This window comes from Stegostoma tigrinum, chromosome 12 (genome assembly GCF_030684315.1).
Source record: "Stegostoma tigrinum isolate sSteTig4 chromosome 12, sSteTig4.hap1, whole genome shotgun sequence".
Taxonomy (NCBI): domain Eukaryota; kingdom Metazoa; phylum Chordata; class Chondrichthyes; order Orectolobiformes; family Stegostomatidae; genus Stegostoma; species Stegostoma tigrinum.
The window spans coordinates 33,691,288-33,763,376 of NC_081365.1; the positions used below are offsets into that span (position 1 = coordinate 33,691,288).

The 72,089-nt window shown below is 41.1% G+C and overlaps 1 protein-coding gene across 1 annotated transcript; it reads right to left on the reverse strand.

Annotated features, from left to right (window-relative positions):
* Window positions 1-301: 301 nt before the first annotated feature.
* Window positions 302-38,213, reverse strand: LOC125457152 (cell surface A33 antigen-like). The gene is made up of 7 exons (XM_048540978.2): window positions 37,354-38,213; window positions 16,795-16,961; window positions 11,211-11,424; window positions 9,344-9,508; window positions 7,328-7,444; window positions 6,062-6,188; window positions 302-3,020 (listed from the first exon to the last, which is right to left on the reverse strand). Exons 1-7 carry the CDS (start codon window positions 37,385-37,387, stop codon window positions 2,822-2,824), a joined length of 1,023 nt encoding a protein of 340 aa, XP_048396935.1. The 5' UTR covers window positions 37,388-38,213; the 3' UTR covers window positions 302-2,821.
* Window positions 38,214-72,089: the final 33,876 nt, after the last annotated feature.

The following is a 72,089-nucleotide window of genomic DNA, read 5'->3' on the forward strand; positions in this document are numbered from 1 at the left end:
TTTTCAATTATCCATCTTTTTTAACTCAACTGTACATTGAGGAAACCTATTATTGTCATCCGTTTGTTCTTATTCAGTGGTGTAAGATGCCATCTTTAACAGCAATTAAAATAGGTTCAAGTTTCTGCGGCAGAACTCCAACATCCACAATAAACGCAGAGTGTCTCTATCAGAAACGTTTCATGTAGTACCAATCATGAGTGAATACCAAATTATGTTTAATCTCTAGTGGCTAGTGGATTAAAATGACCTGCTTTTCTGAACAAAAAAGCGAAATAAAAACAGGAGCTCAGTTGGAAACTGATTTGTCAACTTAGTGACTGTTACTTTATTCTCATATCTATTATTGTATGAATATAAAGATAAAGAAGCTAAATAGAATCCTCTCCAGACACCAACTATCATAAATGGGAGCTTAATTTTTAATGTTAGACTGAAAATGCAAAATGACTTTTTTTAAAATGTACACAGTTACCCAGCAAAAAATCTTTCATGTAATTGTTGGTTATGAAATAGAATCATGTCGCACAGACACCCATCAGAAGTATGCCTGTTTGAAAATACACTATTTAAAAGATACTGAAACTTTTTTACTTTCAAAAATGGAAGAATGTAGGAATGGGAATTGGGTAACTTGGATTAGCCATTTTACTAATGCATTCAGATCCATTTTCTAGACCATATCCTCTTTAAGCTACAGGCCACATATTTTGCCAATTGTGCACAGTGTAGTCTCTGGAACGTGACAGCATAACAAATGAGAAACATTATCAGCATTGTTTCCTTTCTTTACCTCACAGAAAGGATTATCTCACAAATAGAAAAACAGAGATTTGACATACTTTCAAGAATTGAGCCTGGAATTTCAGAAACTTTTGTTGCATTTAAAGATGAAGAGATGGTTTATGAAAAAATGGTCATGAAGAAATCTCAAATGTTATAGTTTGAAGTCACATGACACTAGGTTATGATTCAACAGCTTTATTTGAAATCATAAGCTTTCACAGCTGTGCTCTTTCATCAGATGAAGTAAAAACACTCCAATGGAATTTATGATCAGAGACATAAAAAGATAATACAAATGGTGCGATTGGAGTGGGGCTGACGAGCTGAATAATAAGTCTGCTAGAGCTAAACAGTGATAACAATGCTAGTAAAGCGTCAACAGTTGAGTAGCAAGTGAAGGGATGATCTACAATCTGATTATTTGAGGCAGAGATAGTTACAAAAAATTGAAAATAGTGGTGCTGGAGCTAAACCAAATGACTGGAATAAGACCCTCTCCATGTGACTCTGCACCAACCATTATTAGCTTTCACTTCATCTGACGAAGGGGCAGCACTCTTTAAAGACTTGTGATTTCATAAACCTTTTAGCCTGTAACTTGGTGTCATGTGACTTCTGACCTTGTCCACCACAGTCCAACACTAGCACCTCATTATTTATTGTATTTGTTTACAGAAAAAAAATTGAAAAATGCTTTAATTCATGTTTTAAGCAAGTTAAACTTGTTACTTTTGAGATACTACTCGGTATTTTAATGTTTGAGGAAGAGTGCATGGATTGTGCCTCAAATTAAAGGTATGCAGCCCATCATTCTTTGAAAGCTCTTTTGTGGGAGCAATTCAATTAGTCAAAATCCATGACTCTTAATTTTAAAAAAAAACCTCTCCTAATTTCTGCTAACCTTTCAGGCATTGCATTCTAGATCACAGTTTGGTACAGTGATTCCTGGCACTACATCTGGTTCTCATTCCAATTACCTCCAATCCAGTCCTGGCAGTTATCAATCCTTCAGTACTGAAATTGGTTTCCCTTTACTTAATATGTTCAAAAGTTTCTTAACCTCTATCAAACCTCTCAAGCTTACTTTGCTCTACTTTTGTCTAATGAACTTTGTTCCTCTGAAGGCTGCAAGTTCCTTTTGTTTTTTAAGTTAATTCACTACCTGAAGGCAAGTCTAGTCTACAGTGCCACAACCTTTTATTACAGGCTAGGCAAAGTGGCAGGCCTTGACTGCACCCCAACCAGAAACAAAAATCACCCCAGACTCTGTATTAGAGAGATTTACATGTTAATAGTCAACCTGTTTGGCCACATTTTATGGATGCAGTTTAATTGGCCATAGGTCCAGCTGGAGTTGGACCTGAGATATTTAGCTCAGAAGCAAGGAGGTTACCCATTCCCATAAAATGTGTGGAAAAGAGAAGCAAACTGCAAGGTTAAAAATGAAGCTAAACTTCATAGATAATATCGATTGAGGCATTCTTGCAAGGTGTCGATTTATATTAAATAGCCCACATTAAAGCATAACTTTAAACAATTATATATCCCTTTTTTTAAAAAAAGGGCCAAAATTAAAAATAACAAACTTTTTTAAAAAAAAATGTAGAGTGACCATCCAGCATCCCAGAAGATCCCCTCATTACCAAGAGACACCTCAGATGAGAGGGTAAGATTGAGAATGTAGGACTTCATGATGACTTCTGCAGTATGGAAATTGAACTTTGCTGTTGCTATCGCTGTCACTCTACATTGTGAACCAGCTGTCCAACCAGCTGAACTAACCAACCCCCAAGAAATCCGACTGCTGATTGAAATGAAAATGATACTTAGGACTTCTTTTCAGGACATAACCAAAATCTAAAGAGTTACTTTTAAAAAAAGTCGATAACTCTAGAAAAGGCAGCTATCTTATTTTAAAACAAAAAAAACCTTACCTACATACACTTACTGCATTAAATTGTTCCAATTATATTTTGCAATTTTAAGACCCAATTTTACCCATTAGACTAAAGCTACTTTTGGGAAACTGCTCTTATTACACATCGTGATTCTCTGGGACATATCTAGGTTTATTCGGTGGTGCCAAGGGAGTTCTGACAATGGGACGGGGAGAGTTCTCCCCTTCATTTTCGTAAGGAACTTCATCATAGTAGGCTCCTCGATTGTCATGCTTTGCGGAATTCCGTTCAGGTAGTTCTTCTTCATCTTCATATTCTCTGTGGTGGTGTTGATCCCTATAAAATATGATAATATTAACCCTTTTAACATCAAAGTAAAAATTTGGACCATGAAGAATGTCTTTGTTCACAGTGATTGCTTCTGTTTATAATGGCATATGTGACACCTTTCACCTGAAGATATGTTAAACGTCGGCTTAGGATGTCAGGTGATTATTGCAAGTTTTAGACTTCTCTCAGGAAGATTCAAAAATTCTTTGTTTTGAATGGATCAGTAGCCACATATGACATTTCCCTGAATACTGTTGCCCCAGCCTACCAAGTTGCTAGAGTTGCTAGAGAGGAGGGGAACGGTTTTTGACACATTATCCTTCCATTTAAGGACTCGAGTTTCCCCAAACCTTTGTAACAGTAAAACAATACGGAATTTGAAGTTCTGAAGCCTACTTTCCCAGTGCTAAAAGAGGAAGCAAAAACAAGGGGGTGGCGCGGGGGAGAAAAAAAAGTTACATGTCAAAACCAAACCTAACAGGAAGTGGGTAAGGAACAGTCGATACATTTACCTACAACTCTCCTTGCAGTTTCAGTCACATAGACCACGATAAGACGAGTAGCTGAAAGGGAGAGCAGGCTCTATTTCTACGAGAGGTGCTTCCCAAACAGCAACCATGCTTTGTTAATGGTCCCCTCACAGCTGACCCTATCCCTAGTGTAGAATTTGCAGATAGGAGGGAGTCCCAAAATGATTAACCCTAACCTTCACAGTTCACTGATAAAAGTTTAGGATCTGGGGGAATAGGCACACCTAGTCCTTTGTAGCAAAATCGCAATGCTGGTTCAAACATACATTGGGCCTGGTATTTTTCAAGTCCATGTTTCAGTACCAATCACTTGCTGCATGATAATTAAATTAATTTTTGTTTCGATTTCTGATTTTTGTTCTTGTAAAATGTTTCACCAACTTGTGTTCTGCGATTTACCTCAGTTGTCTTGATGACTAGAGTGTGGTGCAAAATAGAACAAAATACAATGCAGTTTCAGTCCCTGTACTGGCTGTAGTAGTTAAGAAATCCTGCCCTCCTCGACCTACCTCACTTGTGGAGTTGTTGCCCTTAAGCTGCACAACCAGTTTTCTCCGTCTGAGGGTGATGCCTCTGGCCTGTTATGGGCTTTGGCTTCTTAGATCCCAATTGGCCAACCACGCAAAGTGTAATCCTGGAGTTTGTCACATTTCCATCTATCTTATCCAATCAAATAACCTTGTTACCTTTCCCAATGTTTTTAAATAACCAATAAGTTAATTGTTAAGAGAAAATAAGAAAAAGATATTGCTTTGGAATGCTTAAATTTTCATCTTTTGTTTTCCTTCGGTAGCTCAGGAGATGAAGCCTCAGTTCCTGGAGGTTCAGGGCAGTCCTGTGGAATTGGCCTAATCGGGACCTAAACACATTATTCAGGCTGAAAGAAGTTTACCCATTCCTATTTTACATCAAAATAAATAACTGCGGCTGCTGGAGATCTGAAGCAAAAGCGAAACTGCTGGAGAAACTCAGCAGGTCCAGCAGCGTAGTCATACAGCGTGGAAACAGATGCTTCAGTCCAACTTATCCATGCTGACCAAGTTTCCCATTTCTCTGTGTTTGGCCCATAACCCACTTAACATTATTTTTTAGATTAGATTCCCAACAGTGTGGACAAGTGGCAAGTGACATTTGCGCCACACAAATGCCAGACTATGACCACCATCAATAAGAGACAATCTAACCACTACTCCTTGACATTCAATGGTTTTACCATCACTGAATCCCCCACTATCAACATTCTAGGGGTTACCACTGACTAGAAACTCAAGTGGACTCACCAAATTAACAGAGTGGCTACAAGAACAGGCCAGAAGCTAGGAAAACTATGACAAATAACTCACCTCCTGAGTCCTCAAACCTGTCCACCATCTACAAGGCACATGTCACGAGTGTGATGGAATACTCCCCACTTGTCTGGATGAGTGTGGCCCCCAACAACACAAGAAGCTTGACACCATCCAGGACAAAACAGCCCACTTGATTGGCACTACATCTACAAGCATTCACTCCCTCCACTGGCTATGCTCAGTAGCAGCAGTGTGTACTAACTACAAGATGCACTGCAGAAATTCACCAAAGATCCTCAGACAGCATCTTACAAACCCACGACCACTTCCATGTAGAAGGATTCGGGCAGCAGATATATGGGAACACTGCCACCTCCAAGTTCCCCTCCTCACCGTCCTGACTTGGAAATATATTGCTGTTCCTTCTCTGTCACTGGGTCAAAATTCTGGAATTCCCTCCCTAATAGCAGTGTGGGTCAACCCACAGCAGGAGGACTGCAGTGGTTCAAAACGGCAGCTCACCACCACCTTCTCAAGGGCAACTAGGGATAGACAAGAAATGCTGGCCAGCCAGCGATGCCCATGTCCCACAAATGAGTAAAAAAAGAAGTTAGCATTTAGAGTTTGGTGCCTGATGAAGATCCTGGTGAAACGTTAACTCTGCTTTCTTCCCATAGATGCTGTCAGACCTGCTGAGTTGCTCTAGTAATTCCTGTTTTTGTTTCCTGTTTTACGTCACTTTACTGACTTTCGGGGAAAGGGAATAATGAGAGTCAAAAAGGCAGACTGATAACAACATGGAGGACAATTCCATTTGCAAGAGGAAAACACTTTGGATTAAGGACAGCAAATGACAGGCTAGCAACACATGCAGCCTAGACCATGCCTCAAATGTAATTTGCTAGTTTAGAATTGTGACCTGAAAAATCAAAGGACTAGCCGCAACAATGCTGGCAAGGGGCTTGGCATGATTTAGTGATAGCACAGTCAATCAGAAACAACTTAGCCATTAACTGCCTCACGTTTAAATTCAGACAGGTTGTATTTCTCGTGCTGTTACCATTTCCCCAAAGTGTAACCAAATGTATATGTAATTTGGTTGTCCCATTCTCTATATGAATATGTCAAACTGAGATTTCATCCAAAGGTCTGGGCAAATGTTCAAAGCTCCATGTCACTATTTCAAAAACAAGGTGTGTTTCCATTATCTGTTGCATTTTCTACTCACCCCATTTCATAATCTTTGGGTGCCTTTTCATCACGGCAACAGCAACAGTAAATAATGATGCCAAGGATTACGATGACAGCAATTGCACCTCCGATAATTCCACCATAAAAGCCAAGGTTCATTGAAGCTAACAAATTGGGAAACAAAGCTTCAAACATGGAGTATCATTTTCCATTAAAAGCTTTATACAAGTTACTTCTACGAAAAAATGTAAACACCCCTTCTTGTTACATTTACACTTTGTAAAGTTGAGAGGCTTTAGAATGGTCTTCAGTCTCAATTAAAACAGTGTTCGAGTATTGTGTACAATCAGTCTGGTATGGTTAAAGATAAAAGGGAGACCCTGATTGTGTTACTGTGGCAATAATGTAAGGTATTATGGTGGAAGGCTCTGTGCTCAGTGGACAGAGTCAGAGTCTCCCAAAGGCTCAGAAGGATGGTGAAAATGCCAGGTTTTGTACAGCTGCTCTTTTAAACTGTCCTCCAAGAATGAGAGGGGGCTGGGCTCTTGAGGATTGCTAGATACAAAGTTCCAAAGCTCATATGATTCAATTTCCACAGCAAGGATATAAAGGAAGCCTGGGTGTAGTAATAGAGCTGTGTAATTATTTTAAATTCATTTGTGTGATGTGAGCCTTGCTGGCTGGTCAACATTTATCACCTGTCCGTCGTTGCTTTTGAGAAGGTGGTGGTGAGCCACTTTCTTGAAGCACTGCAGTCCATGTGCCGTGCATAGCGTCCACAATGTTGTTCAGCAGGGAATTCCAAAATTTTGACCCAGAAAAAATGAAGGAATGGCGATATATTTCCAAGTCAAGGTGCTGATGCAGTAAAATGTTTATTTAGTGTGGCAGGTAATTGTTCAACCCAACAGTTTATTTGGAAAGGAGTTATAATTTTGAGGTGAAAGACAGGAGTTTTAAAGTGAATTTGAGGAAAAGCTTTTTCTTGTGTAGGGGATAAGGGATCTGGAATGTCCTGCCTAGGAAGGAAGCTGAGGCTGGAAATGTCAACATTTAAAAAGAGCTTGGATGAACACTCAAAATGTCATAACCTTCAAGGCTTTGGACAAAGTGATGGAAAGTCAGACCAGCGTCCATTTAAAGTAGTTTTTGTCAATGCAAACTCAATATTCTATACTGCATGATTTGAAAACACAAATACAATAAATGTCTTAATTAATTAAACTATGGAAACTTCACAGCATATGCATAACAATCAAAAGTAAATCAAATTAGATTGGCTGATTTTAGCTAAGATACTTACGAGGCATTACCGCTAAGGTTATATTACAAGAGACTGTTTTGATCTTATTTCTTGACGTGCATACGAAGTAGCCAGATGTTTCAGCTGAAAGATTTTTTAGCAATAATCCATCTGGTTCTGAGGGAAAATGTAAGAATTAGTTTTAAGAAATATAATATATTCGGGGAGCCTGTGATGGGTTCTCACTGAAATTGAACCACAAGTTACTAAAAAGTATTGCAGTAATTAGTGAGTCCCAAAAAATAAATTCACTATGTTTGAAGAGTTTTGACAATTTTCAGTTAGATCAACAAATGAAACACTGCAAGGATTTACAAATTAAGGTCTCTTTCCCAACCACTGCCACCTCCAAACAAAATCCATGACTCCTTTCTAAAATAAAGAACATTTCACACATTACGTTCCATATAAAAATTTTGTACAGCAATTCCTCACACTGCCTCTGGTTCTCCTGCCAGATACCTCAAATCTAACTGCAGAGGTTATCAAACTTTCAGAAACTGGAAATGGCTTTTCTTTATTTACTTCATCAAAAGCCTTATGGGGTAGCAGCAAATAATAATTACAACATACATGGAGTGAGAGTAGAGTTAACATTTTGAATTTAATAACTGTTCTTCAGTTGGAAATGTTAACTCTGACTTCTTCGTACAGATGCTGACAGACCTGCTGACTTTCTCCATCAGTTACAAGTTTTGTTTCAATTTCCAGCATCCACAAGTTGTAAAAGCCAGTCATCCACAAAACTAGCCATTCTAGGAAATGAATTGCCATCGAGAGTTTCTGGTAATTGTGATTATTTGCTGACCTCCAAGACTCTTAAAATGAAACTCGTGCAACAACACTTTTTTATACCTTTTGTGTACATTTTCTCCTAACTGACTAAGAAACAGGCTAATATACATCAACTTGTTCCAACTGGTCTGTAGAATCATTTTTCAGAAGTCTTTTATTTAAAATCAAGTTACCCAGATGATGGACTGAGATTAAAAATGCTTATCTTGTGAAAAATCCATTTATAACTATTAGATCAGACTGTATCAAATTACCAGATACAAATACATGCAGCCTTTAAAAAGAATAAACATACTTTAGAAAAGTACATTCTAAAGTGCTGTCCAATTGTACTGGTTCAGGAAAGATTGTCTGTTTGGCTCGATGCACATAGGTTTGAGCAGAAACATAAAGGCACATTTCAAAACAAGAACAATTTTGAATACTGTTGTTTTGTGCACAGTTTGTATGTAGGTTATTGACTGCAGTAAACATGGTACCTGTGCTCCATTATGTTTAACATGTTTGGCTTATAGTTATAGAGGCTACAATTTAGTACTGACTGTCACTATAAAGAACGGTTTAATGAAAAGTTAATGATGTAAATCCCCATGAAAAAAACCAAAAGACTAAAAATGTTCATGACAGATGAAGATGGGTGAACACAAGATACTGTTGTCACAAAACTGATCTAATGTACAATGCCAGCAGGCAGATTATAACTAGCAAAGATAACTCCTACAATTAAAACATGGTAATAAATAAAATTCAAACAAGTTAACATCTGTGAATAGGAGTAGTCATTTTGACATACTGATAATACACACAAACATGAGAAACAGTGATACAATGGTAATGTTACTTGAACCATAATCCAAAAGCTCAGACTAATTCTCTAGGAACATAGATTTGAATCCTACCACAACAACTGGTTGAACTTAAACATCTGGAATTAAAGCCAATTTCGTGGTAGTTTCATGACTATCATTGCCATCATAACCGAGCTGGTTCATCAATGTTCTTGAGAGAAGAAAATCTACCGTCCTTAATAGTTTTACCGACATGTGATTCCACACCCAAAACCAATGTGGTTGAGTCTTCACTGCTCTCTGCCTGCCTACAATTCAGTTTATAAAGGCAGTTGTGAATATGAACAAATGCTGAATTTGTCCATGATAGACATATCCCATGACATTTTTTTCTTTAACATTCAAGATTAAACATTTTACAGTAAATGCTAACCTTGAGAAGACATTTGGGGTAACTGTCTTGGCTGATTCATTCCATTGAAACTCTGCCAAGAATAGGTTGGTTTTGGAGATCCTTCTGCAGAGTGACAAGTCAGTTTAACAGTTTGTCCATATTCAGCTTTTCCTTTAATTGTACAAACTGGTGGTGATGGAGGGACTGCAAATCAAAGTCAGGACAGATTATTCAGGGTTTTTTCTTCATTTTATCTCTTAAAGCAGCTGCCATGAAAAAGATAATTTAATAAATCATAATATCGTAGATGTGAAATAGTTTTAAATTTCAGGGGTATATTGCATTACAATTTTTTTTTAATAACATCTGTAATATGCAAAATATCACAAAACAAATCACAGAAACATTAGTCAAACTGAACTTCACACAGAAGTACTAAGTGAGGTGAATTAAAAGCTTGAGTTAAGGGAGCATTCTTATGGAGAAGAGAGAGAGAGACTGAGCAAGTCTGCATAAATGAGTCCAACAGAAAGATATTTAGCAAGAACATTCAAGTGCTTGTGGGACAGATATCTGATGGCACAAATACCAATTATTCAGCAAACAAACCAGGGAAGCACAAAATGCCAGAGCTGGATGAGCACAGGAATTTTAGGATCACTGGAGGAGGTTACTAAGATGGGAAGCATTGTGCCCGTGAGGGATTTGAACACTCGTTTTACGTTATGTATGGACCAAAAAAGTTAATTTTGATCACATAGAGGCAATGTGATTTTGTTATTTTTGATACTCTTGCATTAATTAGGATTTGTACATAATATGCAGGGAAGTTCAACAACAAAACTGCATTTAGTTATTATTTAATAACCAGATTATTAAACTTTAATTTTAAAACATGCAACATCAGGTATTGGATGGCAATTGTATAAGTTTGTGGGAGATGAGTGAACAGTAATGTTGCTCACTAGTACCAGTCTGAATAAAAATAGAACATAAGATGCAAGAGCAGGAGTAGACAATATGGGCCCCTAGATCCTGCCCTGCAACTCAGTGACTGATCATTAACCTTAACTCCCGTTTCCTGTCTTCTTCAAACATTCCTTGATTCCCTGTGGAGACCAAAAAACCTCTCTCTGTTTCTTTCAGCCTTAAATATACTGAAAACCAGAACATCTGCCCACTCAGGGTAGAAATCCTTTGAGTGAAGAAATTTCTATTGGTCATCAAAAGTGATTCAGCACCCATGTTCCTCCCTCCCACCCCCACCATCCAGAGGCTTTACTCATGTTCTAGATTCTCAAACCAGGTGAAACAACCACTTAGTAATACATGTATTACTATCAATGCAGAAAATATTAATTTTCATTATTGTCATTAAGACGGTATTGAATATTTTAAATGTTCTATCAATTAAAATCTTATACACAACTTGTAAAGAATAAAATATTGAAGTTAGATGTGTTTTGCAGAATCAAGAACCTGGCAATTAGTTACAAAACAAGATATTCATCTGTTATTTATCTAAACTCCCAGTGAGCACAAATGCAACTTGTACAACCTCTCCTGACAAGACAACCCTTTACAACCCACTGAATGGGATCCTAGTGAATATTCTTGTAACGGCTTCCAATGCAAGAACAGTACATCTTTCATTATACAAGACAACCAAAACTATAGAAGGTATTTCAGTGTTGTCTGACCAATCCCTGTATGGTTAAGAAATGTATGTATGGAACCTTGCAACTCCCCCAGATCTAAGTGGAGGAACTGGGCTGAGATTCATAGCTATAGACAACATCATTAATTAATCTTTCTTTTATTCAGTGACTAGAACTGTGTACACTTAAATCCTAAAAACATTACTACTAACAACAAACTGTTTCTGCTTATTTGTCAGCATCCTTACCCAATACAGTCACTTCTACTGTGCCTTTCCGTTTGCCTTCTAGGTCCAAAGGAGTTTTAACTTCAACCTCATAGGTTCCACTGTCTGTCATAAGTGAATTCGCGATCTTAATTGAGCAGTCATCCACGTCAACATTTCCTGTGAAATTTGCTCTGCCCTCATACATCTTTCCAGCTTTATAGTATCCACCATGAAAGAATTGGACCACATCAGTCTATATAAAAAAAAAATTAAAATCAGCAAACTCCAATGCCAGTTATATGTCTCCTGCTCGTTAAAGCTTCCGGTTTTCGGAGGATTGTTTTCTCAAAACTTTTTCAGAAATTTTTTTTTAAATAAACAATCCTAGAATGATAATCAAGCATAGAGTATTGCTGTATATTTCCCAGTGTACTGAATTAGGTCTCCTGTTGCACTCTTACTCCCTTCTAACTATTGTTTCTCAAACACCAATTGTATATTCTGACTGAAACCAAAACAGTTATGGAAAAGGACAGACCTGATCTAAAAGTTAAAGTTCTAAATTAGAGTAAGGCCAATTTTAACAGTATTAGGCAGGAACTTTCAAGTTGACTGGGAGAGGCTGTTCACAGGTAACAAGACAGTTGGAAAGTGGAAGGCCTTGAAAAATGAGATAATGACAGTAAAGAGACAGAATGTTCCTGTTTGTGCAAAACGCAAGGCTAGCAAGAGTAGAGGATGCTGAATAACTAGAGAAATTGAGGCTCTGGTCAATTAAAAGAAGGAAGCTCTTGTCAAGTATAGAGAGCTGGGATCAAGTGAATTCCTAGAGGAGTTTAAAGGTAGGAGGAGTATACATAAGTGGGAAATCAGGAGGGCAAAAGGGCAAACAGTGTTGAGAATCCAAAGATATTCTACAAATACATTAAGAGAAAAAGAGTAACCAGGGAGACCATAAGGTCCCTTAAAGATTAACCAGGCCACCTATGTGTGGAGCTACAGAAGATGGTTGAGATACTAAATGATTATTTCACATCAGTATTTACTATGGAGAAAAATATGCAAGCCACAGGACTTGGGGAATAAATAGTGACATCTTAAAAAATGTCTATGTTACAGAAGGAGAGATGCTGGATGTCTTAAACCACACAAAAGGTGGATAGGTCCCCTGGACCTGATCAGATGTATCCCAGAACTTTGTGTGAAGCTAGGGAAGAGATTGCTGAGTCCTTTGCTGAGATACTTGTATCATCAATAGGATAGGGTGAAGTGTCATAAGCCTGGAAGTTGGCTAATGTGGTGCCCTTATTTCAGAGAGAGGTGGCAAGGAAAAACCAGGGAACAACAGACTGGTGAGCCTGATATCAGTAGTAGGTAAGTTATTGGAGGAGATTCTGAGAGACAGGATCTACATGCATTTGCAAAGGCAAGGACTGATTAGGGAGGATCAACATGGTTCTGTGCATGCGAAATCATGATTCACTGATGGAGTTTTTTGAAGAAGATTGATGAAGGCAGAATGGTAGACATTGTCTACATGGGCTTAAGGGAGAAGTGATGGCCTAGTGATATTATCACTGGACTGATAATCCAGACACCCAGATAATGTTCTGGGGTCCCAGGTTTGAATGCCACCACAGCAGATGATGGTATTTGAATTCAATAAATATCTCGAATTAAGAATCTAATGATGACCATGAATCCATTGTTGATTTTTGGAACCGTTTTCTGGTTTGCTAATGTCCTTTAAGGAAGGAAATTGCGATCCTCACCCGGTCTGGTCTACATGTGACTGCAGACCCATAATAATGTGGTTGACTCTTAACTGCCCTCTGGGAAATTAGGGATGGGCAATAAATGCTGCCTAGTCAGTGATGCCCTCAACCCGTTAATGAATCAAAAAAATTTCAACAAGATTCTGCATGGTGGAGTGGTTAGTAAGGTTAGATCACATGGAATCCAGGGGGAGCTAGCCAATTAGATACACAATTGACTTGAAGGTAAGAGACAGAGAATGATGGAGGAGAGTTGTTTTTTGGACTTGAGGCCTGTGAGCAGCAGTGTGCCACAAGGATCGGAGCTGGGCCCACTGAAACAGTGTCATTTTTATAAATGATTTGCATGTGAGTTATAGGAGGTATGGTTAGGAAGTTTGCAGATGATGCCAAAATTGGTGGCGTAATGGACAATGAAGAGGGTTATCTAAAATTACAAAGGGACCTTGATCCGATGGGCCAATGAGCTGAGGAGTGGTAAACGGGGTTTAATTTTGATAAATGTGAGGTGCTGCAGTTTGGTAAGGTAGATCAAGGCAGGACTTATACGGTTAGTTACTAAATAAAAACCAAGCGAACTGTGGATGCTGTAAATCAGTAACAAAAACAGAAGTTGCTGAAAAAGCTCAGGAGGTCTGGTGGCACCGGTGAAGAAAAAAAATCAGAGTTAACGTGTCGGGTCCAGTGACCCTTATTCTGAACTTATACATTTAATGGTCGGGCCCTGGGGAATGTTGCCAGACAAAGGGACCTAGGGGTGCAGGTAGACAGAATGGTGAAGGCAGTGTTTGGTACTCTTGCCTTCATTGGTCAGTGCGTTGAGTATAAGAGTTGGGAGGTCATGTTGCAGCTGTACAGGACATTGGTTAGGCCACTTTTGGAATACTGTATTCAATTCTGGTCTACTTGCTGTAGGAAAGATGTTTAACTTGAAAGGGTTCAGAAAAAATTTACAAGGATGTTGTCAGGCTTGGAGGGTTTCCGTTATGGGGAGAGGCTGAATAGGCAGGGGCTATTTTCCCCAGAGTGTGGAGGCAGAGGGGTAACTTTATACACGTTTATAAGATAAGGGACATGGATAGTGTAAATAGACAAGGTCTTTTTCCCAGGGTGGGAAAGTCCAAAACTACAGGGCATAGGTTTAAGGTATGAGGGGAAAGATTTGAAAGGGATCTGAGGGACAACTTTTTCATGCAGAGGGTGGTGCATGTGTGAAATGAGCTGCCAGAGGAGGTGGTGCAAGCTGGGAATATTACATCATTTAACTGGAATTTTGGATACGTACCAGAATACGTAGGGAAAGGTTTAGAGGGATGCTGGCAAATGCGACTAGATCAGTTTAGGATATCTGGTCAGCATGGGCCTGTTGGATCGAAGGGTTTGTTTACATACTGTATAATTCTATGACTCTATTTAATGATTAAGAAATTTATAAGGAGAAAATCTTTGATACATAACAGACAAAATATATACAAGAAAATCAAGACAGTTTGAGAACACCAATAAAAAAAGGGGAAAATACCACTTATGCAGTCTGAAAGGAGAATGCTAACTGGCTGACAAGTGGACTCTGATTGGTAGAGGCATTGCCATGGAAAATGTAGCTGTTAAGGATGGTCTACTGTGAACTGCCAGGTTTTGTTTAGATTTCAAACCAGGCAGATTGACTCTAAATTTTCAGGGCAATGTCCTGACCAACGATTCCATGAATGGATGTCATCTGTTTTGTGGAGTTGAAATAGGTGCATTGCATGTACACATTATGTTTGCAAACAACAGCACCCTGTACATTAATATATGCAGCTTCCACTATACTCATGTAAAAACACCGATAATGGGCAACTTCTTCCTGATCTTTCAGATGGAGACAAGATATGTACAATTGTGTTCATAAATGGGTTAAGTTATTTAAGAGATAGTAGGAACTGCAGATGTTGGAGAATCTGAGATAACAAGGTTTACAGCTGGATGAACACAGCAGGCCAAGCAGCATCAGAGGAGCAGGAAGGCTGATGTTTTGGGCCTGGACCCTTCTTCAGAAAAGAAGGGTCTAGGCCTGAAACATCAGCCTTCCTGCTCCTCTGATGCTGCTTGGTCTGCTGTGTTCATCCAGCTCTACACTTTGTTATTTTAAATTATTTAACTTGGGTCACAGATCAAAAAAAGATTGAAAGGCTAAAGGTAAATCAAGGAAATTCTTAATGTCAGATCAAAGAACCAGCTTGAAATCTCTATCTGAGACATTATCAGTTATGCCATATTGCCATGGGAAGAAAGTACAGGAAGATAGTAATTTGGACTTGTTGATATTGCATCTCAGACGGTAAAGGAGTGAGATCACGAGTGCGAAAGAGAGAAAGTTGTTAGAATTACACTTGAAAAGCTGTGAGAAGGCCATGTTACATCTGCCAACAGTTAAAACAGTGAACAGAGGCGTTATTAGGAATGAGGTGTACCTGATTTGGAGTAACTAAACTTGGAATGAAAAGACTAAAACTGTCAGATCTGTCTGATAATGGCTACAAAAATAAACTAGCAATGGAATCATCACAGAGAAATTATGCTCTGGAAATCTAAGTGCCAGATTAGAAATGGAGAACAATCCAACTGAATTCCTGAGAACTGTGGCAGGCCTTGATTTGGTTCCAGGAGATCTGCAAGAACCCTTGAAATCCTAGAAAGTATATAGAAAATTTTACATGGAATTAAAAATTAATTTTTTTAACATTGAAATTTTAGGGTTTGAATAATAAGGGTTTACAAAATATGAAGAGTTAGCTCAGTAGGACTTGCTGTTAGTTTTTTTTTACTGTGTAATGAACAACTTTTGTGGCACAGTTCTCTCAGTTAATGACAGGAGTTTTAACATATTTTTAGAAATTAATACTCTTCCTGGAATTCCTAACAAACATAATATTGAGTGGAATGCTTTAATTGAGCAATGCCAGCAAAGTTTCTTGGAATGAGCCTGTTGTAAAAACTTTCAAGGCAACAATGACTTCAACAGCTACTGGTGCACAGCAAGTAGTGCTGCAAGGTCTGAAGTCTTCTCAGTAAGAGCAAAGATCTCAGATACCATCTGTTAAGATAAGCACACAGTATGCTACCACACTGAGTCTCTGGCATTTCCAGACAGCTCAATGCCGAAAGTATGAACTTAGTTGTTTTCCTGCCATTCACTTCTTTCCTCTGCCATCCTAATAAGGGCTCTGCATCTATTTCTGTGAATGTTGATCCTCGTTGGTACTTGTTCCCTTCACTGACTAGGTTACTCTCATATCCAATTGCTGCCTTGTGTGTGGTTAGTCATGCTCAAAAGCTTAGTGACTCCCCCTACTGTCACTTCTGGTCTCACAATCTCCCAGGAGATTGTGCACACTTAACACTGTCTACTACCCAAGCATTTGCACTGACATTATGAACCGAATGAAGTGCCATTTTGCTGAGCCTAAATTATGACTATCATCTATGCTAATTCAGCTCATTTGCCATAATTCTTTTGTTCAGTATTTGTCAGAATTAATTATTATGATGGCAATAATTTAAATTTCAAAAGCATTACCTGCCAATTTCAAAAGCAGTAACTTATATTTATAAAATGGTTTTAATGTAATAAAACATTAGTTTTAAATAAGTCCCAAAGAAAAGTTAATACCAATTTCATAAAGGAGGTAATCAGTCAGATGACCAAAGATATGGTAAAAATACTAGACTTTAAGTTGAATTTTAAATGCAGAAAGTGGAGCTAAAAGGCAGTGAGACAATTCCAGAACTTGGAGACCTAGGCGTGAAGGCACAGCTTGCAATGGTACAGTGATTAAATGTTGGGATGCTGAAGGTATACTTACCAGTCCTTCTTCTGGATCATCTGGGAGTTTATACCATTCAACGTTAAGGAGATCCCTTGCTGCAGTATTTACACTGTATTGACAACTGATAACCAACTCATCGCCTCTACCAATTTCTATGTTTTTGGAGTTGACAACAACGTTGACTGCATCTGTGGCTGTTAGCACTGTAAATTCAAACAAAGTGAAACCATAGACAGTTTTAGTTCCAAGTTAACCTCTACCACATCATGTGCTATTTTCTACAATTAGATTTTTTAAAATCTGGCTCAAATATAATACAAATACTTCCTCCAATTAATATTGCACAGACACAAGACACATGAATATCATATTAAGGTGAAGAAGTGACAGGATCTCCATAAGGAAATAGTCTCTTTAAAAACTCCCATTCTACAGCTAATAATTCCCAGCCAAGTTATTGAAAGAGGGAAGGCTTAAAGGACAGAGTGGAAGCTGAGGTAAAAGTGATGGTAAGTGATGGGCTGAATGATGAATTGGGTGAGTTTATTTTATGTAATGTGCATTTATAAGAGATATTTGGAAATTAGATTACAGACCACCTCGTAAAGCAAAGACAGCACCAAAATGACAGGTTCCTTTTAATATGATATGGGCCTGTATAACAATCATTAGCCACAAGATCATAAGAAATAGGAGCAGAGAAGATTATTCAGCCTATCTTGCCAGGTCTGGCATTCAATAAAATTTATGACTAATCTGATAGTGGCCCTAACTCCACTTCTGTTCTATTGTTAAAATGAATATTCACAGCCTCACAACAGCATGTTACAATGTTTAATTACCACTCAACTAAAATCAAATCTATCAAACTAGATTTTGTTCCAGGGTGACTTAACCAGTATTACTATCACTGGGATCACAGTAGGAAAGAGGACTTTCAAATTTGGTTACTACTTTCATGTGTTGCTCTCAAGAAGATAACGGTGAGCCACCACCCTGAATAGTTGCAGTCCACATGGTATAGGTATGATCATCGTGCTTTTAGGGAGAGAGTCCTAGAATTTCATTCTGTGGCAGCGAAGGATCAGCAACATAATTCTTAACCAGGATGTTGTGTGGTGTGAAGGGGTACTTCCATGTCACATGCAACTACTGACAATGTTATTCTGATGAGGTACGGGTCATGTATTTGGAGAGTGCTGTTGTAAGAATCTTGAAAAGTTTCAGCAATGCATTTTGTACACAGCACATCCTGCTACCTCTATGCGCCAATGAAGGGGCAGTGAATGTTTTAAGCTGGTGGATCAAGCATCAGCTTAGTCTTGGAATCTGTCAAAATTTTGAGTGGTTTTGGAGCAGCACTCAATCTGGCGATTGTATTTTATTTCATCACATTCTTGACTGAGACATTATAGACAATGAATAATCAGAAGTCGAGTTGATCACCTCAGAATTTCCAGCCTATGAACCACTCTCGTAACCTCAGAATTTATATGATTGTAAGGCCGCCACTTACCTCTGATATTGATAGTCGGGTATTTACCAATGGTAATGACATGAACATCAGAGGTAATTCTCTCTTGTTGGAGATGGTCATTGCTGGGAACTTTCAGGAAGAGGTAAGAAATGTACTGAAGTTAACTTATCCCAAAGTGGCAGCTGGTCGGGATTCCAAGTTTGAAGAACTGTGGAATGCTGAAGTGCAGAGGAATCTAGGTGTCCTTACACATACATCATAAAACATTGATCACTCGCTGTGTCTGCATACTACAGTGGAAACCAGAATGTTGTTTGATGGAAGAAGAAAGGAATATAAACGTAGTAGTGGTTTGTACTTGGCTTTGGTGAAACCCAGCTAAGTACAATTTACAGTTTTGATCTTATTTAAGAAAGTACATAAATTGCATTGCAAGTAATTCAGGGAAGGATCAGACTGATGCCCAGGATGAGGGGGCTAACATATAAAGAAAAGTTGAGTCTGTACCGATTGATAGAGGAAAGAGAGAAGGAGAGAGAAAACATACATGATCCTGGTGAAGAAAAGGTGGTCAGATACGTGCTAAAGCCAATCAATCCTTTATCTGTGTTAAAAGGAAATAGTGGGGATAAATGAGTCATTTTTTTCAGATGACACAGTGATCATTTAAGGCAATTGTCACGGATTGTTTTTTTTACATGAAGGTTTTCCTGGGTCTACAGTTTTATTTTTCAAAAGGGAAAATTGTTGTTTCTTGAGTGCATTAGTTGCCCTTATTGCAGTATCCCCTGTTTAAATAGAATGGAAAGTGATTTTTTACAAATTTACCAGGGAATGAGAGAGACTGGGCCAGCATTTATTGTATATCCATAGTTGTTTTAGAGAAGCTGATGGTGAGCTCTCTCCTTTAACCACAGTAGTCTGTGTGGTGTGGGTGGACACACAATGCCATCTGGGAGCAAATTAAGGAAATTTGACCCAGTAGCACCAAAAGAATGGCAACATACTTCCAAGGCAGGATGGTGAGTGGCTTTACGGGGAATTTGCAGGTGGTGACATTCCCCTATTACCCTTTTCCCTTCTAGATTAGATTACATTAGATTCCCTACAGTGTGGAAACAGGCCCTTCGGCCCAACAAGTCCACACCGCCCCTTGAAGCATCCCACCCAAACCCATCCCCCTATAACCCACTCACCACTGAACACTACAGGCAATTTAGCATGGCCAAACCACCTAGCCTGCACATCTTTGGACTGTAGGAGGAAACTGGAGCACCCAGAGGAAACCCATGCAGACACGGGGAGAATGTGCATACTCCACATAGACAGTCGCCAGAGGCTGGAATCGAACCCAGGTCCCTGGACCTGTGAAGCTGCAGTGCTAACCACTGAGCCACCATGCCGCCCGTAATGATGGTGGTTGTTGGTCTCGTAAGTGTTATCCATGGAGCCTTAGTGAATTTCTCTAATGATTTTGCAGACCGTACACATTGCTGCTACCATGCGCATTGAAGGTGGTAGCAATGAATGTTTGTGGATGTGGTACCAATGAAGCGTGCAGCTTTGTGCTGGATGGTGTCAAGCTTAAGTGTTGTCGGATTTGTACTCATCCAGGCAAGTGGGGAGTATTCCATCGCACTCCTGACTTGTGCCTTGTAGATGGTGGAGAGGCTCTGGGGAATCAGGAGGCAAATTACTCACTACAGTATTTCTATCTCAACAGGCTCCTGCAGCAACAGTATTTATATGGCTAGTCTAGTCTAGTCAAATTTCTGATCAACAGAAACCCCCAGGATGTTGATTGTAGGGGACTCAGTGATGATCATGGAGGCTGAATGTCAAAGAGGAGATGGTTGGTTTTTGTTGGATATATTCATTTGTGCCATACAAGTGCCAAGCAATGTTACTTGTCACTTGTCAACTCAAGCGGGATATCGTCCAGATCTTACCAAATGATACGGACTGCTTCTGTATCTTTAGATGCTGATAAACGTTGTTGCTAATATCTCATCTTTTTCTGGAAGGAAGGTCATTGATGAAGCAGTCAAAGATGGTTTCGCCAGGGACACTACTCTGAGGAACTCCTGTAGTGGTATTTTGGAGTGGTGATTCCTGAACTCCAACAATGACCAACATCTTTCTGGTGTGATTCCAATACGCACAAAGTTTTCCCCCTCATTCCCAAAGATTCCTGTTTTGCTGGAATTCCTTGATACTACATTTGGTCAAACATATAACCTAAATATCAAGGCTGTCACTCTCACCTCACTTCTTGAATTCACTTCTTTTGTCCACGTTTTATCCAAGGCAGTAATGAGATCAGGAGCTGTGTGGGTCTGGCAAAACCCAAACTGGGCATCAGCAACCAGATTATTACTGAGCTGGTGCTGCTCAGGAGCATTGTTGATGACACCTTCATCATTCTACTGATGGTCGAGAGTAGACTGATGGAATGGTAATTGGCCAAGTTAGATTTGTCCTACTTTAAGTGTGCAGTACATACCCGGGCAATTTTTCACATTGTTGGGTGGTTGCCAGTGTAGTGGCTGTATGGAAAGAGTTTGTCTAGGACTGCAGGACGTTCTGGAGCACAAGTCTTTAGTACTAATGCTGGAATGTTTGTTAAGACCCACGGCCTTTGTAGAATCCAGTGTCTTCAGTCTTCCCTTGATGTCACATGGAGTGAATCAAATTATCTGAAAACTGGCACCTGTGACACTGGGAACTTGGAGGTAGCTGAGATGGATCATCCACTCAGTACTTCCGGCTGAAGTTTTTTCAGTTGCAGTGGTAATTGCCTTATCTTTTGCACTGATGTGCAGGCCTCCCACTTCATTGATGATGGGGATATTTTTGGAGCCTCCTTCTCCAATCAGATGCTCAATTGTCTACCACCATCCATGACTGGCTGTGGCAGGACTGCAGAGCTTAGATTTGATCTGTTGGTTGTGGAATCATTTAGCTCTGACTATCACTTGCTCCATATACCATTTGACATGCAATAGTCCTGTAATACAGCTTCACCATGTTGGCACCTCATTTTTAGGTATGGCTGGTGCTGCTCCTGGCATACCTTTCTACACTCTCCATTCAAGATGGTGGTAACCTGATGAAGGGTGTAAACCTGAAACACTGGCTTTCCTGCTCTTCTAATGCTGCCTGACTCGCTATGTTCCTCCAGCTCCACACTTTATTGACTCTGACTCTAGTATTTGCAGTTCTTGCTATCTCTGGGGGTAACCCTGGTTCATTGTATGGTGGAGTAGTGGATATGCTGGACCATGAGTTTCCTGATTGTGCTAGTGTACAATTCTGCTGCTACTTATAGATTTCTTACAGATTTGGGTCTCAGATTTCCAGTCTTGAGTCATTAAATCTGTCCAAAGTCTATGCCATTTTGCACATTGACAGGGCCACACAACATCGTGGAGAGTATTCTCAATGTGAAAATGGAACTATGTGTCTACAAGGACTCTGTGGTGGCCAGTGGCGGAGTCAGATTTATCTGCTGCAGGCAAACTGGTGAGGATAAGGCAAAGTATGTTTTTTTTTCTCTCAGTGTGGCTCACTCAGCACCTGTCTCAGATCCACTTTTTTGCAATGTCACTCAGAACTTAACAGCTTGATCAGCAGTGGTGCTGCTGAGCCACACTCAGTGGTGAAATGTAAAGGACTCTGACCCAGAATACTATCTGCGCCTTTGCCAGTCTCTGTACTTTCTCCAGCAGTGTTCAATAGTACAGAATCAAGTTAGACTCATCAGCTGAGGGGGCGCAGGGTGGCTTCCTTGTCCATGTTTGATTCCTTGAGATTTCAAAGGGGTTTGGAGTCAATGTTGAGCACTCCCTGGGCAACTCCCTCCTGACTGTATACCGCTGTGCCATCACCTGTGCTGGGACAGAGATGGTGTTGTCTGGGATGGTATATACAGTGTATGATTCTGTATGACTGAAGCAGGCCATTCCTTGACTTGTCTATGAAACAGTTCTAATACTGACATTTACTTCATGCTGCCAAGGGCTGGCAGGGGCTACGTTCGCTGCCCTTGTTTTGGTTCCTTAGTTGATTTCGATGGCGCATCAGTTTCATTCCTTTTTTGATACTGAGATTGGAAGCTTGGTCAGGCCACGAGGGAAGAGTCAAACACATTGCTGTGGCTTGGTTTCACATGTAGGCCAGACCAGGTAAGGAAAGCAGATTTCTTTCCCCTGGATTCAACCCCAGAACATTATTAGAGTCTCTGGATTATTTGTCTGGCAATTACACCACTACACCAATCCCTTTTAACTTAACACGTTTCATAAACTCTTGAGATTTCACTTCAGTGTACTACAATGCACAACCAACACAGCTGACCATTTTGTGAAATGTAACGATGGGTTATATTCAATAATTTTCAAAATCATAATCACTATTGTACATTTGCTGATGGAGGCCTCTCAATTACAATGAAATGAAAAGGAAGAGAGAGTTAATGTTATGTATACTACTACGGATTACAAACTCCAGCCTGGATTTGTCATACTCACCAAATTCCAGCACAACATTCTTGCATATTTTCATTGCTTTACAAATTATTTCACCATGCCGAACTTTATTTTCAGGGCAAGAAAATATATCTTTTTACCTTTGGTAATTGAGCAATAACAGATCAATCACCATGACTTCAGCTCTGGGAAAGCTTCTAGAAGTAATATGTTGGAAAACAATGAATACTTATTCAGGCAAATGCGAGCTAGTTAGAGAAAGTCAGCAAGGATTTGTTCAAGCTAAATCACGTGTAACTAATTTGAGGAATTCTGGTATGGTAACTGATGGGGTTTCTGTGATACTGGAATTCTACAAGGATAAAGGTGCTACATGACATACCAGAGTATAAAATTGCAGCTCATGGAACAGAAAGGACAAGAGCAAGATGAATATGAAATTGGCCGAGTGACAGAAACAGACAACAGTGTTTAGAACATAGAACATAGAACATAGAACAGTACAGCACAGAACAGGCCCTTCAGCCCACATTGTTGTGCCGACCATTGATCCTCATGTATGCACCCTCAAATTTCTGTGACCATATGCATGTCCAGCAGTCTGTTAAATGATGCCAATGACCTTGCTTCCACAACTGCTGCTGGCAACGCATTCCATGCTCTCACAACTCTCTGTGTAAAGAACCCGCCTCTGACATCCCCTCTATACTTTCCACCAACCAGCTGAAAACTATGACCCCTCGTGCTAGCCATTTCTGCCCTGGGAAATAGTCTCTGGCTATCAACTCTATCTATGCCTCTCATTATCTTGTATACCTCAATTAGGTCCCCTCTCCTCCTCCTTTTCTCCAATGAAAAGAGACCAAGCTCAGTCAACCTCTCTTCAAAAGATAAGCCCTCCAGTCCAGGCAGCATCCTGGTAAACCTCCTCTGAACCCTCTCCAAAGCATCCACATCTTTCCTATAATACGGCGACCAGAACTGGACGCAGTATTCCAAGTGCGGTCTAACCAAAGCTTTATAGAGCTGCAACAAGATCTCACGACTCTTAAACTCAATCCCCCTGTTAATGAAAGCCAAAACACCATATGCTTTCTTAACAACCCTGGCCACTTGGGTGGCCATTTTAAGGGATCGATGTATCTGCACACCAAGATCCCTCTGTTCCTCCACACTGCCAAGAATCCTATCCTTAATCCTGTACCTAGCTTTCAAATTCGACCTTCCAAAATGCATCAACTCGCATTTATCCAGGTTGACCTCCATCTGCCACCTCTCAGCCCATCTCTGCATCCTGTCAATGTCCCGCTGCAGCCTACAACAGCCCTCTATACTGTCAACGACACCTCCGACCTTTGTGTCGTCTGCAAACTTGCTGACCCATCCTTCAATCCCCTCATCCAAGTCATTAATAAAAATTACAAACAGTAGAGGCCCAAGGACAGAGCCCTGTGGAACCCCACTCACCACTGACTTCCAGGCAGAATATTTTCCTTCTACTACCACTCGTTGTCTTCTGTTGGCCAGCCAATTCTGTATCCAAGCAGCTAAGTTCCCCTGTATCCCATTCCTCCTGACCTTCTGAATGAGCCTACCATGGGGAACCTTATCAAATGCCTTACTGAAGTCTCTGGTGGTCTTTGATGGATATTTTGCAAACTTGCGGAAGGTTTACACTGAAGTTCCTCAGGGGGCTGGTGACAGGACATTTGCTTTTCCCAATACTAATTAATGAGCCAGATCTTGGTGGAAATTTATTGATGTACAAAACTTCCAAAGCTTTGAACCATGTGAACCATTAGCAGCAGATACCCAGGTTGACAGAATGAGCAAATAGGCGGCAAATGGAATTTGATGTAAGAAGTCATAAGTGTTTCATTCTGGTAGTAAGAACATGGAAAATATAAAGAAGATGCAAGCGCAGAGGAATGCAAGTCATTGAAGGTGGCTGCACTGGTTAGGACAGTGATTAATACAGCATCTTATGCTTATTAATAAGGGCACACAGTACAAAAGCAAGGAAGTTATGTTTAATTTTATATAAAACACTGGCTCAGCTTCTACTGGAATAGCATGTCAAGTTCTGCTTGCTATATTCTAAGAGAAGGGTGCAGAAAAGATTCAGAAGAATTGCTTCCGGAATGAGGAACCTCAGTTACATTGAAACTTTGCTGATGATAGGACTTCTTTGGGAAGGAAAGATTTAATACAGATATCAATGTCATGAGGGGTCGGGACAGAGTAGGAATAAATATCCCAATTGGCTGAAGGATACATTTAAGGTAAGTGAAGCAATGGTGACACATCACAGTCAGAAGGCAGCCATTCAGCCTGTCTACAACAAAGGTTTCTGAACAAGCATCATAACTCCGTGCCATTCTCTCACTATTTCCCAGTAAACAACACATTATTTCTCTTTAAATAGAGCGTCTAATACCCTCTTGAATGCCTTTATTGAATCTGCCCCCACCACACTTCCAGGCAGTGTATTCCAGACCCAAACCATATACTGAGAAAGAGTTTCCCATTTTTCTTTGCAAGCTGTTTTAAATCTGTGCTGCCTTCTTCTTGATCCTCTCGTACATGAAAACAGTGTCTTCCTGTCGACTCCAACCAGATCTCTCACGATTTTCAAAACTTCAATCAAATCACCTCTTTGTCTTCTCTGCAAGGAAAGCAGTCCCAAATTCCTCAAATTATCCACAACCTAAAATTCCTTGTCCCTGGATGTATCTTCTTCACTCTCTTCTGAAAGTGTGGTGCCCATAGTTACACACAATACTCCCTGGGGTCTAACTACTGCCTTATACAGGTTCAGCACAATATTCCTGGTCTTGTACACTATGCCACTATTAATAAAGTCAAAATGATTAATTAGCCACACTCTCCAGCTGTCCTGCTGCTTCTAAAAGACTTCTACCCAAATACTACCAAATTCTCTTCAGGCTTGCACATGCTTTATACTATGTTTTAGTTAGTACTGTCGCCCCATGTTCTTTGTAACAAAAGAATCACCCCGCACTTCTCTGCACTGAACGTCATCTATCGCCTATCCAGCTGTTTCACCAACCATTCAATACCCCTTTGAAGTTCTACACAGTCGTCTTCATAGTCCAAGTTTTGTCTCACCCACAAACTGCGAAATTGCCCTCTGCATTCCAAGATTAAGATCATTAACATAAAATCAAGAAAAGCAAAAGTTACACCTGGGGAACCCTATGACAAATCTTCCACCAGATTAAAAGAAAATAAATTATCATGATTTGGTTTCCTATCACACAGTCAATTTTGGACCCATATTGTTCTTGACCCATCTTTTCCATAAATCGGGGCTGAGATTAAAAATCGGAAGGGGTAGCAAACATTGACAGGAGTGATTCATGCACTACTGACCAGTACTAGCAATATAAAGCATAATATAAACCCAGAAATTAGAGGTGCATATAGAAGAAGTGTGTGTCGCTGCGTCCAAATCTTGAACTCCCCTTTATTGGCTTTTGAATGAACTTAACAGCCAATGGATTGCAACAGTTCAAGAAGGCAGCTCATCACAACCTTCTCAAGGCTAACTGGGGATGGGCCAGTCAGTGACACCCACATCACAAGTTTTATATATAAAAGAAATGCTGTAATCATGGGTGACCAGTCTGCACGTAGACTAGGTAAATCTATTGAGCAAAAATCCTGTCGAGGAAGAATTCCTGGCATGTGTTTGAGAGAGTTTTTGGGAGCAATACATTAAGGAACCAACTTGAAAACAAGCTTTTTAGTTCTAGTATTATGCAATGAGAAAAGGTTAACTAATAATGTTTTAAAAGAGCCTTTAGGAAATAGTGACCACAGGGCGACAGAATTTTCTATAACTTTGAAAAAGTTGTTATTCAATCTGACACTAGGGTTTTAAATCTAAAATAGGGCAATTATGACGACGAGAAAGAGATCGGTTGCAGTAGATTAGAAAAATACATTAGAAGGATTGACCGTAGATAAGCATATATTACTTTTTAAGGAGAAAAATACTTGGTTTCAAAAAACCTGAGGCTTAAATGAAGTATGGAAATCAAAGAAGAGAGAAGAAGAAATTGATAAAGAAAGAATAGAATGTGAATGTAAAATAGCAAGAAACACAAAAATGGATCCTGAAAGCATCCATGCATGTGAAAAGAAAAGGATTAGCAAAGACAATTGTTGGTTCATTATAGGCAGAGATGAGGGAATTTATAATAGGAATGAAATGACTGAGAAGCTAAATAGGTATGGTGTCTTTTTCACAGAGAAAGACTTAAAAAAGGTTCCCTGAAATAGTTAAAATCCAAGGGTCTAGTGAGTGTGTGGAACTCAAAGCAATTAGTGCAAGTAATATTGGAGAAAATTAATGGAACCAAAATATGGAAAGTCCCCCACATCTACCAACCTTTACCTTGGCATATTGAAAGAAGGGTCTACAGAGAAAGGTCTAACAAAATGCTACATGCCTGCAGGTTGAAAGGTTGCACATGTAACCCCACTTTTAAGAAAAGAGAGAGAGGGAGAAAACAGAATATTAGAAACACACCAAGATAATAAAGTGTGAAGCTGGATGAACACAGCAGGCCAAGCAGCATCTCAGGAGCACAAAAGCTGACGTTTCGGGCTTAGACCCTTCATCAGAGAGGGGGATTGGGTGAGGGTTCTGGAATAAATAGGGAGAGAGGGGGAGGCGGACTGAAGATAGAGAGAAAAGAAGATAGGTGGAGAGGAGAGTATAGGTGGGGAGGTAGGGAGGGGATAGGTCAGTCCAGGGAAGACGGACAGGTCAAGGAGGTGGGATGAGGTTAGTAGGTAGGAAATGGAGGTGCGGCTTGGGGTGGGAGGAAAAGATGGGTGAGAGGAAGAACAGGTTAGGGAGGCAGAGACAGGCTGGGCTGGTTTTGGGATGCAGTGGGGGGGGGGGGGGGGGAGGTACCACACAACCAGCCCAGCTCTTCCCCTCCACCCACTGCATCCCAAAACCAGCCCAGCCTGTCTCTGCCTCCCTAACCGGTTCTTCCTCTCACCCATCCCTTCCTCCCACCCCAAGCCGCACCTCCATTTCCTACCTACTAACCTCATCCCACCTCCTTGACCTGTCCGTCTTCCTTGGACTGACCTATCCCCTCCCTACCTCCCCACCTATACTCTCTCCACCTATCTTCTTTTCTCTCCATCTTCGGTCCACCTCCCCCTCTCTCCCTATTTATTCCAAAACCCTCACCCCATCCCCCTCTCTGATGAAGGTTCTAGGCCCGAAATGTCAGCTTTTGTGCTCCTGAGATGCTGCTTGGCCTGCTGTGTTCATCCAGCCTCACATTTTATTATCTTGGATCCTCCAGCATCTGCAGTTCCCATTATCATTAGAAACACACCAGCCTGACAACATTAGTTGGAAAAATACTGGAGCCTTATTATAAAAAAATGAAATTACAAAGAGGTTTAGAAAAATAATCTAATCAGACAAAGTCAACATGCACTTATGAGGGAACAACTATGTTTGAAAAAACTCATGAGTTTTTTTTCAGGATGTTACTAGCAAAGCTGATAAGGGGCAACCAGTAGATGTGATGTATTTGGATCTTCAAAAGGCTTTTTGAAAAAGAAACATGTAAGAGGATAATTAACAAAATTAAAGTGGATGGAATTAGGGTAGTATACTGGTATAGATTGGGGATTGGTTAACAGGCAGAAAACAGAGAACAAGAATAAACAGGTCTTTCTCAGGATGCGAGTTTGCTCGCTGAGCTGGAAGGTTAGTTTTCAGACGTTTCGTCACCATTCTAGGTAACATCATCAGTGAGTCTCCGATGAAGCACTGGTGTTATGTCCCGCTTTCTATTCATCTGTTTAGGTTTCCTTGGGTTGGTGATGTCATTTCCTGCGTTGGTCTTTCTCAGTTGGAGAGGCATTGACCAGCAGGGTACCAAGAATTGGTGCCTCTCTACCCCTGTTATTCACAATCTATAGCAATGATTTGGATCTGGGCACCAATTATAACATTTCTAAGCTTGCAGATGATAAAAGCAACTTTTTGTGGGAATGAGATTTGTAAGGAAGATGCAAAGAGGCTTCATGGGGATTTAAAGAGGTTGAATTGACAAAAGCACGACAAATAGAATATAAGGTAGGTAAGTGTAAGGTTATCCACATTGATATGAAGCACAAAAGTGCAAAGTATTTCATAAACGGTGAGAGATCAGAAATATTGATGCCCATAGGTCACTGAAAGCTAGCATACAGATGCAGCAAACAATTTAGGAGGCACACTGCATATTTGCCTTTACTGTAAGATTAAAGTACAACAACAAATAAGTCCTACTTCATCTTCACAGGACACTGGTGAGATGGCACCTGCAGTACTGCATTCAATCCTGGTCCCTTTGCTGAAGGAAGCATGTATTTACCATAGAGGGAGTGTAGCAGACGTTCATTAGATTGATCCCTGGGAAGACAGGTTATCCAATGAGGAGAAATTGAAGAGACTGGGCCTATCTTTTTCATTCACTCTCAGGATGTGGGTGCCACTGACTAGGCCAGTATTCATTGCCCATCCCTAACTACCCAGAGGGCAGCTGAGAGTCAACCAAATTGCTGTGGGTCTGGAGTCATGTATAGACCAGACCAGGTGAGGATGGTAGATTTCCTTCCCTAAGGGACATTAGTGAACCAGATAGCTTTTTATGCCAATCGGCAATAATTTCATGGTCATTAATTGATTTTTAATTCCAATTTTTTTTTATTGAATTCAACTTCCACCCATCTATCATGACAGGACTTGAACCAAGATCCGCAGAACATTAGCTGAGCTTCTGGATTAATAGTCTTGTGATAATACCACTAGGCTATTGCCTCCCCATAACACTCTTTGGGGTTTAGAAGAATGAGAAGTGTCATAAGGAGACTGACAGAGGATGCAGGGAGAATATTTCCTGTTACAGTGAGGTCTGGAGCCTTAGGCATACACTCAGAATAAAAGGGAAACCCACTAGGACTGAGATAGGGAGAAACTTCTCCACTCAAAAGGGTGGAGAAATTTTGGGATTCTGAAACCAGAGAGCTGTAGGAGCTCAATCATTAAGTATTTTCAAGAGAGGTTGATAGATTTCCAGGTATCAATAGGGATATGGAATAGTGTGGAAATATGGCATTTAGGTTGATGGTCAGTCATTATCCAGCATAACCCAGCTCCAAGGGGTGAATCCTGCTCCAATATTTACAAGTTCTTAGTTTGCTTCTCTTATTTGCTTTTCACCTCCTTCTAAACATTCTAGCTTGGATTTTCCTATGGATACACAGTTGCTATTCCAGCATGGATGGGAGTCACACATGGGAACCTTGTGGAAACCTCAACATAGAAGATTCATGGAGTCACACTGCACAGATGCAGGCCCTTCAGTCCAACTTGTCCATGCTGACCAGGTTTCCCAAACTAAACATCCCATTTGCCAATTGGCCCATATTGCTCAAGACCATTCCCATTCATGTACCTGTCCAAATGTTTTTTAAAATGTTGCAACCGAACCTGCATCTACCACTTCTTCTGGCAGTTCATTACATACATGAATGACCCACCGTATGCAAAAGTTGCCCCTCAGGTCCCTTTTGAATCTTTTGCCCCTCACTTTAAAAAATGCCACCTGGTTTTGAACACCCCCCCCCCCACCCCCTGGGAAAAAGGCATTTGTTATTCACCATATCTATGCCCCTCATGATTTTAAAAACCTCTAAGGCCACCCCTCAACCTCCTACCCTCCAGTGAAAGAAGTCTCAATCTTTCCAGCCTCTCCTTACAGCTCAAACCCTCCAGTCCAGGCAACATCCTGTTGAATATGAAGTTTCAATATGAAGTGGCTCGTCTAACTTCGAGGCCCCTATTCAAGATCCTATAGCTAGCTCACATTCCCCCATCTAAAACATTTGCAACCTCTCCCCCAGACCCTGAACTGATGCCCACTGGGAGCTGACCCTCCCCTGCCAGGCCACATCAGAACTGCCCCCGACCCCAAACTTCTGACCAGAGTGGAACACTCCCCAGACCCACAACCAAACCAGATTCCCAATCCTTAGAAAATCCAGCCCATGTATTCAGTCTGATTGTCATGAGGGTAATTTTTACACAGCAAATGATTAGGTTCTGAAATGCACTGCCTGAATGATTGAAGGTAGGCTGAAATGAAGCATTTATGAGGAAATCTGAAAAGAAAAATCTAAAACTGTAGGTCTACAGGTAGAAGGCAGGGATTAGCAAAGGTAGATTGCTCCTTTGGAAGAGCCAGTTGCCCATATGATGGGCGGAATGGCTTCCATCTATGCCATAATGTTTCTGTGACAGCATCCAAAAGCATTTCATAAATGACCTTCCTCTGTCTGCTATTTTAATGAAGGTCAAATATCTGGGTGTGACTATCAGAACATTGCTTTACTTTCATTAACTAGATTATTCTTAAGCTTCCAAAAGCTACTTAAAAATATTGCTTTTTGTTTTAAAAGATGGATTAATCTGCACATCAGTAACTCGTACAATCTCACACAAACTGTAATTGGCATGGTATAGAGATACCACATACGACCAAACCACTGTAGATGTAGAATGCATTATTTCTGATGATGGAATTCTAAAACGATTTCAGTTCAAAAATTGTCAGTTCATCATCCAAAAATATTGAGCGTAGGGAGATTCAAACTTTTAAACATACGTACTCTACCAGTCTCCCTTTGACTCAGGTTAATGTCAAAGAATTAGAGAATTGTAAATGTCACACCCTTGTTTAAAAAAAAGGATGCAAAGGCCAGTCACTTTCACCTGAGTTATGAGCAAGTTTCTAGAAGGAGCAATTTGCGTCTAAATGAATAGTCACTTGTGTGAGTTACTTAAGGAAAGCCAGCATGGATTTTCATTTAAAGATTAAAGGATGATTGTTTAATTAACTTGCCTGAGTTTTATGATGAGGTAACAGAGTGAGTTCAGAAAGGTAATGCTGTCAATGTGCTGTACATGGACTTCCAAAAAGGCATTTGATAAAGCACTGCATAACCGAAATGGGCAAAAGGATTAACTTACACATTAGGAGCAGTAGTCAAGTCCCTTAAGTATGTTCTACCAGTTGATTAGGTCATTGTTCTGATTGTGACCTTGAGTCCACTTTCCTGCCTCCCTTTTGTACCCTTTGATTCTCCTGTGAATCACGATTCTATCCACTTGGCCTTAGAAGCATACAATGATCCCATCACCACCCCTCTCTGGGGAAGGAAAACTTTACAGACTCACAATTCTCAAAAGCAAAACAAATTTGTTTCATCTCAGTCTTAAAATAGGAGACCATGTATTATTGAACTGCATCACGCAGTTCTGCTTTTTCCAATAAAGGGAAAATCATTTCAGCACCAACCCTGTCAGATCAACTCCCAGTTCTAAATTACAATGGATACAGACCCAAGCTGTTCAATCTTTCCTCATAAAAACAGCCACATCAACCCAGAAATCAATTGATGGAGCCTTCTTTTGATTTTTTCCAATGCTCGCTCTTAAATCCTCTGGTAGATAAGGAAACCAAAACTGTACAGAGCATTCTGGATGCAGTCTCACCAATGCCCTGTACAAAAAAATCCCTACTTTTATGTTCCATTCCCTTTTCAAAAACAGTATTCTATTTGCCTTCTTAACCACCTGCTGTACCTGCATACTAACTTTATAAGATGGCACATACCAGAACACCAGATCCCAAATTATAGTTCACAGAATATGCATGACGACATGGATAGAAAACTGACTGACAGGAAACAGAATAATGCTTAATGTTTCTTTCAGATTGGGAAAGGTCAGTTGTGGAGTTCCCCAGGGCTTAAGGTTAGGATCCTTGCTTTTCCTGATATATGTTAATGATCAAAACTGTGGTTTACAAGGTATAATTTTGTACATATACAAAACCTGGGAGCATTATGACCAGTGAGGGTAGTATAAATCATCAAAAGCACACATTGGTTGGTGGAATTGGCCATCAAGTGGTAGAAGTAATTAAACATTGAGAAGTTAGGGTGGCATCGTGACTCAGCAGTTAGCATTGTTGTCTCACAGCGCTAGAGACCCAGGTTCAAATCCAGCCTTTGGCGACTGTCTGTGCGGAGTTTGCACGTTCTCCCCACGAAGATAAATGATAACAAGACATTTTCAGTGGGCAACTAGGATCTGGAATTCACCACCTAAGACAGAGGAAGGTTTAGTTGAGATAATTAAGAGGTGATTGAATTATCCTCTGTGCCAAGTATGACTCCAACAAACAGACAGTTAGCCCTCTGATTCCCACGGGTTGGAGTTTTGCTGGGGCCCCTTGATGCCAAACTCGGTCAAATGTAGCCTTGCTGTCAAGGGCTGTCGCTCTCACCCCATCGCTGGAATTCAGCTCTTTTGTCTATGTTTGAACCAAGTGTGCAATGAGCGGAGTGGTCTTGGCAGAACCCAAACTGCGCGTCACTGAGCAGGTTATTACTGAAAAAGGTGCTGCTTGATAGCACTGCTGATGACACCTTGAATCACTTTACTGATGATCAAGAGTACATTGATAGGGAGGCAACTGGCCAGAATGGATTTGTCCTGCTTTTTGTGTACATATTCTATGTTCTATGTAGATCCTACCTGGGCAATTTTCCTCATTGTCAGATAGAGGTCAGTGTTCTCAGCTCCAGGACATCTCTGCAGGAGTTCGAGGTAGGGTCCGAGGCCTAACCATCTTCAGCTGCTTCATTAATGACCATCTCTCCATCATGAGGACAAACGTGGTGATGTTTGCTGATGATTGCACAACGTTCAGCACCATTCATAATTCCTCAGACACTGAAGCAGTCCAGGTCCAAATGCAACAAGGAGGGTCTAAGCCTGACCCATCAGCTTTTGTGCTCCAAAGATTTTGCTTGGCCTGCTGTGTTCATCATGCTGTGTTATCTAAGATACGGACAATATCCAGTTTGGGCTGACAAGCAGCAAGTAACATGCATGCCACACAAATGCGGGGCAGTGGACAACTCCAATAAGGGAAGTCTAACTTGTACCTCTTGACATTCAATAAGGTTACCATCACTGAATTTCCCCACTATCAACATCCTTGGCATTACCATTGACCTGAAACTCAACTGGACTTGCCACATAAACACTGGCTACAGCAGCAGGTAAGAGGTTCGGAATACTGTGGTAAGTAATTCACCTCATACCTCCCCAAAGCCTACCCACCATCTACAAGGCACAAAACAGGAATGTGATGGAATGCATCTCACTCACATGGATGACTGCGCCTCCAAGAACGGTCAAGATGCTTGACACCATCCAGGAGAAAGCAGCCCTCTATTCCTTTCACCACTGATGCTGCAGTGTGTACTATATATAAGATGCACTACAGAAATTCACCAAAGATCCTCAGACATTACCTATCAAGCCCACAACCACTTCTATCTAGAAGGGCAAGGGCAGCAAATACACTGGAATGCCACCACCTGCAAATTTCGCTTCAAGCCACTCACCAACCTAACTTAGAAATATATTGCCTTTGACTCACTGTTCCTGGGTTAAAATCCTGGAAGTCCCTCCCTGAGGGCATTGTGGGCCAATCTACAGCAGATGGACTGCAGGGATTCAAGAAAACCGTTCACCTCAAACTTAAAAACAGCAACTAGGAACGGTAATAAACGCTGGTCAGCCAGCAACTCCCACATCCCAGGAGTGAATACCTTTTTAAAAAATCAACAAAATAACAGCATTGAGTAGATGGGGTGAAGGCCAGAAATGGCACTAAGTTAACTGCTCCTTCAGAAAGCTTCAGGCTCAATGACTGAATAGCATTCTTCTCATCTATAACTATTCTGTGATCAGAGGTAAAATGAACTGAATATTCTGAAGCTGTATTGAAGACCCTAAAATGTTAAAAACATCTCAACTTTCAGGAGAAGGCCTAGTAACCAGAGAAATGAGGGATATTCTCCTCGGGCAGAGAAAATTTACTCAGAGTTTTGATAGAGCAAATAGGGAGAAAATATTTACACCCTGTGTGAATTGTTTTCTGGTTACCAATTTAAGGTAATTGGCAAAAGAACCGGAAGTATTATGATGAAAACATTTGTAGGTAATGGGCGGAATGTGCTGCCTGAAAGGTGCCAGAAGCAGATAAATAAACATTAATAATTAATTAATAGTAATTAATTAATTTCAATAAATTTAAATGAAATGCACAAATACTTGAAAGATAGAAAAAAAACTGGTCAGAGGGATAGAGAAGGGAAGTCAGAATAATTGGATCTGTTGTTTTCAAAGAGCCAAATCTTGTATAATGGATTGATTGTCTTCCTTCTGTACTCTATCATTTTGTGATTCTAAATTATTTTTTGACTTGCAGGTAAATTATTAATGAATGTAGTGGTGAGGCAATTCAACTTTTTTGTGTAAGATTACGGGAAATTGTCTGGTTATAAATTTTATGATGAATGATTGCATAATCTTATTTCGGTTTCACTCACACCCAGTTTCTGCCATCATACTAATTCACTTTATACAGATACACTATATTACCCCAGTCGGTGGCACAAGAAAGGAATGAAAAAAACCTACTTTTGTCAAATACTGAAAGAGTCCTGCATATTGGAGTGCCATCACTGAGATGAGATAAAAATCCCAGCAACCAGTTCAGGTTGAAGGGAATAATTCTTTTGCACTAGTCGAAGAATAGCAGGAAAATCCTTTCAATATTTTAACAAACATTATTTGTTAATAAATACCACAAGGAACCAATTTTCTTATTAATTATTTCATTGTTGTATGGGGCCTTGCTGTGAGGAAATTGATAATCAGACTTCTTATGGTCTGACAGTGGCTCCACATCAATAAAACCTCACTGACAGTTAAAACATTTTGGGACTTAAAGTGAGCATAAGATATTATTTTTATTCAGGTTTATGTTGGCTTTTGCTGCAAGTGACAGGATCCTCTTCCCTTCCCAACTAGCTACTGAAAATCCTATGTGATCAGATTGTATGTAAACAAAATTATAATTACAATTACATTGATCAATAGCTCAACAGTCAGGTATGTTAATTTAACCACTGAATTGTTGGATAATTATAACATCTTGGAATGATTGCTGGCTGAAATGTGAAGTAGACAGGACCCAGGGGAAGTTGTAATTTCTTACTACTGCATTACATAATACTGCAAAGTGTTGAACCACGAATGTTAAAATTGAATTGAACGCAGGCAGTCCTGTGAAATAAAATACACTATGGTACATTAAAAATCTGATATATCATACATTGAAACCTGTATTCCCTATACAAAGTTAATTCAATAATCAATAACTAAATGCAAGGAATTCAGAAGACAGCAGTCTGTTAATATGATGCTGACCAGTGAATTACATGGAAGGTTAAGCAGTCTGATGTTTTTGGATTTCTGAAAAAGGGTCCAGACCCAAAATGTCATTTTCCTGCTCCTCTGATGCTGCTTGGCCTGCTGTGTTCATCCAATTCTACACTTTGTTATCTCAGATTCTCCAGCATCAGCAGTCCCCACTATCTCTGATGTTTGTGGGACTCTCTGTAAACTCAAACAAGTGCCAAATAGAATGTTAGAATGGCCTCACGACTGATGAATCCAACCCAGAGAGAGAAGAAAGGAAACGGTTCAAAATACAATTTGAAAAATCTGTGGTACTTATCACAGTCAACACTGCAGCCCATTGCCACCACCCAGCCTGTCCTGCAGAGGCAGGACATTTGTGAGCATGATCACAGTTAAACTCAATTTTATATTTTACCTATTGAGACTGCAATACTTCAATATGCTTCATTGTGTAAAATGTTATGTGGGCATCACGGGCTAAACCAGCATTTATAGCCCATCGTCAATGGAGAAGATGGTGCTGTGCCTCGAGTTTGGGCCTCTGTTGAGGTGCGGCGATAGCCGGATGCTGTCAGGAAGCAAGGGCGTTTCAGCATTTTGTCTCAGACGAAGGGAAAGTGATCCAGTCCCACTCAGGATGATATGCCAGTCGGAGGGACACTTACAAAGTGTTCCCATCTGCTGTCCTGATCGTCCAGGATGTTACAGGTAGAGGATTGGGAAGGCGCTAATGGAGAAGTTTTGGTGAACTTTTAGTGTCTACTATTGTGTAACGTTTCCTCGCGTTCAACAAGGCAGATTACACTGAACTCCCGGCCTTTTAACGCCACCGCCTTAATCCTTTCTTAAAGAGCTTTTCAAAAAAAGCTTCAGACAAAAGCCTGTACCTTCAGGTGTGCCCTAGGAAAGGGAGTGATCAGCTGGTCTGGTTTGACAACTTTCTCGAATGAGGAAGCATAATGATTGGTTTAGGAAACAAGGAGCGCAGAGGAGGGGTTTGGAAAGGTACTTAAAACTAATAAAAACAACCTAATCTTCAGCGCCTGGTCGATGAAGCCAAATTAGAGCAAACACAAAGGAAGCAGGGCAGAATGAAGAATGAAGTGTATAAACTTCGAGCCTGATCAAACTCCATTCCAAGGTGAGTGTGAAACAGAGTTCTTTCAGCAGCTTTGGTGTGAGGTGTGGCACCCAGCCGTAGTTCTGAGTACACCATGTCCTCAACAATTCCAAACACCTACCTGTAAACAGCGCCAGTCCAACCTCAAAAAGCATCCTTCCGTTCGCTCTTCCAGCCAACAGATGTTTAAAAGCCACACTCGTTCTCAAAACCTGAAAGGACTGATTTCGCGGCAACTTCTCCCAACCTCACTCACTCTGCCAGGTAGGTCACACCCGGAAGACTGAGAACATGTCAATCATTGCTGTAGCTGTCTCATTGGAGCGCCGCGCACCTCCTTCACTTTGATTGGGGAAGATGTTTTCTCCCCACTGCACAAATAAATAAACAAATGTTCAGGCTTCCAAAAGACAACTCACATTTTCGACAGCCACGTTTGTACCCTAGTCTTTGTTCTTGTCTGTCTACTGTGTCAATGATTTGTCTTGCTTTGGAATGTTTAATTTCCAAGGAAAATGACAGCCTAATTTCCAAACGACAACACCATTCACTGTTGGTGTTGAAGGAGTTTCCAATGTGATAGAATGAAAGTGGTCAGAGCACTTGGACACGCACTGCTCGATTTTGTTTCTCGTTCGATGAGTGAGGATAAGTCTTGGATAAAGACGGACTTTCTTCTCAGCCAGGCAGCCGTTCAGTATTCTACTTCCCCACACGATCTTTCCATGGGATGTTTGGACTGTAATCAGTCCCCTGTTGCTTAGCGAGGATCAGGGACCCGTGGAAGAGACAAACAGTTGCGAGCCATTCTTAAACAATCAAACTGAGGTTTTGTAAATCAACAGCGGAGAATCAAATGAGTAGTTTATGTTCAATGCCGAATCATGTAGACAGAGCGGAGGTACAGCTAGAAGAAACAAGAACCTCATTCTTCGTTACATATCAGCTCCAAACGCTTCTGAATACAGGATCCGCTGCACTTGTAAACGATCATTTTTTTGTAAAAGGAGGTTATTTGGCAGCAATTAAGAATCATCATGACGATAAAATGTCCTTAGAAGGGAAAGGACAATCTCTGTTTGGCGGAGCAGTACATATATCGTTCTAGTACTGCAACGTCCTTCCCTGTTTTGGACGCCGCTGCTCTTTACTGGAAACAACAGAACTTCTCAAAGGCGGACATGACTGACTGCGCTGCAGTTACTAACAGTTAAACTCTGATATTTACATCACCACTGTGTTTGCTGCACGATCTGACACTGGATGTTTTATTGAAATTTAACGTTTTTCTCGTGATTATGACGGAAATTTTATTTATTTAGTTGGCATTTTAATAGACTTGATGAACCTTGAAGGGTATAGGTCCGAAACGTCAAGCTTTCCTGCTCCTCTGATGCTGCTTGGCCTGCTGTGTTCACCCAGCTCTACACCTTGTTATCTCAGGCTCTGCAGCATCTGCAGTTCCTACTATCTCTAATTAATATTATAATGTTTCCATAGTTTCAAGTGAGCTATGGAGACACAATGGTGGGGATGATATCGTTCTGAGTAGGTAACAGTATTAGCACTTATTCAGGGGTAGTCTTTGTTACATAAGAAGGGGGTTGATAAGAATTGAAAGGTGTATAGTAACAGTGATGGGTTGGAAGGGATGTTTGATTTAGTTTATCTTGTAAGAGTAAAATATGCTACAAAAATGGGCCCCAGCTATGCCTGCCTCTTTGTAGGTTATGTGGAACAATCCCTCTTCCATACCTACACTGGCCCTAAACCCCACCTCTTCCTCCGTTACATTCATGGCTGCCTCATGCCCCCATGAGGAGCTCGAACAGTTCATCCACTTCGCCAACACCTTCCAGCCCAACCTAAAGTTCACCTGGAACATCTCTAATACCTCTCTCACCTTCCTGGACCTCTCTGTCACCATCTCTGGCAACTACTGAGAAACAAATATCCGTTTCAAACCCTCCAACTCCCACAGCTACCTAGAATACACGTCCTCCCACCCACCTTCCTGCAAAAATGCCATCCCCTATTCCTAATCCCTTTGCCTCCGTTGCATCTGCTCCCAGGATGAGGCATTCCACTCCTGTACATCTCAAATGTCCTCGTTTTTCAAGGACTGTAACCTCCTCCCCCACCCCCCCAATGGTTGAGAACACCCTCATGTCTCCCGCATTTCCCGCAACTCATCCCTCACACCCCCTCCCGGCAATAAAAACCAAAACAGAATCCCCCTCGTCCTCACGTACCACCCCACCAACCTCCGGATCCAATGCATCATCCTCTGACACTTCCACCATATGCAATCCAACCCCACCACCCAAGACATTTTTCCTCCCCACCCTTATCTGCCTTCCAGAGGGACCACTCTCCATGGCTCCCTTGTCTGCTCCACACTCCTCTCCAGCCCCACCTCACCTGGCACTTTTCCCTGCAACCACAGGAAGTGCTACACCTGCCCCTACACCTCCTCCCTCACCCCCATCCCAGGCCCCAAGGAGACTTTCCACATCAAGCAGATGTTCACCTGCACATCTGGTAATGTGGTATACTGTATCCATTGTAGCCGGTGTGGCTTCCTCTACATTGGGGAAACCAAGCGGAGGTTTGGGGACCACTTTGCAGAACGCCTCCACTCGGTTCGCAATAAACAACTGCACCTCCCAGTCGCGAACCATTTTAATTTCCCCTCCCATTCCCAGACGACATGTCCATCCTGGGCCTCCTGCAGTGCCACAATGATGCTACCTGAAGGTTGCAGGAACAGCAACTCATATTCCACTTGGGAACCTTGCAGCCCAATCGTATCAATGTGGATTTCACAAGTTTCAAAATCTCCCCTCCCCTCCCTCTACCGCATCCAAAAACCAGCCCAGCTCGTCCCCGCCTCCCTAACCTGTCCTTCCTTTCACCGGTCCCCTCCTACCACCTCAAGCCCCACCCCCATTTCTTACCTACTAACCTCATCCTGCCCCCTTGACCTATCCGTCCTCCCCGGACTGACCTATCCCCTGCCTAACTCTCCACCTACACTCACCTTCACTGGCTCCATCCCTGCCTCTTTGACCAGTCTATCTCCTCTCCACGTATTCTCTCCTCTATTCATCTTCTATCCACCTCCCCCTCTCTCCCTATTTATTTCAGAACCCCCTTCCCCTCCCCCATTTCTGAAGAAGGATCTAGGCCTGAAATGTTAGCTTTCCTGCTCCTCTGATGCTGCTTGGCCTGCTGTGTTCATCCAGCTCTACATCTTGTCATCTCAGATTCTCCAGCATCGGCAGTTCCTACTCTCTCTAAAATAAAATCATGCTTTTCTTCAAATAAGCTCTTGTATCATAAAGTTTTCTACACTTATTACATTGTTTTTTCTTTCAATTTCCTTGGCGAGTGTTCTTTCTTACAAAGGTTTTTCTCAGAGCTTTCCTGATGTCTGATGAACATTAACATTCCTGATTAGAGTGAGAGAAAAAGTTCCAAGAGGAAGTAAAAAAGTGTCGATGCAAGAAAAGGAGAGAATGGTGTAAAGAGATGGAGTAACACTGCACATTGCAAGTGGAAACATTATGAAAATCAATTCGCCTGGAGGTGATAGAGGCAGTAACCCGAGAGTGCTGTGGTTTTGAATTACAATGTACTCAAGGAAGCTATGGATTCAAATGGCTATGATGGAAACAGTAACACGAGGAAGCTATTGTCTGAGGGCTGATGAGACAAGGAAGTGTTAGAAGATGTGGCATCTCATTATCACTAGTATGATGGTAATAATCCTCTTCCTGGATCACAGAAACAATAGAAATGATTAACAGAGATTGTAGGAACTGCCGATGCTGGAGACTCTGAGTTAGCAAGGTGTAGAGCTGGATGAACACAGCAGGCCAAGCAGCATCAGAGGAGCAGGAAAACTGATGTTTCACGCCTAGACTCTTAGGGTCAGCTTTCCTGCTCCTCTGGTGCTGCTGGGCTGCTGCGTTCATCCAGCTCTACAGCTTGTTACCTCAGAAATGATTAAAATGATTAGGGACAGCACGGTGGCTTAGTGGTTAGCACTGCAGCCTCACAGCGCCAGGGACACAGGTTCGATTCCAGCCTGGGGCGACTGTCTGTGTGGAGTTTGCACATTCTCCCCATGTCTGCATGGGTTTCCTCCGGGTGCTCCGGTTTCCTCCCACAGTCCAAAGATGTGCAGCCTAGGTGGATCGGCCATGCTAAATTACCCATAGTGTTCAGGCGTGTGTGGGTTATAGGGGAATGGGTCTGGGTGGGATGCTTCAAGGGATGGTCTGGACCTGTTGGGCCGAAGGGCCTGTTCCCACACTGTAGGGAATCTAATCTAATCTAACAGTCTGTCTGAACTAATCAAGCAGACCAAGTAGTATGTGAATCAGAACAGGATCCCCTAATCACCCACTTAGAACTGCAAATGATGGTGGAAGAAATACATTCAAGACAGGAAGGAGCCATTAAAGCTTGCTCAGGCATTCAGGTCTCCATCCAAGGTAAACCTGAAACAAAAACAGAAATTGCCAGAAAAGCTAAGCAGGTCTGGCAGCATCTGTGAAGAGAAATCAGACTTAACGTTTCAGGTCGGGTGACCCTTCCACAGAACTCAGTTCTGATACACAGCATCCACAGATTTTCCGAAGAAAGATCCAGAACTGAAACGTCAGCTTTCCTGCTCCTCTGACACTGCTTGGCCTGCAGTGTTCATCCAGCTCCTTCACCTTGTTATCACGGTTCTTTTGGTTTTTACAAGGTAAACCTGACTTTGGCAACACAGATCTTAACCAAACAGCTATGCAATTAGGGGAATATCTAGGCAATAGTGACCGTAATATTTTACATCTTAAAAGGAAAACAGAGAAGGATATAAGTGTAATAAAATCCGAGCTGGTAGTTTGGAGAAAAAGTTGATTTGGTGGAGCTGGGAATAGGATATAAGAAAATAAAATAGACAGCAATATTGAAAAAAGGAGAGTAACAATAGGAAATATTTAGAATGATGTTCAACAGTGTGCAAAAAAAATGTATTCTTCACCAAGAAAAGAACATGCTGAGTTGTAGTCTGAATCCATGGTTGAAAAATTACATAAGTATGTAAATAAGTAAAGCCACAAAGACATTGGAGATTAGAAAGAGACATACAAAAAGAACATAGGCAGCAGAAGAATACATGAAAAGAGAATATAAAATCAGATTGAGAGAAATCAAAGAAATGATTAGGGAGGTAAAGAAGAACTGTGAAACGAAATGATTGCAGAGCATAAACATAAAACAAATTAATAAAATATTTTACAGGAACATCATTACTTAAAGGAAGGCTGTGATGGAGATATGAATACTAAACGATAGACAGCAATGATACCACTGGTATTGACAGAGAGATGGCTACAATATTAAGTTATTATTTTGGTTTGATATTTACTGAAGAGTTAGAACAGAAAGACATGAAATTGAATGATGGGGTGAGAGTGAGATCAATGCATCTAATGCAAAAAAAATGTTGTTGCATCAAAAAAACTAAAACTCTTCTTGTGGTAGTTCCTCAACCCAAGGAGGACAGTTGCAATGGAGCCCGGGGAATTAATCTGCATATGTAGTTTTTAAACATGGAAGGCTATTGCATTTCAGCGATATGAGGTTGCAGCCTTGCTGGCTGTCTGAGTTTTCATGTTCTCCCTGTGTCTGTATAGGTTACCTTTGGGTGTCCCAGTTTACTCCTACACTCCAAAGATGCGAAATTAGATGGATTTGCCGTGGTGAGACCGCCCCATCTTGTCCAGTGATGTGCAGGCTAGGTATGTCTGGATTAGCCATGGTAAATATGGAATTATGGGGATCGGTGGGAGTGGGGCCAAGTGGGATGCTCTTTGGCTGTTCAGCATAATCTCAATCGGCCGAATGACCTCTATCTGCGCTGTAGGGATTCTATGATTCTATGAAGTATTTCTGACTGACTGGGAACCTCTCCTGTTCTTAAAACAAATCAAAAGAGGATGTTTTATATTCATGAAGCTCATTGAAGTACTTTAAAAGAATCTAGAAAAGAGGTAACAGCAGTAATATCACACGCAATTCATTCTAAAAAGGACTGTTGGATAGCTAAAGTGATTCCTATACTTAAGAAAGAAGACAGAATAATGTCCAGCAAATTATAAACCAATCAACTTAAAATTAGTGTTCGGAAAAGTAATGGAATTCCTACTAAAAGAGGAGAAAGATAACATCTAAAAAGAAAAAAAATTATAATAAAAGAGTCAACAAGGATTTACCAAAGGAAAACCTTGCTTGACCAAACTTATTGCATTTTTGTGAAGATTGCACGAGTTTCCTCCGGGTACTCCATTTTCCTCCCCGGGTGGATTGGTCATGCTAACTTGCCCATAGTACAAGGGAAGGTGTAAGTTAGGTGGCTTATAGAGGGATGGGTCTGGGTGGGACGTTTGAAGGTTCACTGTGGACTTGTTGGGCCAAAGGGCCTGTTTCCACACTGTAGGGATTCTCCCTTCTCTGAGTGACAGGGTAGTGTAGTAAATATAGGCTTTTGATAAGGTGCCCACAAAAGAAAGACTAATGAATAAGGTTCAAGCAGGTGGAGTTTTGGGATAAAAGGCAGAATGAATTACTAGCTAGCTTCAAGTCAGACAGCAGAGAGTGAAAGTGAAGGATAATGATTTAAGAGCGGTAGAAGATTAGAATAAGCGTTGAGGGAACCAGTGCAATTCACAATTTACATTAACAACTTGAACTGAAACAAAAACACAGTGCCATGCATTACAGGATGACTTAAAAATATTTTGCATTTGTTCTGTACAGTAGAAAAGCATGGAAGATAAGTTAATTACCACTTCAAGAACAATCTGGTTATAAATTAGAGAAAGGATCTGGATCCAGCACAGAAAGGATTTACGGGAATGTTACCAGCAATGTATGGGTATGCGTACAGGGGGAGGATTGAAAGGCTGTGTGGCAAAAAGGTGGCTGAAGGGTGACCCAACAGTGGTCTTTAAAATTATGTAAGATTTTGAGACAGTGCCTACAGAGTAAGGAACAGCATAACTAGAAGCTAACAATGTGAAATAGTCATTAAGAAATCTGATAGAGAATTCAGGAGAAACCTCTTTATCCAAAGAGTATACAGACACATGAATGAGGAACAGGAATTGGCCATTCAGTCCCTTGAACCCATTCCACCACTTAATTTGATCATAGTTGATCTGATTATAACCTCAAATCTTTCACCTCTTACTCAAGAATCCATCCATCCATCTTCCTCAATGGTCTCCAGTAGACTAGTCAACCATGATTTTCTAATCACAAATTGGTGGGAATGTGGAAGCGGATAGAATAGATGCATTTGAGGGGAAGCTTAGTAAGTATGTCAGTGAGAAGGAACTAGAAGTTTACAATGACAGGTTTAGGTGACAAAAGATTTGAAAAGACTTGAGTGTACCACAAACTCTGCAATGCACTGTTAGGAACTGATCAGCCTGTCTCTGCACCTACCTTACATAATCCTATGTTAAGTGATTACTGTTGAAAGGTTTCAGAAGACCTCAAGAAGCCAAAGGATTTACAGTTGACAGACTGAAGTTTTGTTTTAATCTCCCATGGAACATAGGACATGGGAGTTGCTGGCTGGGCCAACATTTATTGCCATCCCTAGTTGCCGCTGAAAGGGTGGCCTTGAGCTGTCTTCTCCAAACATTGCAGCCCTTTGCTGTTTGTGGACCCACAATGTCATTAGGAAGGGAATTCCAAGATTTTGACCCAGTGACAGTGACTGTTTGGAGATATATTTCCAAGTTAAAATGGTGAGTGGCTTGGAGAGGAACTTATGGATAGTGATAGCTCCCATGTATCTGTTGCCCTTGTCCTTCTAGATGGAAGTCGTTGTGGGTTTAGAAGGTGCTGTCTGAGGATCTTGGGAATTTTTTTTGCAGGATATCCAGTATGTACTACACACTGCTGCTACTGAGCATCAGTGGAGGAGGGAGTAGATCTTTGTGAATATTGTCCCAGTTAAGCGGGCTGTTTTGTCCTGGATGGTGTCAAACTTCTTGAGTGTTGTTGGGGGCCACACTCATCCAGGCAAGTGGGGAGTATTCCAGCACACTCCTGACTTGTGCCTCGTAGATGTCAAACAGAGTCTGGGAATCGGGAAATGTTACTCACTGCAGTATTCCTAACCTCTGACCTGTTCTTATAGTCACTGTATTTATATGATGGGTCCCATTGAGGTTCTAATCAATGGTAACCCCAAGGATATTGATAATGGTGTGGGGGGGAATCCATTGATGATTATATCTTTGACTGTCAAGAAGCAGTGGTTAGAAATGGTCATTGCCTGGCATTTGTGTGCGTGAATGTTATTTGCCACTTGTCAGCCCAAGCCAGGATATTGTTCCATTATCTACAATCCGGCCCCACAACCAAAGATATATTTCTCTCCCCACCCCATCTGCCTTTTGTAGAGACCATTTTCTTCATGGCTCCCTCGGCTGCTCCACGCTTCCCACCAGCCCCACATCCCCAGGCACCTTTCCCTGCAACCGCAGGGATGCCACACCTGCCCCCCTCACCTCCATTCAAGGCATCAAACAAACCTTCCACATCAGACAGAGGTTCATCTGCACATCTATCAATGTGGCCTATTGCATGTGCTGCTCCCAATATGGCCTCCTCTATATCGGTGAGACCAAGCAGAGGCTCAGAGACTGCTTTGTAGAGCATCTGCACTCTGTTCGCAACAAACGACAACACCTTCCAGTTGCTAACCATTTCAACTCCCACTCCCTGGGTGACATGTCCATTCTGGGCCTCCTCCAGTGTCACCATGACATCACCCATAAAGTGGAGGAGCAGCACCTCATATATTCCACCTTGGGAGCCTACAGCCCAATGGCCTAAAGGTGGGCTTTACCAGTCTCAAACTCTCCCCCGACCACCAGCCTCATTCCATGACCAACCCTTCCTATCATCCCCGCCTCCTGAACCTGACACAGCCTGTCCATGTTTTCTTCCACCTATCCACTCCTCCTACATCACTGACCAATCCCCACCACTCCCTACACCTACCTTCCCCAGTCACATCCTCCTTCTATTTATTTCTGAGCTCACTTCTCCCTCCCCATTTCTGAAGAAGGGTCCTGATCCGAAACGTCAACTTTCCTGCTCCTCTGATGCTGCCTGGCCTGCTGTGTTCCTCCAGCTCCACACCTTGTTATCACTGACTCCAGCATCGGATTTCTTGATTATCTGTAATAAATGATGGAGATGATTTCAAAGAAAGAGCAAGTAATTTGTTGGCCACTAGGTGGCAGGATTAGCTTGTCAAAAGGTGATGTTAATTTCACAAATCACACCACACCACGTTTATAGTCCAACAGGTTTATTTGAAAAACAGAAGTCTCCGTCCTTCTTCTGGTGTTAGTGAGAGAGGTAGTATCAGACACAGAATTTATAAATAAGAGATCAAAGGTACACACCATTGATGAGGATGTACTAAACCTCAGATGCTGCTAAAACTTTGATTGGTTAGAAGGTTTTAATTGCTGAATATGTATATGTAAATCCCCGAATTGCTTTCAAGTCACGGTCCTAAGAGAACTAAAGGTTTTATCAATGTAAAAAAGAAGCGACGGTTTAGGTCAGACAATACATGTTAGGAATGAGGCCTTGTTTAGAATCTGTTTTTGTTTGGAGTCAAACTGGTTTTATTTCTAAAGTAGGAATTTATAAAACACCATATTGACTGACTCTAAATTGTGCGCTTTTTGGACAAAAGAAAATGTATTTTCAAATGTAAATTCACCCCACAGATTCACGTGTGTTTGAGTGCGTGCGAGAGAGGAGGGGGAGAGGAGTGCGCGTGTGCATGCTCGCGAGAGGAGGGGGGAAGGAATGTGAGAGGAGGGGAAAAGTAAGTGTGTGTGTGTGTGTGAGAGAGAGAGAGAGTGCGCGTGAGGAGTGGAGAAAGCTTGTGTGCGAGAGAGAGAGAGAGAGAGTGCGCGTGAGGAGTGGAGAAAGCTTGTGTGCGAGAGAGAGAGAGAGAGAGAGTGCGCGTGAGGAGTGGAGAAAGCTTGTGTGCGAGAGAGAGAGAGAGAGAGTGCGCGTGAGGAGTGGAGAAAGCTTGTGTGCGAGAGAGAAAGAGAAAGATGGGGGGGTGGAAGAGAGTGTGAGTGTGAGTGTGAAAGAGAGAGCCAGACAGACAGGGGGGGGGGGGGGGCGCGGCGGGAAGAGAGTGAGTGAGTGTATGACAGAGAGAGAGAGAGACGGGGGGGTGAAGAGAGTGTTGTGTTTGTGTGAGAGAGAGTGGAAGCGAGTGTGTGCGTGCATATGAGGGAGAGGGAATGTGCCAGTGTGTGTGTGAGAGAGAGAGCGTATAGTGTGGTGAGGTCACCTGTAGTGCGCCATGAACCCAAAATCCCAGTTGAAGCTGTCCCCATCATTATTGAACTTAGCTATCAGCCTCTGCTTGGTGACTCTGCGTTGTTGTGTATCCCAAATTCCAGCCTGGAGGACATTTACCACAAGACCCAAGGCCGAATGTCCTTGACCTCTTAAGTGTTCCTCCACTGGGAGGGAACATTCCTGTCTCACAATTGACAATACTCCAGCCCAGAATTCACATCTACCCATAGTTTCTGTTGCATCTCTTCAGAATCATCCCAAACATCCTGCTGCTTTGCCCATTAAATCGCTGGCCACTCATTTCCATTCCCTACCCTCCTGCCAGCTGCAAAATGGATTCCCCTCCCTTTGCCACACATTCATCAAGAAATTACCTCTGTCTTGTAAACTGTTGTCTTTCAAATCTGGACCCACCTTTTCCACAACTCTATTCTTTAACCTCCCAGTTGAGTTTCTGTCCATGTCACAGCCCTGAAATATCACTAATCGAAGTCACAAAGGATGCTCAGTGCAATTGTGATCCAGGTGTACGCTCCTTCTCTGTTCTGTTGATCTCTATGCTGCTTATGATACAATCATCCGCAGAATACTACCACAATACCTTTCACACTGAGTGGAACACTAATTTCCTCGATTCCAATCTTGTCATGAATAGGACATTTCCAGTAATAACTTCGCTTCTGACCTTTGCAACATGACTTCTGACGGTCCTTCAAAGATTCATCAGTGATTCCCCATAATCATCACAAAATACTGACCCACTGTGACTTCATCTATTGATTGTCAACAGTAGTATTGTCTCTCTCCAGCATCTCAGCACCCCTCGCTGCAATTGTGTTGTCTGTCTGCTTGTCTGATATCTAGTCCTGGCTAAATTTCAACTTACTTCAGCAAAATAGTGGGAACAACAAAGTTTTTTTTTTCTTTGCTCACCCCAAAGACATTGTTGCCTCATTATCGCTTCCATCCCACTGCTGAGCAATCATCTCAAGCTAAGGGTAGCCAAGACTGTTAGAATTCTCAACTTGCTAATTGATTCTGTGATGAGCTCCAACTCTCTAGTCTCTTAACACAAATACCATCTGCTTCTGCTTCCATAACCTACCATCAGCCCAACTCTTCAGCTGAAATGCTTACCCATACCTTTGTAAGCTCTGGACTTAACTATTGCAATGCACTCCTGGCCACATCCTATTCTCCACCCACTTTTAAACCTGCAGTTATCTGAAACTGCTGCCTATATCCTAACTTGCATCAACTTCTTCTTATCTCTGTTACTTGCTGAATTAAACTGGCTGCAGGTTTCTGATGGCCTCCAGTTTCTTTGCGTTCAATTTACTTCACAGGCTCATTCTCTTTTTTTTTAAATAAACTCCTTCAGACCTGCAATGCATTGAGAACCATGCAGTTTTCCCAATCTGATCCCTACACATCCTTTGCTCCCTTTGTCCCTACTAATGATTGCTGATTTGGTGGCTTCCTAGGCCCTAAATCTATGGAATTACCTTCCTAAACAGACTTCTCAAAGGTTAAGAGATACAAAGTGTGGAGCTGGATGAATACAGCAGGCCAAGCAGCATTTTAGGAGCACAAAAGCTGACGTTTTGGGCCTAGACCCTTCATCAGAAAAAAGTGTCTAGGCCTGAAACGTCAGCTTTTGTGCTCCTAAGATGCTGCTTGGCCTGCTGTGTTTCCACATTTTGCTATCTCGGATTCTCCAGCATCTGCAGTTCCTATTATCCCTTCTCAAAGGTTAAGATCCACTTTAAAACCTATTACTTTGACCAAGCTTTTAGCCAAGTCTCTTCTTTGGTTTGATATCAACTTTTGTATAAACCATGCTTCTGTAAATCATTTGCATATTAAAATATATAAAAGGTCGATTGTTGATGCGTTCTTTGTCACTTTTCACTGATAAATGACCTTTGAGGAGAAAGTAGAGTCATAAGGGTAATTATTAATTTAGCGGCAAATATTTTTCTTAGTTTTACATATATAAACCCAATTATAATCAATTTTTATCCCATTCACTGACACAGTTCAAGTTTTGTGGCTTTGATATTACTCAGGGTGGAGGTGACACATAGTAGCACATATACTTTCAATTCACGTTCAAAAGATGCATAGTACCATTCTAAAATAAAATCAAAACTGCTTTAACTATAGAAGTTTGTCTTCAGTTTGGTCAAAAAGTTAATTTCAAATTATATCTTGTCCTATTTTTAATAGAGGAAATCTTTGGGATTGTTAGTAACAAGCATCTTCCTATTACAATAAATGAGTTTGCTCTAATGGACTTTAGTCTTGTGCAGACATAAAATAGGATCTGCTTGAGAAGAGATTATCTCAAAGTGGAAGAAAATTGTTAAAAGACACACTGTCAATTATTTAGTTAAGTCCAATAGAAAAAACCTGACAATATTTCCATCTGTATCAGTCTGCACTGTGACAAATTCCCGTAGTTCTGTTCTTTTTCCCACTTGACCATTAGTCATTTAGATGTCAGAGTACAATAATTGCACATTTTCATTTTTGCATTTCCCTCTTATTTAAGACCTCTCATTTCTTGTGCCAATGTTGATAATCTCTACCTATTTTAGTGGACTGCTTTCTCTCTTTACCCTCATCCTTTCATTTCTTCCATTAGCCAGCATCCTTTGCTAGTCCATGTTTTCAATGAACAATGAAAGATGTTAAGAGTTCATATTCGATCAGATGCAGATGACATCTGCTTTCAACCGAACAAATGTGATAGTGACACTAGTTGCCTCAGTGCTGATCTAAAATGTGTTTAAATAAATCTTTCTAATAATTTTACAAGAAGTTGCTGAGGGTAAGGCCCTGTAGCACTATGTGATAGCATTTCTCCTTCAGGGGACTGATCACAACATAGTGAGAAATGGATTTTCATTATTAATTCTGCATAAAATAACAGCTCTGAGAGATATTGCCATTTACTTGTGAGGGTACAAATGTAAAACGTGGATCCCGCTATTCGCTATTCATAATTAATATTCATAATTTAGATGAGGGAACAAAGAGTAATGCCTCAACTTTGTATGACACAAAGCTGGATGGGAAAGTCAACTATGACAAGGATGCAGAGATGCTTCAGTATAATTTGGACAAGCTGTATGTGCAGGGAGATGCATGGCAGATGTGGTATAATGAGGATAAATGTGAGACTATCCACTTTGGTAGCAAAAACAGGAAGGCAGATTATTATCTGAATGGAGAATGGGTTGGCCTTGTGCTGAACCCAAGCATGCAGGTGCAGCAGGTGGTGAAGGCAAATGGTCTGTTGGCCTTCATAGGGAGAGGATTCGAGGACAGGAGCAGAGATGTCTTGCTGCATATCTACAGGGCTTGTGAGAGCACACCTGGCATATTTTATGCAGTTTTGGTCTCCTTATCTGAGGAAGGATGTTCTGGCCAAGGAGGGAATGTTTACCAGACTGATCCCAGGCTGGCAAGACTGTTATATGAAGTCAGACTCGATCAGTCAGGACTATATTCACAGAAGTTTAGAAGAATTGGGGTGGATTTCACAGAAACCTATAAAATTTGAACGGGACTAGCCTGAGCAAATGCAGGAACAATGTTCCTGATGGGGATACAGAGGACCTATTTAGGACCAAGATGAAGAGAAATTTCTTCACCCAGATAGTGGCAAATCGGTGACATTCTCTACCACAGGAAGTGATTGGGGTCAAAAACATTGAATATTTTCAAGGAAGAGTTAGATATGGTTCCTAGGGCTTAGAGGGATCAAAGATTTTGGGGGGAAAGTGGCAACAGGGTAGACGCTGTAGGTGTGAGGCTGGAAAAAGCACAGCAGGTTAGCCAATACCCGAGGATCAGGTAAGTCAATGTTTTGGGCCGAAACCCTTCTTCAAGACTAGGGAGGGGGATGGGACCCTCGAAATAAATAGATGGAGGGGGATGGGGCTGGGGAAAGGTAGATGGGATGATGATAGGTGGATGCAGGGAGGGGATAATTGTGTTTGGTCTGTGGAAGGTGAGTGAGAAGATGGACTAGTTTGGTTAGGTCAGGAGGGGGGAGGGCTGGACATGGAATAAGGCTGGGGGTGGAGGGACTTTGAAGCTGGTGAAGTCAATGTGAAGGCCATTGGGCTATAAGCTTCCAAGTTGAAGTATCAGGTGCTGTTCCTCCAGTGTCAACAGGGTACAGAATTAGATGATGAGCCATGATCCTATTGAATAGTGGAGCAGGGGCAAAGGGTTGAATGACCTGCTCCTGCTCCTATTTTCTAAGTTTCTATTCCTCGTGCAGCTGATGACAGGGTGATCTAGAAATAAAAAGGGCATGGTTCCTGGAGACAGAACAGGATATAAAACCGGTAATTGTTTCTGAAGAGCAAACAATAGGAAATGTTACCTGTTAACACCGTGCATTGCAGTCAAATGCCATTTCATGTAGAATACATGAGCCTTGCACAGTACAAAGTGTGTTTCTCAAAAGAAAAATAACATTATGAAAAGTCTGAAGGGAAGTTTCAATTGACGATAAGATAGATTTGAAAAAAGCTAAGACTCTTGGGGCCGGATCTTACATTTTTTTGGGTGTGTCAGTTTCATCAAATTTCACTGAAGGTTTCTTGCTGTGAGGATGAATGAATTTTCTCACCGTGTCATTCCGAATGCTCCGACTTAACTTACTACCACCCCATCCCCACGGCACCCCTCTTGCCTTATTGTAACCCATGCATTCAGATCAGAATAAAACATATTTTTAGCAAAAAGCGGACAGTATTTTGCCCAACATCAACCTGGAGAAGTGTGGTTGTTGGGAAATCCAGGAAAAAGTATTTACTTCCTTTTATTTTAAGAGAGACTCTTTTCTGTAACATGACCTCTTTGTAAGGACTTTTCTTTTACCATTTTGCCACACCATAATTCCTGCAGACTTTAATCTGCCCCATTGACTCCTGGGAATCCCTGGCCTGTGACTGGCCAAAATGAAATTCCTCCATTTTAAACACATCGAAAGACATCGTCAGGAGCACACAGTTGAAGGGCTGGAGTAAACACACAAATCTGAAAACATATCATGTCCCTGACCCTTTCAGCACCTTGTGCAGAGCCTGTGCACTGGGGACTTACTAGGCATCTCATAACCCATCAAACAGGAGTGAAAGCAAGTTATCTGTGATCGCAAGGGACTGCCAAAGAGAAGAAGCATGACAATCTAGCATTACTGATAAGGTCTTTTTTATTCCTAAGTAGACTTTACTTGACTCTAAAGAGGTGATAGTAGAAGTTTCCTGTACCCGTGCAAAATGTCAAATACATTCAGAGAGAAGAGAGAATCCCTACAGTGTGGAAACAGGCCCTTTGGCCCAACAAGTCCACACTGAACCTTCAAACATCCCACCCAGACCCATCCCTCTATAAGCCACCTAACTTACACATTCCCTTGTACTATGGGCAATTTAGCATGACCAATCCACCCTGGGAGGAAAATGGAGCACCCAGAAGAAACTCTTGCAAGTGTGGGAAGAACGTGCAAACTCCACACAGACAGTCGCCCAGGAGTGGAATTGGTGCTGTGAGGCAGAAATGCTAACCACTGTGCCACCAGTCAATAAGGAATGAATGTTGTCACAACATTTCTATTAGTTTTTCCAATAAATACGTATTCACAGATTTACAAATATGTCCTTACAAAGACCTCATATTACAACAATAAATCATTATTAAAAAGCAAATCAGTGACATTTGGAAATTCCGTGCAACTAGGATTTAGCTTTGTCCTGCAACCATTTCTATTTTACAAGGCAACCAGAAGAGAAACGTTTAAAATTAAAAAAAAACTTCACAGGATGTGGGCATCATTGGTTTGACCAGCATTTATTAGCCATTCCTAATAGCACAGAGGCAGTTAAGAACCAATCACATTGTATGACTGGAATTACATGTAGGACAGACCAGGTAAAGATGGTAATTTTTAAGGACATTAGTGAACCAGATGGTTTTTTCCAACAATTGGTAGAGGCTCAAATTCAGGTTTCTTATCACCCCAAGGGTTTCGCAAGTAGCTAAAAAGAATGAGTTATTTAATTATGATCCTTGTACTTTCACAACGAAGAGATCTCTGCAGTTTGAGAGTATTGTCTGATACCATGCATGCTGGGGAGGTGAGAATCCTCCAGTGAACAGCAAGGTGCCTATTTCCAAGCATTTACATCACTTTTCTCCCTAATGTCACCTCATTTATATTGCAATGTCCCATTCTCCCACATGGTGAAGATAAACTAGACAGTGACAATTCCCAACATGACAATCTGAGCAGATCTCTGCAGCTCCAGCACACCATTTGCTCTTCCAGGTCTCCATCATGACCAGCCATCCCAAACATTTCAGGCCATAGACATGGGCAACTGTACCCTCCCCTACCTGTTATTCCAAATTCACACCTAGAACATGTACCAGCAGCTCATGTGATAAACATATTGCTTGTGCATCTACCAAATGGCATGTCTCAAAGTTTAAGGGGCCACCCCATCAGGGTGTACCACAATCAAGAGCAGCGATTGATCTCAGACCAAGGGTTTGGACGTGGCCTTTTGCGGTGGTCAGAGTCAGTGGTTCCAACAAGTGGGGCATAATTACTCCTTTAGGTCCAGTGCAAGCAGCCTGAGGATTATTGGTAAGTCAATCAGGGATCTGGTCAGTCTTCAGTCAGGGCTGTCATTCCAAGTCGGTCAAGGCCAGTCTTATTCACCGAAAGTTGTTATCAGGAGCCACTGCTGGGATGTTAGGAAGGCAGTTGTGGAGATTGGAAGCTGGATTACAGAAGGGACAATAATTGTGAAGGGAGGCAGCGCAGCATATATGATTGAGAGAGCTTGTGTAGTACAGCAGTAGTGTGCCTACCTTTGAAATTTGATTTAAAGTAATTTGTAAAAGAAGCAAGAGAGACAGGGATAGCCTCATCACACAGCAAGTGGTTTGGGTCTGGAAGGCAATGCACTGCCTGGGTATAGTGAAGGCAGGTTCAATTTAAGAATTATAAAGGGATCTAGACTGTCACCTGAAAGGGAAGATCTGCAGAAGTAAAGGGAGAATGTGGGAGAAGGGCACTAAGTAAAAAATGGTTCATTTGAAAAGCTGGTACAGATGCAATGGGCCAAATGGTCTTCTTTTGCAGCAATAATAATTCTGTGATACACCCTAAGTTACCTTTCAACAACAGCCCAATCAAAAATTGTATCGTTATTGCAGCAATAGGTATGTGCTCACTTATGTGGAATGTAGGACTCCTGTTTACCCTGTCTTTCCAGCAAGAACTTACCATAGGTGAGACCATATGTGGCATGCTGTCCTGTCTCCTTAAGACATGCTTCAGGTCTGGGTTTCTGGTGAAACAAACCTCTTCATTACCCATAAGATCCAGAGCCACTTTTGCCAATCTGTTTCCTTCAGGACAAGTGAATACCACAAGGAATTGGCCTCCGATATGAAGACTCCCTGACCGGGGCTGTTCATTTAGGAAAGGCCATTTAGTAAGATTTCAGGTTACCCATTAATCCATGACTTACAGATTCCCTTCAGCACATTGCAGTCTTGATACAAGGCTAGAGGCACTTTTTCCACTATTCAGTCAGTGTTTGGGGCAAAAATATAACAGACAACATGATGAGTCATGGTGATTGCCAAAACATGACCTAAATGTCTCCTGCATTTCCCTCAACTCATCCCTCACAATAATAACAAAAACAGAAGCCCCCTCGTCCTCACGCACCAACCTCCAAATCCAACGCATCATCATCCGACACTTCTGCCATCTGCAATCCGACCCCACTACCAAAGACAATTTTCCTTCCCTACCCTTATCTGCTTTCCGGAGAGACCACTCTCTCTGTGACTCCATTGTCCGCTCCACACTCCCCTCCAGCCCCACCTCACCCGCAGGAAGTGCTACACCTACCCCTACACTTCCCCCCTCAACCCCATCCCAGGCCCCAAAAAGACTTTCCACATCAAGCAGATGTTCACCTGCACATCTGCTAATGTGGTATACTGCATCCCTGTTCCTGTTGTGGCCTCCTCTACATCGGGGAAGCCAAACGGAGGCTTGGGGACTGCTTTGCAGAGCACCTACACTCAGTTCACACCAAACAACTGCACCCTCCCTAGTTGTGAGCCATTTCAACTCCCCTCCCATTCCTCAGACGACATGTCCATCCTGGGCCTCCTGCAGTGCCACAACAATGCTATCTGGAGGTTACAGGAACAGCAATTCATTCTGCTTTGGAACCCTGCAGTTCAATGGTATCAACGTGGACTTCACAAGCTTCAAAATCTCCCCTCGACCTGCCGCATCCCAAAACCTCGTCCTCACCTCCCTCACCTGTCCTTCCTCCCACCTATCACCTCTGTCCACCTCAAGCCCCACCCCCCATCTCCTACCTACTAAACTCATCCTGCCCCCTTGACCTGTCTGTCATCCCTGGACTGACCTACCTCCCCACCTCTTTGACCAGTCTGTCTCCTCTCCAACTATCTTCTCCTCTATCCAACTTCTATCTGCCTCCCCCTCTCTCCCTATTTATTTCAAATCCCCCTTCCCCTCCCCCATTTCTAGGCCCAAAATGTCAGCTTTCCTGCTCCTCTAATGCTGCTTGGGCTGCTGTGTTCATCCAGCTATACACCTTGCTATCTCAGATTCTCCAGCATCTGCAGTTCCTACTATCTCTCCTCAACAAAGTTATTCATTGGACCTAAGGGAGCTGCTGATAAGTGAAACATTATTTCATACAATGTGACTGTGCTGTTGGCCTATATCAACTACTGGTGGCTTAGGATTGGGTATCTCACTTGCACCAATTCTCCTTTCTAGCTATGTTTAATTAACCTGATCAGACATGTTCTAATATGCCTATGAAACAGGTGGGACTTGAATCCAGGTATTCTGTTCTACTGATAGGGATCCTACCACTGAGCCACAAGGGGCCCCAATTCTCCATTCCTGGCTAAGTCTAAAATTCTGCCCAATTATTAGTAGAAGGTAGTCTACCAGAGAGTCATATCAAAAAGACACACTGAATACAAAACAAGGTGTAGTTTATTCCATGATAGCAATTAACATTAGCTAGTCAGGCATAATTAAGCTTAGAAGCCAAACTTATCACATCTTTCTACATTAGGATGTCACATGTGTCTGATTTATTCTCCACAAAGACTATTAAATTTAATTGGATTGTGTGGAATTAATGTAACATCAATATAAGCTGTTTCAGACAATTACCTTATACAACAATGGCCTCTTATCAATATAAATGTAGTCATTATCAGCTACAAGTGATACATATAAAACCTGTAGGATTGACAGCATGAAATCCACTCTCTGCTAGTGAGGAGGGACACAGATGAATACATGAAAACTATGTAAAATTACTGTTGATGGTGACTAAATTATTTTCATGGCCAAGAAATCACTACATCCAACTGGAAACAGGCATTAAGCTACTGGAAAGGTACATAAAAATGAACCTAAAAAGTGTGTAAAGTATTTGTATACTAATATCAACAACTCAATTCTATGCTTGAATTACTGATTTTTTTTTAAAAATTCACTGATGGGTTGTAGGTGTTGCTGGTTGGACCAGCGTTTATTGCCCATCCCTAGTTGCCCTTGAGAATGTGGTGGTGTGCTGCCTTCTTGAACTGCGGCAGTCCAAATGCTGTAGGTTGAGTCAGAGTGCCATTTTGTGGTGGGGGGACCCAGTGACAGTGAAAGATAGGCAAAATATTTCCAAGTTGGGATGGTGAGTGGCTTGGAGGGGAACTTGAAAGTGGTCATGTTCCAATGTATCTGCTACCCTTACCCTTCTAGATGGAATTGGTTGTGGGTTTGGAAGGTGCTATCTAAAGATCTTGGTGAATTTTTGAAGTGCATCTTGTAGATAGTAGACACGGCTGCTACTAAGCATTGGTGGCACAGAGAGTGAATGTTTGTGGATATGGTGCCAATCAAGTGAGCTGTATTGTCCTAAATGGGGCCAAACTTCTTGTGTGTTGTTGGAGCTGTACTTGTCCAGGTAGATGAGCAGTATTCAATCAAACTCCTGACTTTTGCTTTGGAGAGGTTTGACAGGATTTGGGGAATTGGAAGGTGAGTTACTTGCTACAGTAGTTCTGGCCTCTGACCTGCTCTTGTAGTCACTATATGTATATGGTGAGTCTATTTCAGATTCTGGTCAATGGTAACCCTCAAGATGTTGGTAGTGGAGGGTTCAGTAGTCGAGGGGCGATGCTTGTTCATCTGTGATCATCAGTGAAAATCGGAGCTGAAGTCTTTATTCTGTAAGCAATCTTACACATTTCTGCTGTAGGGCACAGTCCAGAAATCAGCAAATTTGTTTGATGTAATAAAGTCTGAATGTTCATAGTGTGATGAATAGAAACCATTCTAAATAAAAATGAACTTAGACAGAAAATTCTGGAAATATTCAACAGGTCTGGCAACATCTCTGGAGAAGGAAACAGTACTAATGTTGCAGGTCTATGAGCTGGCATCAAAACTGGAAAGCAAGTACAGAGGCTGTGAAGGGTTGTGACGGAAATAATGTAGGAGAGATTTAATAAGTGGCAAAACTGTTAGTTAAACTGTAGTCATGATCAGAAATGATTGAGCTTGGTGTTACAGCTGGAAGGCTGTAAAATGTTGACTCAAAAGACAAGAGGTTATATTTGAACCGTAACATAACTTCACTGGCATAGCATTGGATGCTGATGAAAGATGGGTCAGAGCATGAGTGGGTAAATAATTAAAATAATAGGTCTCTAGCTGCTCAGACCACTTGTCACCTGAACAAAAGGCCTTCTGTAAAGCCAGTCTGTTTCGTCTCCTCAGTGTGGAGGAAATTGTACCATGAGCAGTGAAATAAATACAAGAAATCACTGTTTCACTTGGAAGGTCTGATTGGGGCCTGTGGAAACAGAGGAAGTAGAAGGGCAGATGTTTTCTATCCCCACGTGGGAAAGTGCTGTGGATTGGGAAGTGGCTTGAAGAATGAACCAGGGTATCACAAAGAAAACAAACCCCTCAAAATGTTGAAATGCGATGTGAAGTTAATTCTTGCCGTGGTGGAGTAAATGGAACAGAATTTTTGTTGAATATGAAAGCTGAGGGGGAGGACATAGGCCAAAAGCCTTAATCCAGGAAATGGGACAGACTTTGTTCTTTGCCCATCCAATGCCTTTTTCTGCAGCTGGATTTACCTAAAACCTGTTAAATCTAAATTGTTTTACAATTCTGATGGAAAAACACAGACCTAACAGATGAACTTGTTTTTCTCTCCCTTCTCAGCGCTATGGAGTATTTCTGGTATTTTCTGCCACTAGCAATTTTCCAGCACCATAGAACATGTCTCATTTTGAAGATCACGTCCTTAATCTATAGAATTAAAATATAGGGACTGCAATTGAAAAACAATCATAGGCTTTAACACAAAGGCAGAATGCTGGGGTTAGCATTGAACTTCAGAGTTTTCAGGTCTGGACAATTTCGAAGCTCAGGCCTTATTAATGTCTTGGCTGAAATAGGAGTAAAGATTGTTTTGCTGTCAGCAGGTGAAGCTCGATCAGTCCAGAAGCCTTTCCTCAGCATCCAAAGTGACATTTTTAGTAATATTCTATAGGTGAGGAAGATGGGGATAGGGGAAAGTCTGGACTGTACAGGCTCAGAGCTTCTTTATAAAGCCCAGAGGAACATTGCTGTTTCCCTGAGTTCTATAAATAACAGATTCTTTTTTTAAAAGAAACTTGGCTTGCAAGGGCTCAATTGTAGATTTGAATAGTTGGAGCGATAGCTAGTAGGCCACTAAATGTGCAGTATATCTGAAAATTAGAGCCCTGATTAGCACCTACTAATGAATTCTCATCTACAACTCAAGCACATGCGATGAAAATCACCTTATGGGAGACCTTTGTGAGGGAGAAAAGAGCCACAATTTAAATTTCTATTCTACCTAATTAGAGTTGTAGAGTACAGAAACAGGCCCTTTGGCCGAACTTGTCCATAATAACCAGATTTCTTGAACTGAACGAGTCCAATTTGAGATAATAAAATGTGAGGCTGGATGAACACAGCAGGCCAAGCAGCATCTCGGGAGCACAAAAGCTCCAAGATAATAAAATGTGAGGCTGGATTTGCCTGTGTATGGCCCATACCCTTTTAATCCTTTCCTATCCATGTTCCTGTCCAAATGTCTTTTAAATGTTGGAACTGTACCCTCCCCTACCACTTCTTCAGGCTGCTTGTTCCATACATGCACCCTCTGTATGAAAATGTTGGTCCTAAGATGCCCTTTAAATATTTTCCCTCTCGCCTCAATCCTGTGCCCTCTAGCTTTGGACTCCCCTACCCTGGGAAAAAGAACTTGGCCTATCTATGACTGTTTATGATTTTATAAACCTCTATAGGCCCACCCTTCAGCTTCCTATGGTCTGGGGGGGGGGTGGGGGGGGGAAATCCCAGCCTGTCCTTATAACTCAAACCGTCCAGTCTTGGTAGCATCCTTATAAATCTTGTTTGCACTCTTTCCAGTTTAATAATATCCTGCCTATGGCAGGGCGACCAGAATTGTACACCATGCTGTAAATGTGGCTTTACCAGCAGTAGCATGATTCCTGCCAATGTGTCATTGGCAGCTGACATTTTGTGCAGCACAAATAAAGCAACCTCTCAACTGGATTAAAATTGTTGCTTACAAAAGCCAAGAACTGCAAGTCTCCTAGTTACTCATTACATGAACAGCACCATTAACTTACAGCAATGTAACCAATTGGGTTTTGAATAATCATAGACTGCAGAATATTTTAAAGTCTTACCTGGTTACACAACAACCTTTACTGTTACTAAGTTCAGGATTTTCAGTGTTCTAAAACTCTGGCCCAGTAAAAGGCCAAGAGCTCTCAGCAGACTAGCAATGAAATATGAATTTGGTATTCTGCAGTTTGTTTCAGCATCTGAGGGCACTGTAGTCACAGTTGTAGTTTATATTCCATTCTTCACCTTTATTAACACTATTTCATCCCCCAGGAGAAGGCACACAGCAGGTAAATTCTGATAGTAAATTTGAGCTGATTCATGGCTAAACCTATTACAATAATTTGGAACAATAATGCTGGCATCCAAGGCACAGATTTTATTTATGCCTCCTGCAGTTAGGAATCATTAAAAGATTGGCCAAATGCCCAGTTAACACATTAATTTAATTAAGTGACAAATCTGTTCAGTTTGCTTTAAAATATGTTCCTTAAAACACATGGCTACAGTACAAGAACAACATCTATAACTCATTAATTCTTTTGTTGGCATAAAATTGTGTCCAGCCCATTTCAAATTAACTCTGAGATAAAATGATGCCTAAGATTAAAAGAAAATCCACGTGCAAATCATTTCCATTTCCCTCATTATAAAAATACAATTATTAGAATCAATTAAAAATAACAGTCAGAACATCTAGTTAGCAACATGAAATCATCAGTAGCAAGAAGCAGCTATGTAAAGGAACAAATTTAGCATACAGTGCAGAATCTTTCGGGACACTTGCAACAAAGATTCAGTCCTTGGAAGATTTATGCTCGGAGCATCAAAAGTAAGCTGTCATATTGCACCAGACAAAGGTATTATCTTTTGTCCCATGCCTGCTGCTTTAACAGCATGTACTCTTAGGTTAATTGTGAAGCATTTGAAAGCTCCCCATGATAATGGAATTGGCCTTATGGTATGATTAGTACAAAGGTGTTTGGAGATAGACACTTAAATCCCCATGAAAATTTCCAAAATTTTGAAACTGCCTACTCTTAACAGTGCAAAACATAAAATTTGTCATAGCCAAAAGTGAACAATTCTACTTAGAGTGAAATAATTCCGGTACTTCTAATTACCTTGCAGCTGAATAGAACACCAATTAAAATGAAGATTATTATACTACAAACATCTGACTACTAGTGAGAGTGAAGATTGTTTGGTGTTTGAAGGGTATTCCTTAAGTAGCAAAGAAAGCGGGCAGAATTTAGGGGGAGACCATGCTGACTCCAATGGAGATGGCACTGGCAAGATCACATCAGGCTCCAGAAATTGATTCATTTTTTATCAAACCACAGAGCATCAAAGGAGACTGTTCAATGCATCATGACTTTGCTGAGTCATTGGAAGATTTATCTGATTAATTCCATTTGGTGGTGTACATTCGATTGTTACAATACGTGCACTAAATTCTTCAAAGAGCAAAGCATACCTAACTGAAGGCAGGGGAAATTCATGAAGGAAATTCCTTCATCCCACAAACTTCCAAAACAAATTACCTCTGAACCATTACCACATTCTAAACCTACACCCAAAATTTCCACACCATATCTATCTCAAATCACTAGGCCTTTAAACCTCTCTCTAAAAACAGCTTTCCAATTATAAATGTTGGCACGTTTAGACAAAGGTTTCCTTATTACAAACATTGACGTGGGAGAAGTTCCAATATAAATGTTGATGTAAAATCCTGGAGCCAAAATTATGTAGAGGTAGCATGTGCCAATCAGGGATGAGGGTAGAAAAGAGAGGAGGCAAGAAGGAGGAAGACCAATAATTGGAAGAGAGAAACATAATAATCAAATCAACCAGTGCTTCACAGTGAGTTCCACAGCCGACTAACTAAATGTTTTTACAGTATAATCTCTCACATGTAAATACACATGTATGTCACACTGCTGCGGATATAGATATTAAGCTTTCCTTTAATACTCTACGTGCCACATTTACTTACATTGAATAAAATGCCAAATATGAAAAGTGTGACAACTTGTGGCAGCCAATAATGAACACTTTACAGAAGAGTTTAGATCCATTTCTCTGAGAATGTTTTTAAGTCATTGCATTAAATGCAAACAGTTAAAAGGGGAAATATAGATAAAGGATATGAATGGTCAGAAAAATCAGCTTAGTTCCTAAATTTTCCAGATTACATGAAAATAAGGAGAGAAGTGGAATCTTTAAAACAGAAAACTAGCTATTGCCAGAAATGAATTCTGACTAAAATTGTCCATTGAATTCCAGCATAATACATTCATTTTAAACTGATTTAGCAAACACAGGTGGCCTTGAAATTCCTAAGAGGTTCAATTCTCCACTGTTACTTCAGTAGGACACTGACAGATGTCCCAGAGAAATGGAATAAAATTGTCGAGGAAATTCTGTGAATGGTACTGCTCAAAGCACCAAATATTATTATGATCAAGTGGGAGATTCTCAATCTCATTATTCATATCATTTAAAACATTGAAGCAGAGGAAGCAGCAGTGAACTGAAATTGTAATTCATTAAATAACTCTGATCCTTTGAGAACCGAATAACTTTTTCATTTCTGTAAAATGCATAAAAGATATTGCAGTAGTGACAGTGAGTTATGGCACTCCATCTACAATCCATAACTCACAGCTCCTTCAGTGTATGAAATATTGATCTAGCGTACAGTGAAATTATCTATCATGTCCACAGAATAAGGATATTTCTCTTTGTATTATTCTCTGGCATGGTCAATCTGACTTTCTTTGCCATAAGCTTATGGTGCAGACTGATATCTTCCATCAAACTAATGTGTTAAAATCTAACAGTACTAGTAAAAAAATTTTCCTTAGCTACTCATCTTATTGCTAATATTATTCTATATATGGCCTCAAACTTTCTGATCTTTGCCAGCAATACGAAGTAGGTCTAAATCACATAAGTGAACATACCAACGCCACCCACAAGCAATTTTTGTTGGGCTAACAAATTCTGTGGGGGGGAAAAGAGCATGTAATTGGCATCAATGTGTCACATAAAAATGGAATATCAATGGAAAAGAATGTCGTGTTTAAATTTCTGATTGCAGACAAGATAGAAACCACTGACCATTTTACAAGACCACATGTTTTTAAAAAACCCCACTAAATCAAGCTGACGTCTTTAATGGTAGGCAAATTATTTCATGGAAAAAGAGTCTGCTTTGCACTTTTGGGTAAGTTTACTGGATTTAAGTCAGTGCAATACTTCTTTTTGCTTCAAACACAATTATCGATGAATTTGAGGTTTTTGTGTTGCCAATGCTTTCATTCATTATTGATGTGATGAATACCCGACACAATGATAAGAATAGGCTTTCCAGGCTGGACAGAATTTCCTCGTCACTGCACCTCTGGAGATTCATTTGGATGGAAAGGAAAATGAGCTGGGAGAGAACTCTCATGCTGCAATTACCAAATAGGCTGCTTGGCCCTGGATGGTGTCAAGCTTCTTGAGTGTTGTTAGAGCTGCACTCATCCAGGCAACAGGGGGAGTATCCATCACAGTCCTGATGAATGCTTTACAGTCGGTCGATAGCCTTTGTGAAGTTAGGTGAGCCACAGAATAGTGAACCATTGACCTGATGTAGTCTTGGATTTCTAAGGGCTAGAAAGCTGAATGCAAAAGTTAAGAATTCAAATCTGATGCTGGCTTCCTGGAGACAATAGTGCTGTCTGCCCACAAAGAACCTTCTGCCCTTCACTGGTGCCTGCGTTGCTAGATGCCATTTTCCTGTCTATGGATACCACTAATACACCCTCGTCCTGTAGTTACAATTGCAGCAAAGACCATCACTTAACAGTTATGTTACTGATCTGCCAGCCCTTTGATTTCTTCATGCTATAAAGCAGATATTTTGGGATAGCCGGGGAAGAAAGCTGGATAATTAGCACAGCAAGGAATTGGGGTAAAATTCCTGATCTCTTTCCATTCCAGGCCATTTTGCTAGTGGCAGAAAGGTGACAATTGATTGGATTTATTTGTTTATTATCATGTGTCTTTTGTTACAAGCTACAGTAAAAAATGGTGCGTTTGCCACTCTCTCCAGCGCCATCTTAAAACACAGAAAATAACACAATATAGAATACAAAGGCAGAAAAATGAAGTTCGGTTTTACAGTCCGGGCCCCAGCTACGGGCGTGGAGTGGAAGAGTCCCCTCGCTCCGCCGACAGAACAGTAGCTACCACTCACCAGCGCCATCTCCGTGCGTTCTCGCTGGACCTCGGCAATGCAGCCTCCGCCGAGGCCACTGAACGCAGTAACGGGGCTCACAGTTGCCTCTGCTGCCACCTTTGAGTGTGTGCTGAATGCAGATGATACGGGGGATCTCAACGTGGCGCAGCAGCCATGAGTCGGCGCTGGTTTGCCTGAGACGAAACAAAAGGCTTTCGCTTCATTTTTCTAATCACCAGTTTTAATGGCTTCCCCCCAGGATCAGTCTGTCTTCAGATGTGAAGAGTACTCCTACACACATGCTGTCAAACCGTGATTTGCATCACACTGATTTATAACTTGAAATCAGCACACATTCAGCAATTAACCATTTTAAATAGAACGAAACCAAACCTTCAACTGTTATAAGCTCCCATGCTGCAAACCTGACAGTTAACTGCTATAGAAAATTGTATGTGTAAATGAAGGATTCAGAAAGTCAGGATATACAGAACAAGAGATCGAATTGATCCCTATAACAGATAGGTTGCTTGAAGATGAAAGCCAATCAAGTCACCGACCCAGAAGATGCACATTGATGTAACCTATGAATGGCTGAACGCAATCTCTCTCAATGAAAGAATCTGGCAACATGTCAGATAAGGATTCAATTATGTAAGGAGGATTGCATCAGAGATTGTGTTGGACTGTAATTTTGCTGTCGCTATAGTGGAAGAAGTCATTCCTGACATTCTCATAGGACAAGATGACGGATTTCTCTTGCCATATACTCTGCCGAGAGTTAACGGTCTATAAAGGATATTACTGTGTAATAACCTTGTAATAGAGAAGGTTATGTGAAACTATATAGATAAAATTATTTGTCTTTTTTTTAAAAAAACTTTCATTGGACATGGACATCACAAACAAGCATTTATTGTCCAACCTGATTGCCCTTGAGCAGAATGGTTTGCTGTGTAATTTCAGATGGTAGTAATTGTCAATCTTATTCCTGTCGGCCTAGAGTCCCATTTAGACCCAACCAGGTAAGAATGGCAAATATCCTTCCCTACAGGATTTGAGTGAACTGTTTTATCTTGCATATTTTCTTCCAAAAATATGAAATATTAATTTTGTTAAATGTGCAGCAATTGTCATTATTTTAAAAGTATATTTATATTCTGATATACTATAGTAAAATAGTATTAAACAACATATATTTCCCACTTGTATCTGTGTTTCATAAAATGTTGCACATAAACATTGATCAGTTTTATGCTGACTGTTTGTTTCTTCATGTATTCAGCGCTCTAAATTATATGCGCTTAAATCACATGTTTATATGAGTGGAAATGATTCAGGTATGTCCCAAATCAAAATAAATTCACCTGAATATAGTGTTAAAATTTTCCTGAGAAAGAAGAAGCAGAGTTAGAAAACCAGAATATAAAAGTGAGGTGACATCTAAATGTCTAAGGATCATAAAATCAACAAATAGCAGGTCATGAATTGATTGCTGTGTCACCCGAGTATGTGCACCACAAATTGTTGTATCTGATGTATAAGATAATTACACATTCTAAAAATGAATTCTATTTTCTTCCTTTAAATTAATTTTGCAATGTTCATAAGCAATGATGATATTGTAATCTGAAAAATAGGAATTGTGAATTTGAGTATACCAACACACAGAGGTGACTAGAAACCATAGGTAAAATAATCCAAACCCACTAGAAACAAAAAGATTAGTGGGTGAGGGAACTTATTTGGGTGCAAGTCCAAAATCTTGGTTTGAAAAGGTAGGTCAATGTTTGAATTGTGGATCTGGATGAAATCCTGTCTCCTTCAGGATCCAGAGCTGATCTGCCTTTCCTCACCCAATTCCTTATAATGTCATCAGATTCTGAGGAGCTTAATGCAGGCTCCAGTGTTAACCGTTTCAGAATCATTACCTAATACAACACAATGAGCTATAGGACAGATAGAGTCTCCTGCAACATCGTGATGTGCTGCACCAACAATAACTTCACTAAACAAAAGGGGGAAGGTGGGGAGGCGAGGTCTTGTGAGACACGGAGGGTCTGCTCCAAAGAAAAATGAGACGATGATTGTCATGATTTCGGCTGCAAGATGAATAAGTGACACAAGGAAGCCAGGGCTATAGTCAGATGGAGAAAGACAGGCTGGTGAAAATCTTATGAACAAATTCCAGGCTGAGCAAGCTGCTGTTTCCTGTGCTATGCATTTTTTAAAAAATGCTCACTGGGAGCTTACTGCATTCTCTTTGGGAAATTAATCATTGAATTATTTCTGTGACATTTTTTCTCTATTTCATTAAAGAAAGTGTTCTTTTGACATTTTACTATTCTAACCCCAATTCCCTTAGAAGCCCCAAACTGGATAAGTACATAGATAGTATGAAGAAACCCAGCGTTGGTGCTCAACACCAGACCCCTAGAGGGCAGCATGACTATGCGACAAGCATGGATTAATACTGTATCAGAGATAATGGTAACTGCAGATGCTGGAGAATCCGAGCTAACAAAGTGTGGGGCTGGATGAACACAGCAGGCCAAGCATTACCTTGCGAGGCACATACTCCCTTACATTAATTTGGTCACTTAGTTGAAGGGGTGATTGTGGAAAAGATGTTTTCTCTTGTGGGAAAGTAAGAACTAGGGGTCATTGTTTTTAAAACAAAGGGTTGCCCATTTAAGACAAAGCAAGGAGATTTTTTTCTGAGAACCTACAGCAAAAGAATTGCAGTGGTACAAGTAGGCAGATGGTCACCACCTTGTCAAGGGCACAGAGGGATGGGCAAAAAGTGCTGGCCAGCCAGCGATGCCCACTTCTCACAATTGAATTAAGAAAAAAACCTCCCTGATACATTGGGGGCTCACCACTGGTCAGAATTGTGGGTATACCAAACACGGGGACAACAGTTCTCTCTTATAAAATGAGGATAAAATCCTAAGTGATATAAATCATGATTTATTGTTGCTGGAATAATTTTGGAATGCCTCTATGGTAGCTGGAGATCGAGAAATTTTCTCGACCTTTGTTCACAGCTTTGTCTTTTTCATTGATGCATGAGGAGTTATTGGCACCAGCCTGGGCCCCTCAGAAGCCATTTTACAACAAACCTGAAGCATTTGTTTCTCTGTCCATTGGCCAGGGAGTCATCAATTTGAACTCTGACTCTTTCAATTAATGCTGGCAGCCAGGAAAACTGTCATTGAACAGGTTACCATTCCTTGGAAACATTTACTTGTTAACCCCTAGTGCTTTCAAATTGAATATGATAACTTTAGCACAATGGGTTTAGATGGAGCATATCAAAGTCTGAATGGGCTTCCACTTTTCTGCTCAGAGAACACCATGCCACAGACCGGTCACCAGGGTGTTTGGAATGCATCCTTTTCCTCCAGACCTAACTTCAGTCATGTATTACCCAGAATCATCAGTCACAAAAAGATCAAAAGTCCCTAAAAAATGACAGGTAGTCAATTGGGAAAGTAGTAAAATAGATAATGTATTAGCCACAGCTCAACAACTTAAAACAAATCAGTACAAAGGGCAGTAATAGCACTGAAGAAAATGAATGAGACTAAGAGGTGACAAATCTCCTGGCTTCAATGACCTGCATCCTAGTGTTTTAAGACAGGCAGCAGAAGAGATAGCAGATGTATTAGTTTTGATCTGCTCAAATTCCTCAGATCATAGAACAGTTTTCAAAGATTAGGAAGTAGAAGATAATAACCCAATGTAGCATGAAGTGGGGGGAAAAAAACAGAACTATTGGTCAGGTAACCTAATCTCAGTAGAAGGCAAAATGCTAGAATCAATTATTTGGAGTGCTGTTAACAGGTATTTTAAAGCATAAAATAATGAAGCAGAACAAACAGAGGTTTGTAAAAACAAAGATAGTAAGCACTGCCACTGCTGGAGTCAGATAAGTGTGGAGCTGGAGGAATGCAGCAGGCCAGGCAGCATCAGAGGAGCAGGAGAGTTGATGTTTTGGGTCAGGACCCTTCATCACCTTTCCTGCTCCTCTGGTGCTGCCTGGCTTGCTGTGTTCTTCCAGCTCCACACCTTTTTTGTGAAAATAAAATTTGTGTTTGAGACATCCAGTAGAGTCTCTCTGAAAATGTTACTAGTATGATGAACAATAGGTAGAGTGTGTTTAGATTTTCAAAAAAAGCATTTGGTGATGCATTGGAAGAGGTTATCTCAAAATTAAGACTCCATTGGACTGGAAGTGGTGGGTTAGCATGAATTGAGGATTGGCTATTGGAAGAAAATAGAGTAAGCATACTAGAACATTTGCAGCTTGGCAGGCTCTAATTAGCAGGATACCTTGGTCTTGATTATCTACAACCCTGATTAGTAACTTAGGGAAATTGAGTGTGACTCATTCAAATTTGCTGATTGGACAAAGGTAGGTGAGAAAGTAGAGCCATGAGGAGGTTATAAAGCTTACAGAGGGATAAAGCAAATGGCACTGTGTCCCTTTTTACCTACTGAACCTGCTTCCCCATTGAGGTGATAAGAGACCCACAGAAACCTTCTGCTTGTTACCATCTGCTGTCCTCCCTCCACTGGTCAATCAGTACTCCTCCATGTTACAAAAGGGTGTAAAATATACTCTGGGTGGGGGATTTCAACATCCAGTACCAAGAGCAGCTGGGCAGCAACATTATTAGTTCAGTTGGTCAAGTTCTAAAGGACATAGCTGATAGACTGGGATGCAGCAGGTAGTGAGCGAATTACAAATGGGGGGAAAAAATACTAATCTTCTGGCTGCACATGTATTTATCCCTGACATATTGGTAACAGTGACCACCACACAGTACTTGTGGAGATGAAGTCTCACCTGCACAATGAGAATACCCTCCATCATATTCTGTGGTACTATCACTGTGCTAACTGGGTCAGACATCAAACAGACCTAGCAACTCAAGACTGGGCATCCGAGAGGTGCTGTGGGCCATCAACAGCAGCAGAATTGTACCCCAGCACAATCTAACTTCATGGTCCGGCATATCCTCCATTCAACTGTTACCACCAAGCCAGGGGATCAACCCTGGTTCAATGAAGAGTGCAGGAGGGCATGCCAGGAGTGGTACCGAGCATGCCTGAAGATTAGGTATCGACCTAGTGAAGCCACCAATCAGGACTACTTGCACTCCAGACAACAAAAGCAGCAAGCAATAGACAGAGCTATGTGATCCCACAACCAACAGATCAGATCTAAGTTTCGCAGTCCTGCCACGTCCAGATTTGAATGATGGAAAATTAAACATCACAATGGAGGAGGCGGCTCCACAAATATCCCCATTCTGAATGTTAGAAGAGCCCAGTACTCAGTGCAAAAGTTAAAGTTGAAACATTCACAGCAATCTTCAGCCAGAAGACCCAAGTGGATGATCCATCTCAGGCTCCTCCAGTATTACAGATACCAGTTGTCAGCTGATTTGATTCACTCCACCTGATATCAAAAAATGGTTGATTGCTTTGGATACTGCAAAGGCAAGGGCCCTGACAACATTCCAGCAATAGTATTGAAAACTTGTGCTCCAGAACTTACTGCGCTCCTAGACAACCTCTCTTGGTACAGTTACAGTACATGCACCTACCAAACAATGTGGAAAATTGCTCAGGTATGCCCTGTACACAAAAAGCAGATCAAATTCAAACCAACCAATTATCACCCATTCTTCCTCCTAACCTCATTATAACCTTGGTTCAAGCATGGACAAAAGGGTTGAATTCCAGATGTAAGGAGAGCGAGAGAGACAGCCCTTGACATCAAAGCCACAGTCAATGAAGTGTAGCATTAAGGGTCCCAACAACACTTGAGAAGCATGACACCATCCAGGACAAAGCTGGGGAGTCACAAATGAATAAAAATCAGCAAGATCTGGACAATATGCAAGTTTGGTCTAATAAGTGACAAGTAACATTCGCACCACACAAGTGCCAGGTACTGACCAACAAGGCAGAATCTAACTATTGCCCCTTGCTATTCAATGGCAATAATATCACAGAATCCCCTATTATCAATATTCTAGGGCTTTACCATTGACCAGAAACTGAACTAGACTAGCCATGCATACACAAAATGGCTACAAGAGCAGGTCAGAATATAGGGATACAGTAGCAAGTAACTCACCTCCTGACTCCCCAAAGGCTGAAAGCCATCAACAAGGCACAAGTCAGGAATGTGATGGAATTCCCCTCACTTGCCTGCTGTAACAACACACACTCAACACAGTACATAGATGATGGATAGACTTTAAAGAATTACAACAAAAAACTTACAGCAAATATATGCTCCTTGAAAGTACAAATCTTCCCCAAAAAGGTCAATCAACTGAGGACAACAATGGAAGTTTGGAGTTGTAGAAGATTAAAAGAAAAGGCCAATGACTTTGTCAGAAATACAAATAAAGAAATGAGGAGTAGGACCAAGCCACTGGACACCTTGAGCTTGCCTTACCATTCAAGATAATGGCTGATCTGATTACCCCACATTTCCACATACCTCCCATAACCTCGCATTCCCTTGCTTCTCAAGCATCTATTTACTTCCATCTTAAATGTTCAAGAACTCTGCTTCCACTAACTTTTGCAGACATGAGTTTCAAAGATCCACAACCCTCTGTGAGAGACCATTTCTCTTTATCTCTGTCTAAAATTGAAATACCTTTAATTTTAAACTATGACTCCTCCTATTTCCAAATTTACCCATTAGTTGAAATATCTTTTCCACATTCACCCTGTCAAGTCCCCTTAAGATCTTCCACATTTCAATTAAGTTGCCCAATCTTCTAAATTCCAATGGATACAAGCCTAGACTGCCCAACTTCTCCCTAGTCGGTAGTTTTCTGCTTTCTGTCTCCCTCACTTTTTCGTAATGGTCGTGGAATCCTTAGTGATAAACATGAGAATTTGGAGGATTTTTGAATATGGCATATGAAAACCAAGAAATCAATAAAGAAAGAGAGAATAGAATATGAAAGTAAACTAACAAAAATATAAAAAGCACACTCCATAAAAGCTTTTATAGGTACATAAAACTGAAATATTTGGCTAAGACCAATGTAGTTCCATGACATGCAGAGTCAGGAGAATTTATAATTTGGGATGAAGAACAGCAGAGAAGCGAAAACGTTATTTTTTTGCTCTGTTTTCATTGAGGAAGATACAGTAAATCTTCAGAATTAGAGATTGAAGAGACAAGGTTGAAAGAGGAATTGAAGGAAATTAATATCTGAAAGAAAACTGTGTTGGGGAAAGATAACAAAGTGTGGAGCTGGATGAGCACAGCAGGCCAAGCAGCATCTCAGGAGCACAAAAGCTGACGTTTCGGGCCTAGACCCTTCATCAGAGGGTTGGGGAAATTAGTGGGATTGAAGTTTGATAGGTCTCCAGGACC

Coding starts and splice junctions, on each gene's coding strand:
- LOC125457152 (XM_048540978.2), bottom strand. CDS start 37,387: ATGCTTTTTGAGGTTGGACTGGCGCTGTTTACAG. Junction 16,962..37,353: donor TGGACTGGCGCTGTTTACAG/GTAGGTGTTTGG, acceptor TTGAATTTACAG/TGCTAACAGCCACAGATGCA. Junction 6,189..7,327: donor AACCTTAGCGGTAATGCCTC/GTAAGTATCTTA, acceptor CCAATTTGTTAG/CTTCAATGAACCTTGGCTTT.